General features: G+C 45.9%; 1 protein-coding gene across 2 annotated transcripts; it reads left to right on the plus strand.

The window, feature by feature from the left end:
• Positions 1-613: 613 nt before the first annotated feature.
• Positions 614-42,224, plus strand: LOC117002551 (RING1 and YY1 binding protein). 2 transcript variants are annotated; one of them, XM_033071806.1, is made up of 5 exons: positions 614-780; positions 1,617-1,742; positions 33,978-34,154; positions 34,269-34,367; positions 38,247-42,224. In XM_033071806.1, exons 1-5 carry the CDS (start codon positions 749-751, stop codon positions 38,497-38,499), a joined length of 687 nt encoding a protein of 228 aa, XP_032927697.1. In that variant the 5' UTR covers positions 614-748; the 3' UTR covers positions 38,500-42,224. The 2 variants fall into 2 exon arrangements, with proteins under 2 accessions (XP_032927697.1, XP_032927696.1); XM_033071805.1 differs by lacking the exon at positions 614-780 and having other exon boundaries at positions 1,450-1,742.
• Positions 42,225-70,729: the final 28,505 nt, after the last annotated feature.

Here is a 70,729-nt window from a genome sequence, read left to right on the forward strand (position 1 = left end):
GGCGGGCCGCTGCCCTGACCCCGAACCCGAAGCCAACTCACAGAGGTGGCAGCCGAGGCATCCGTGAGGGCACCGGGAGCCCGTCCCCGAGGTCAGGGCACGCAGCAGGAGCTGCCTCCCGCTGGCGGCCCCTCCGCTGCTCCCAGCGCAGCCACCGGCCGGGCGAGCCGGCTCCGGCCGCCCTTCCCCTCCCGGAGCGGGGCCTGCCGAGCCCCGTGCGCCGCCGTCCCGCCCGCGGCAGCCCCGCTCCCCGGGGGACAAGGCGAGCGACGAACCCTCCGAGGGGGCAGGGACGGGAAGGGAAGGGGCCACCCGCGGGCTGCGCGGAGCCCGAGCCGTGCCGGCGCGGAGGGGCCGCGGCACGGGAGGGGCGGCCCGCGGGGGCTCCGTGCGGGCGGGGGTGGGACCGGCGGGGCGGCGCAGGGGGCGCTCCCGGGGCGCTCCCGGCTCCCCCCCGCTCCCTCCCCGGCAGGGCCGGCGGCGGGGCCGCCCCCATTGGCCGCGGCGCGGCAGCAGCTCCGCCCGCCGGAGCGGCGCGGCGCGGGGAGGGAGAGAGGGAGGAGGAGGAGGAGGAGGGAGGGCGCCGGGCTGCGCTGCGCTGCTAGTCCGGAGCGGAGCCTGGCAGCGGCAGGAGCGGCGGCGCGGGGTGCGCAGCAGCCGGAGCCTGCTGGACGGAGGCAGCCCCGTCCCCCCGCCCTCCCTCCCCTCGCCTCTTTCTTTGTGCGCAGGGCAGGGGCGGCCCCGATCCATGGTCATGGGTGACAAGAAGAGCCCGACCAGGTGAGCGGGGGCGCGGGGGCGGGCGGGGAGAGGCGGTAAGATGGAGGGAACGCGGCGCGGCCGCCTCTGCCCCGGCCCCGGCCGAGGGGATGGCGGCGGGTAGGCCCTGGCTGGCAGCCGCCGGCGTGTGCTCGGCCCCGGCGGGGGGAGGCGGCGAGGGGCGCCTAAGATGGAGGGAGCGAACGGGGAGGGGGCGGCGAGCCCGCGCCGCCCCGCCAGGTACGCGGGGGGCCGGGGTGAAGGGGGGGGGCCGCGGGCGGAGAGAGAGTGAGGGAGGCTCCTAAGATGGAGGGAGCGTGGAAGGGCAGCAGGAGGAGGAGAAGGAGGAGTGCCGGTGTCTCCCAGGCTGCCGCCGGTGCCAGGGCTGGTGCGGTGCGAGCGCAGCCATGGCGGCTCCGCTCGCTCGCACTCCCCGCTCCGCGCACTCGCCGCTCCCAGACAAAGGGAGGTTTAACAAGGTGGAGGAGGGAACGCGCCTCCCAGCCCGCAAACTCGCCCACCCACCCTCCCACCCTCCCGCCGCGGGCGGGGGGACGCGGGCGGCCCGGCCCGGCCCGGCGGGTTCGGCCCGGCGGGGCCGGGGCGGAGCTCGGCGCCCCCCGCACCTCTCCGGGCCCGGCCCCGCTCGGGGTTTGTCGGCTGCTCCCGGCCCCGCGGGAGAGCGGCGGTGCGAGCAGGCGCTGGGTTTCGGGGCTCTGTAACATGGTTTCTCATGTGTGTGTTTTCTTTCTCTCCTCCTCCTCTCTCTCTCCTCCTCCCGCCGCCTCTCTCCTCCTCCCCAAACACACACGTACACACACACGCTTCCCCTCTCCCTCTCCCTCCCCCTCCTCAAGGCCGAAAAGGCAAGCCAAACCTGCAGCCGACGAAGGCTTTTGGGATTGTAGCGTGTGCACCTTCAGGAACAGCGCCGAAGCCTTCAAATGCAGCATCTGCGATGTCAGGAAAGGCACCTCCACAAGGTATGTCCGCACCTTCCAGCGCGGCTCGTGCTCCGCGCTGGGCTGCGCCGACTTGTTGATTTTTTTCGCTGTTGCCTGGATATCGGCTGGTTGCATCCCTTCTCTCCCCCGATGCGGGTCCCTCCTGTCCCCGTTCAAAAGCTTGTGGATTTTAAAAATTCTCTTTCAAGCGTTTAATTGGAGCTGGAAGACATGTTTTGTGGATGTGGCAGCAACCTGGATCTTTTTGTTGTTCTGTGCTTTTTTTATTTTTGTTGTTGTTGTTGCTGGTGTGCAGAGAAGCTTTCGGAGATGCACAGCCAGAAACGCTCTGACTGTGGTTTGGGGCAGATGGTTTTCTGTGGTTTCGGTGGAGGTTTACCTGTGTTCTCTGCAGGAGTAGAAATGATTTAGGATTAGGGAGCAAGAAAGGAAACGGCTGAAACTAAAGATGCCGTGAGAACAACTCCCTCCCTGAGATGTTGATCTCTGGTGACTGTTGTCATCAGAAAGGAATCGGCTTTGTGCTCAGTGTGGGAATGGTGCGGGTTTTTGAAAGCTTTAGCTGTCAGGTCTCTCTGATTGCCTTGCTCTGAGAAACTGGAGTTCTTTGTGATGCGTTGAGTCTGACATGCAGTAGTTAATTTAATCTCAAAAAACTTGCTATTTCTCAGTTAGAGGGTTCGGAAAGTTTGTCCTGGAGGTATCAGTTGACGCTAAAGCAGGCATGTGGTGCTCTGCTTTTCCTTTCTGTGATTTGTTCTACCATGTTGATTTATGATTTTGTTAATACTGTACCTTCCAAATTTGAGTTCCCATTGTGGTGCTCTGCCAAAGAAATAGTCTGTGAGGTTTCCATTGTGAAAGGCGTCGTTTTCCTTGAGTGCAGCTGTGTATTGAGGTGCTCTCATCAGCAGGCTGTTTGCATGACTTGGCTGTCTTGGCTTGATTGACAAAGGAGGTGAAAGCGTGTTGGATTGTTATTGTTCGCACTGTGCTCTAGACAATGTGAAGTGCCTACATTTTTAATGGGGAGCATGTTTTCGGGCCATTGGAACTCTGAGTTACAGTGTTTTGTGATGCACGTCAGCTACAAGTATCTGTGCTTTTTACAAAATGTTCGGAGGTGTCGAACTTAAACCAGGTTTAAATGGCATGGTTAGAGCATTGAGTAAGGTCAGGCTTTGGGACAGCAGTGTTCTGTGTGCACCTGGAGCTGATTCTTGACTCCTTCAGTCTTATTTAGTCGTGCAGCTGAGCCTTCCTAGCACGTTTGATTCCTGTGCGTTTCTGCTTCCTTGGCTTCCCTGTTGGCTCAGGTAGAGCTCGGTGTTGCTCCTGCCTGGTCCTGAGCCGCACCTCCGGAGCGTGGCTGTGCAGCCCCACACGCTCCCGGTGTCCCTGCAGTGCCTGGGTGTCAGTGGGAGCAGAGCCCTGATGAAATGTAGGAGCCCAGATGGGATCTATCCCATATCAGACACTCTTATTTTCATTGGCCACCATGCTGCTGTTCATTTGGAGAGCAGCAGCCTGCTCTCACATGCCCTTACATTGTTATTTTTTTTAAAGATAATTTTCAAACTGTTTGTTGCGGTAGTAGGATGGTTTGTCTTTTAAAGGGCCATTAAGAGCCATAGCAGTCGATGATTTCAGGTTAAGAGCTGTAGCCTTACTTGCAGATGTGATCATCGGGTCTAGAACATTGTAATTCTGTTTAGCTTTTAATGGACCCTTATGAATGGCTTCTAATTTTAATTCATTTAATTCATCAGCTTTCTATTCATTTTTTACTGCTTTTAAAATTGCTTTTGTTTGTAGAATTTGAGAAAGTATTTAAAATATTCAATGGCCCATCATGTCTTCTTGCAGATTTGTATAATTTATGAATAAATATAACAGAAAGCAGGAGTGATTGAGTGTTGTGAGAGAGCATTGTGTGTTGGGAAGTTCTGGGAGGTCAGAGCTGTTTGTGGTGTTACTTTGAATTTTATCGTATGTGACGTACGAGTCAGTGCTGGGAAATTATTCAGAATTTTTAAAATAAATGACTGATGTAAAGATATTAAATGAGTTATGATTGATAATTTATTACTTGAAGTATAAGGTGTCTGATGAGCTTGACTTTTAAGTTGCAATTTGACAAGTTGACGCTTTTCCACAGTTAAAACTGCCTTGCTTCATTGTGACTTACTTCAGTAACACTTACGGAAATTTATCAAACTCACTTTAAAAAAAAAACTCAACCAAGTAGTGAAAGACATAGTGAGGCAACTGTTTTTCATCAAATTATTGTGTGCAATCACAGCATGCCCAGGGATTTTTTAAAGATCTGGTATGACCTACTTCCCCCCTCCCTCTGCTGTGAAGCCAGTTATTTGTTGTGGAATTTACTTTGGCTGATAAATATTCTCTTATTTAAGAACTGGTGAGGCCCTTAGCTAATTCTCACCGTGTGTATATTTTTTCAGACTCAATATAATCTGTTGACGTGTGGGAGGGGTGGCTGGCAGCAGTTAGAAGTTTTATCTTCTCAGATCCAACTCTCCCCTTTCCCTAGGATCTTGTAAAAGGAGCTTCAAACAACACTGAGTTTTAGAGTTGACCTGCTGAGTCAAAATCATTGTAGAGGCTAAACAGTTAAATTGCACTCGGCTGTTTTTTCAGGGAGCTGTTTATAAATATTTCAGGTGCACTTTTAAATAAAAATTAGGTCAAATCCATCTCTGAAGAATTGTTGTGCAAAGATTATATTAAACCTGTAGCACTTGAATACTGGATTTGTTACAGTATGTCACTGACTTCCTTTCCTCACCTGGATTCTTGCTATTTTATGGTTAAACTTTTATTACTTTCTATTTAGGTAAGCATGAGGTTTTATACTGTTTTTCTTCTGTGAGAATGATGGCAAAGACACCAGCTCTGTTCAGCACAGAACAGCTGGGTGAGATGATGATTTAGTTGGCTGCAGAGTGAGCAGTGGGGAGCTGCTTGCTGGGGCTTTACAGTGCCTTATTCCTTTCCTGGAGATTTTTATTGATTCACAGCACAGGGAACTGGTGCTGGTCACCACTTTCACTTGTGTCCTGTGGTTCTTCTGGTGGTTTGCTCTGGTGTAGCAGCACCAGCTCCTGCACTCAGGAGAAGACTGCAATTGAAACTTCTGCCAGGAAGTTTGCTCCACAGACGCATGTTCCTTTCCAATATCCATTACTTCTTCAAACACGGAAGGAAAGTTTACTTTGGATTTCCTAAGAATGTGAGGGCAGGATTTGGCCTCATGTTTCCTGTGAGTTCCTATTTGGGGGTAGGTGATGGCTCTGTGTTTCTATTTGTTTTTCTTAATGGCATTCTTGCTCCTCTTCTCCTTTGGTTCTCTGGTAGTTTACATATATTGTGTTCCTGTACACCTCTTGTAATTTCCTCTCTCCTCCCAGGCAGGGCTGTGAAGTGTTTCTACATGGGTCTGTTTTCAGACTTCATTGTGAAGGAGAATATTTCCCCCACTCCTTATGATTTAAGTTTTTGAAACTTTCTTTTTGGAAGAATAGGCAAGCGGTGCGATGTGGTGGAGCTTCTCTGATGTTAATTTTACTCTAAATTTGGGATGAATGCTTTTCCAAATTCCATATCCTCTTATCATTAATGTGCCTTGAGTACAGAGAGATACACTTAAAGTCAGTGAAAAATGTGAAAGCAACAAATGGATGTCTGATATGCAAATTAACAACGTGATGGGAGCTTTTAGTACAAAATTGAGTTGAAATGTATGTGTCCTCTGCAAGGTATAACCTGAGCAAGCATTTCTGTTTTATTTGTTGCTAATACTCGCATGCCTGAAGTGTAGAGTTTGGAGTTTGCATCAAGTGATGTGAACGTACACTTCATTGTGGAGTGCCCAAGGAGTGGTGACAGTAGTGCTTCACCGTTTTGCCATCCTTATTTTTGAGGGGAGGCTGAGCTAAAACTCTTTGTTATAAACTGAATTCTCTTACGTGGAACGTATATCTCAGATATTGGCCTTTGTTTCCCTTTAGTTCTGCAGAAAATTCTCATGTTTGCAGGGTCTGAACTAACACCTTGAAGGATGCAAACTACTGTCCATGTCACCATGGAAAAGTATTCTCTTCTGCATCCAAGCTGGGCTGACCAGAATAGGCCCCAGATAGTCCTGCTATTCCTGGAATGAGGAATCAGGCTTATGATCTTGACCTTCATACAAATAATATGTGCCCTGCTTACTTGCCATGTGTTTGCAAGACTTCTGGAAACTCTTGCAGCAGTGTGTGGTGCAGGTTTGGAAGCCAAGTGGTTTAATTTGGTTCTCTCTAGTTAGCTTTCACTTGCATTAAGGTGGGGTTTATTTAGCATCATAGCTGGCCTTTATGTGGCTTAATTTCTGTAAAAATGGAATATGTAGCTTGTAAAAAAAAAAAACCTTGTGGAAGCAGTGTTGGTGCTTTTACTCTGGAATTCTTGTTTTGTTTAAATCTATTGTTAAATCACCCCTGTTTTTCCTGTTGATTGCTGATTTTAAATGGCTGTTGGATTAGGAGAGGAGTGAGGCATGGGCTGTCCTAGCCTGGAGCTGTGGCACTGTTCCACTGGATCATCCACATCCTGAGGATGTGTCTCCTCAGGCACTGCTGCTCTGGTAGTGGAGGGTGCAGAGTAACTCTGCCTGGGCACTGCTGAGTGCTGGAATGCACAATAGCTCTGCAAAATGCTTGCCCACGTGCCAGGAGCTCTGGAGTGTTGTCTCATACCTTATTCACCAGCACTGCCTAAAAGTAAGTGGCTGTTACTTTGTGGATTTGGGGAGTGCTTCTGCTAGGTCTGGCAAACCCACCAGGGCAGAGGAGCCAAGGGCAGGAGCAAACACCATCTGACAAGCAGACAATGCTGATGGTTCACAGCAAACCCTGAATTCTGGGGCTGTGGTTTGACAGCACACCAAGTTTGTATCTGTGACTTGTACTGCAGAACCACATGTGTCTCAGCCACATGGCTTTGAGTATTGATCCATTATGAACTGACTTCTGGTACAGATTCATGCTACACTTATTTTTTAAACTGGCATGGAGTTAGTGTGTGAGGCTTCAGCTGAGAAGATGAAGCTGTTCAGCTTCAGACCAGCTATATCTGTCAGCCTGGTGCAAGCATAACCCTGGCATAAGATCTGTGTCTTGTACTTGGGCTGTTTGAAAGGAGTGAGAGTTGTGTCCTGATTTGCTCTTTGCAGTGTTTGGCTCTGATTAATGATCTCATTACCATCACCCCAGGATTTCTCTTAGATCTCAGCACCTCTGGGAAATCATTCTCAGCAGGGAGAATCCTCACTGTTGATGTGCAGCACCAAGGCAATACCCCTTTGCTATGGTTGTCAAATTTGGGTACCTGAGAAGCTGTGGGTGGCAAATTCAGTAGGGAGTATGGTGGTTCCTGTGACTGACTTTACTTCTACCACTTCTTTTGTCTGAATGTCCTACTAAGGAATAAACCTGTTGTTTTCCTTTTATTAGGATAAAAAGATCTTTTTGGTTAAAATAAATAATAAAATCTTCAGCATGGATAAGGGGTGTTGATAGTATTTATGTTGATACCTTTGGGTTAATTGTGGGTGGTAGGGTTTCATGTCAATCTGATTTCTCATGCAGACTCTCTGAAGATCTAAAGGATAAACTGCAACACTGAGTGTGTTATGACATCACTGGTAATATGCAGTGTGGATATTATTCATTTTTCCCTTCCTCCATAGGCTGCTTTTCTGGGAGATGGGAATCCAAATCAAAGTATGTATGTGCATGTAGGAGGAGAGGGCATGCAAGTCTCTCTTACTGCTGTGAACAGACATTGCATCCACTGGGATGCTGACCCCTGCCTTCCAACAGGTCCTCGTGGGGAGCTGGTAGGCAGAGGAATGCAGAGCAACTTTCTCTGCATGCCTTTCTTAATTGCCCTGATTGTTTCATGTTCCCATCAGCTGCTGCTTCTGTGGAGGGGCTGCTGCCTTTGCAGGGCTGGTGGGTGTGTTTGCACCCTCGTGTGGGGTTTGTCTGGTAAGGGGTTGAACTGGAAATAAGGCAGTGTTGCCTGTAGTGATAGTTGAGAGGAGGGAAGCGGTGGGTGCAAACTGTGGTTCCCTGTGGCCATCCTCTGCTCCTGTGGCATCCCAGCTGAGTGTCCTGTGCTCACTGTTCCCCAGCAGAGTGCAGCAATCTGGGACTCTGTTTTGGCAGAATTTTAGGTCCCTGAGACCCAAAACCCTCAAGAAAGGTGTAAAGAGTCAAGAGATATGCTGTGGGCTGGATGGATTGTTTTGCCTGGCAACATCTGGCTTTTGTGCTGTAATTTGGGCACCCCTGCCATAACTCCAGGCGAGTTCAATGCTGATCTTGAATCGGGTGTCACTCATGCTCCTGCTGCTTTGCAGTATTGATGGGCTTACTGTTCCTTGCTGTGGCACTGCTCCTTTTCTTCCTGCTCCATTGTTCTTGAACAGACAGGTCCTTCCAGGGCCCCTCAGTGAGGAACACAGAAGTTCACAGCGCTCCTGGGGAGTCCTGCAGGAATATGGCAGCAGAGTGAGACACACAGCTCCTGTATCAGGCAAAGCACGTGCTCTGCTTGTCCTTTATTTCATGTGTATCTCTCCTTGTCTGGGGAATTCTTTGTAGGAGGAAACCCACTGACCTATTTAGTGGGATTTCAGGTGGTTCTGTAGGTTAGTGGGTTCCAGTCCTGCAATGTAGGTCACTCGCAAGGTGTGCTGGAGTTTTGTAACGCATAGCTCTGACCTGAAATAAGATTCACACAAACTCTCTCTGTGTCTGTATCTCACAGCTGTACTTTGTCTCTTTGTACTGAGCTATTTCTTCACAAGGTGAAAGGAGAAATTTAGCCATTTCCAAAGGGAAGGGGTCTTACAGGAGGGTTCATGAGTATTTATTTAAAGTTGTTTTAAACAGGTAAGAGCAAATTTCCCTTATTGCACTTTGTGTTAAGGGCACAGCAAAAAAAGCAGGAACACTGAATAGCCCATCCATGCTACCCTAAGCAGATGTCCAGGATTACAGGATACAACAGAAATAGTGTGGAAATGCCTCCATTACGTTTATGTAAGTTCCTTTTACAGCTGACATATGCTAAATACATCGATTGTCTCTTTGTGCAGACAGATTTTCTTTACATCAAGCAGAACTCCTTTTGCACTTTTTTGGTACATTTGGAGGTACAACCAGATCCTTAATGTTGCTCTTCCTATAACCCAGCTATTAATTAGGTGCATGTTCTTTGTAGCAGAGTGCTAATTGGTACACCAACAAAATCACTACCTGTTGAACATAGGAAAGATAGTAATTCTGTCTGGCTCAAATATAAGTGAAGAGAGAAAAGCATCACTTCTCTTTGCTGGCCCACTGGGTTTTGTTTGACTGTTCAGTAAATCATTGTATTTCAAATCATGTGAATCTCAAGTTCTCCATACAAAACCCAAAATTAATTGCTTAAAACTGAGTGTTGCTTTGATAATATTTTATTCCTGAAGTTCTCTGTGTTTTTCTGCAAGTTCAAAGTACACCCAAAGCCCACCTTCTGTTAAGTAATAGTGGCAATTCACAAGGAAAAGGGCTTGTAGGGATCTAAAATGTGGCTCATGAAACCAGGAGACCTGGAGAACTGTATTTGGCCTTCTCTGGGACACCGGCCTGGGAATGTGGAACACACCCTTATGCCACAAGGATCAAGCTACTAAAAATTTGGAGAGGAAATTTTATAAAAGCATGAAGGGACAGGATAAGGGGAATGGCTTCAAACTGGGCAGAGGCAGGGTTAGATTAGGAAGAAATTCTTCATAGTGAGGATGGTAAGGCCCTGGCACAGATTGCCCAGAGAAGCTGTGGCTGCCCCATCACTGGATCTGTTCCAGACCAGGTTGGACAGGGCTTGGAGCACCCTGGGATAGTGGAAATGTCCCTGCCCATGGCAGAGTGGCTGGAACAAGGTGATCTTTAGAATCCCTTCAAACCCAGCCCATTCTATGATTCTCTGTTCAGAAGTTCCAAAAACTTTAGTTTTAGTATCTTAACCAGATTGGTTGTCTTTAAATAAAATGGAAGTAAAACAAGTCAGTTTTGGATTTTGTTTAGGGCTAAACAAGGAATAAATGTTTAGACAAGTTTTCTCGAGCAGATTGTTTATGGGGATTTCAGAGTTATAATGAATTGTTTGTAACATGCAGAGGTGCTAAGTGAGACAAAATATCTTGCCTGGGATAAAGCTGCCTTCTTCAGATTTATATTTTTGAGTAGACAGAAGTGAGACTGATCATAATCTAAAATATTTTATCTGAACTAAATTATTTTTGTGCGTGTGGAACTGTGTCTAGGTAATTCATGTGCAGCTTCATGTGGTTGATGTGGGGAGGTGGACAGAAGATGAAGAATTGCTGGGATTTGGTGGCTTCAGTGATTTGAAGTTGATCAGAAAACTGATGAGTGGTGAGTGTGGGTTACTCCCTGCACCCCAGTCCCATATGTGCAGCATTTTATAAATCATAGGGGTATTTATTAAGGGAATAGGATTGCTCTTTTTGTTGTTAAGTAGTAAATACATGGAAGGATTTGTATTTTCTTTCACTTCTGTTTGCAGGTGACAGTGGGGCTTGTATGATGTTAATGTGATTTCAGCCTGTGTAAGAGATGCTGGAATTCACCCTTTAGCAAGTCAGCTAGCTAAATATCCTCAGGATGCCATTTGTAATCTGTATGATTATATTCACTGTCTGTGTTATAATTTGATCAAGAAATTTATGTCTATGGTACGTGTTTCATTCCTTTGTTTAATTAAAAAGAAAAAAGATCTAGTTTAGCAGAAAGACATAAATCTTACTTGTCCTGGATGGACAAAGCATGCTGATCTGTTCAGCTTGCTGGAAATGTGGGTCTCTGAAATATTTGGCTCTCATTATATGTCTTGGAGCTCTTATTCTGAAAGTGCTTTCACTGTTTTTTTCGGAAGTGGCACAGAGCACTTTCTCTTCCCGAGATGAGATTTCAATAAGAGAGGCAATACATTGATGGATGATGGCCCTGTGATGGAGTCAATCAGCCAGTGCAGTCATTTGTCTCCTGGGGATACAGGGTAGAGCACATCATTAGCAGCAGAAGGGGAGGCTTTCCTCTGTAATGCTAATAGGGCCAGGGAGCTGCTTGGTGCCTGTTTGCTGCCATTGCTCTGTTATTACAGGTGCCTTGTGAAGAAATAAAACAGTTTGCATTTAGTTATCTATAGGTGTGGATCAATTTAACAGAAATATTTAATAAGCTTTAGGAAATGTTTGATTCAGCATAGTATTAGCAATTCGTAAACCTGCATGATGTGAAAATGCTGCCCATAGAAATGGTGAATTATTCTGGGGGAATTGTGTGTGGCTTATTGGTTTTACACACAAGTAGCTTGACTGGTGGAGAGAAGACAGGCAGCTGGCTGATTTGAAGGGTGGTGGGCCTTAATTGGAGGAGAAGTGTTGAAAGGGAAGCCTGTGGCTTGCAGAAGTTACTGCTGCAGTCTGGTGGTCTGGGTTTCTGTGAGAGCAAAAGGCAAAGCACGAGGCAGGGAGGGAGGGAGGGTGGCTTGTCCGAGGGACAGCTGGGGCTGTGCTGCTGTGTGACAGCAGCACTGAGCTGCATTCAGGATAGCTGGGTGTGCTGGGCATTATCCAGCTTTGCTCAGGGAGGGGGAGTTAACCTGCAAACTGCTGTTCCTCCACGGCTGCTTTGCTCCTTTTGGAGCTCTTGGGAGCCACAGCAGTGATCTCATCAGAGCAAGCCTGGACTTCCCTCAAGGTGGGCAGGAGTGCTCCTGTTACAGGATACAGGACTGCAAACTGTGTAAGCAGAATCTGTGCTCAGAGATGGTCAGTTCCAACAGGACACACAGAAATTACAAGTTTGGTGGAAAGGGTTCTGAGTGGCTGGTGGATGTTCCCTCCAGCACTGTGAGCAGGGAGCTGGCAGCTCAGACACAACTTCTTGGGGGGAAAAAAAAAGCTTTAACTTCTGTGAATCTGGACATTTAGGTAAATCACCTGCATACATTTACCTGTCTGTAAAGTAAAGTGTGCACTATGAAGTCCACACACAGCTTGTAGGAGGTAAAGTTCATTTTTGGGGAGCACTTTAGGTTCTGAATGGTCTTCTAAAAGCTGCAGGTGAAGTCAGACTTAACAAACAATGTTTATCTTCCTTTCTCTGAACTGTAAAGATAATGGTTAATAAAAAGAACGAGGGCAGCCAGAAAGCAAGTGATGCTGAGCTGCTGGAATGGTAGGGTGGGTACGTTTTGTGCACTTTTCTCCTGTGTACAGCCCTGTCTTTGCTCCTGAAGTGTGGGAGGAGCTGTGTGGTGCTAAAGGCATGAGCTTGTCAGAGTTGTGCAATTTTACATAGGGGTTAGCAGAGTGAGGAACATGCTTTGTCATGGGTGTGGGAATACAGGGCTCTGGCAGCAATTAAGAGTCATTAATTAGGAGCACTTATTGCCGGATGTGAGTCAAGTTAGTTGCAAGTTGCTTAACTTCTGAGGTCAAAAAGATCTGATGCATCTGAGACATGCTTTGTTAGCATCCATGGGACTGTGGGACTGTCCACAGGGACAGGCTGGAATAGCAGAGCACAAACTGAAATTTTGAGCTTCATTAGATGACTTATTGACAGTGACAGTTTGGCAGCACCTCTGCCAGCTGGGACCACACATTTGCATTCAGAGCTGTAGACCTGTGAAGGGTTCCTTGAGGCTCCTGGGTTGCATCAGCTGGGAACATACAAGTGCACGCCAGGAATTCACACTGTTGGGCTGAGACACACTGAATCAGCATTTAAAAAAGCAACAGTGAAACTTTCTGGTAAGGAAAAACTGTCCTGTCTCTGTGAAGGGGATGACTTTTTTCCCCAATTACCTGTTAACAAATGAATAGAAAAATCAATGACAATGGGTAGGATATCATGCCCATGTGCTGCATACCTGCTCTGTGAATACATTGGAGATCAAACCTTCACGTTCAGCCTGTGCACTTACAAAGATGTAAAACACAGGACAGTCTCACTTCTTATGCCTGAAAGAGGCATTTGTGCTGCCAATAGCCCAGCATGTCAAACAAGTAATGGAAAAAGATCCGTAATAGTTTACCTGTTCCAGTTCTCAGGGTTTTCCCTAATGTGCAAAGACAGTGAAGGATAGCACTGAGCAGTAGTTTGGTTTTATTTCCATCTCTCTAGTTTTTCCTCTCTTGCCATTTTTTTTTTTTGAGTTCTAAGCCACACTAACTTTCCCAGTGGCACTCTGAATTCAAAACTCTGAAGTTGTACAGCTGTGTACTGCACTTAGTTGTTTATAAAAGCTGTCACAAGCGTGAGTGGTTTATTTATTTTTTTTCCACAAAGGTGTAGTTTGAGGTGCAGGTTTACTTAGTCACGGCTGTGTGGGAATGCAGACATTGTGCTTAGAAATGACTTTAATAACAGTTGGTTGCTTTATTTCCGAGTGTGCTGGCATCTGCAAGTCTGTCTTGGTTCAACAGGTAGCTGGTGCTTGGGGAGAATGTGACCTTTTGCTCCTTGCATTGATTTTTTGAGTCATGTCCAGAGGCTGCAGAAGTCAGAGCAGCACTTTGCTGTCAGCTGCAAGGGCTGGATCAGGCCTCTGGGATCGATGCACTGAGAAGAAAGGGAATAAGTTGACATGAAGCTTTAACATGGTTGTCTTTTGTGATCTTGCTTTTTTTCCAAGACTGTTTGTTCAGGTAGATGTTTTTAGCAGATAAAAAAGATTTGAGAAATGTGTTGAATAAAGCCCTAAACAAAGACTTCAGGGAATAATGTGATCTGTGTCCATGTAAGCAGAGGACTCCTCAGACTACTCTTTGCTCTTCCTGGAGCCTCTAAAGTCTGAACAGGGTCTGAGAGTGCTACAATTCTTGATGTGGTTCTTTTCTGTTTGTTTTTCTTAAAGAGAGTACCTTGGTGACCAAACATTCTCTTGTTTTCAAGCAGACTGAAACAAAAACCCAGAAAAACCCAAGAGATTCACCAAATTTTGCAGCGCTGCAGTTTTCAATGAGCCTCATCTATGTACTCACTTGTATCAAAAAGATTACATTCCTTCTCCCTGGAGTTGTATCCATGTCTTTGCTTGTATAGCCAGGATTATTAGTAGGTAAGACAGGTTGATTAGCATGGCTTTCCCTGCTTGTGCCAGTTCAGGGTATTACTGCTAACAGCTTTTAAAGGGAAGTTCCTCCTGGAAGAATTGCTGGCTCCAGGCAGAAAAAGTTTTCCAACCAGTTCTGAACTACTGGGACTGTTGAATTTTTTGAATTGCTGTGCATAGCTCCACAAAACTGCTGCGAGTACACCTTGAATCATGCATAGCCTGAAGAGCATCCTGGGGGTAGGGAGACATAAATAATTGTTTAATTGCTCTTCAGTGTAGCTTACATCATGTTGAGTATGTAGAAAAGACTGATTCTAAACTGTTTTACTGTACCAATTCTCAGAGCCTGAAGAAGAGCATTTATCCCAGTAAAGTTTAATGTGGTGGTAAGCAAGACATGCAAATGTGTCTTGACTTGAATTTAAGTTTGTTAATAACAGTGTTGCCAGTCTCTCAGCTTTCAGATGTTTGGTAATTATGCTAGCTGAAGTCTTGAAGAGTTTTAAAAGGAAAAAATCATTCCATTGGAAGGAAGGCTTTGTCATTAACATGTACAAAATGTTAATAACTTTTCATATTTCATTAGATTAATGAAAAACGTTCTTCTGTGGTTGTTAGCAGATACAGCAGAAATCAGATAATATACTTATATTGTTTTAATTACAATCCATTGATAACTCTAAAAATTCACTTTTGACATCCAACTCATAGGCTTGAAATTAATGTCAAACTTGGGCTTTTTTATACTCCAGGAAAATACGCTCTTTTCTCAAAACACGCAGCTAAAGCAAGCTCATGAAAATCAGTATAACAGAGTATAGCCATTGGAAAATATCATTACAGTAGTTAAGTAATTAGCCCACTGCCTGGCTTAGCAGGAGGGATAAATAATGCATGTAGAGTTGTGTTGGAGCTTGCAGGGAAGGTCCTGCCTGGCAGAGGGGCTGGGAAGGGCACAGGCAGAGCCTGTGTCAGAGAGGGTCCAGGAGCTTTCAGTGCCTGTGAGGAAATGCAAACCAGACCCAAGATCTTATTTTTCTATAAATTTGAAGGTGGCCATTGGGAAGAAGTCTTCCTTTGCTGTGTTAGCACAGCTTGGCTCCTGCTGCTGCCCAGAGGTGTCCCGTGGACAGCATGTCCCAGCCCCTGATGGAGCTGTGGGTCTGGTCAGCAGGAATATTGGCTCTTCTTGCAGCAGATAGATGAGGAGTTTGATATGTCTTCCTTTCAGCTAGAACTGAGTATTCTGAATCTGTCAGTTGCTGTCAAGAGGATTGTACTTTGGATTAGCGAGCTCCTGGAAGCAGTTTGAATCATTGCAGTTAAAAGCACGCCGAACAGCGCTGTAATTAATAGTTATATAATGTACCCAACAAGCTTAGGAAGCCAGGATGTAACTTGGAAAGAAACACAACCCCGTGCAATCCCTGCATTGCCTGAGGGCCACTGTGCATTTAAAGGGTGATGCTTTTTGTCTCAGGACCATCATGGTCAGGGCAGGTTTGTTGCTGCTGTGTTAGTTCTACCACAAAACTTATGGAGGCATCTTCCTGCACCTTTCCCCTTCCCTTCCTTTTCTCGGATGTCCTTCTCATCAGGCCCTGACCAAACCAAGAACATTGCTCATGTTAGGCTTGTTGGAACTATTCTTTGCTTCTGTATTTGCAGAAATCTTTGGCTGCCGTGTAATTACAGATGCCACATAACAACTCCCCAGCTCCTGAGAATAAAACACATTTCTGTTGTGGAGTTTTTCAACAGACATTTCAGGGCAATTATGCAATACCTTTCTGCTATGCAGTACCTGTCAGCCCTTAACCACTCGTGTTTTTAGGGGAGCTGAAATGGCTGTTGAGCCTTCCAGAGTAGCTTCTGTTTTGTGACAAGCTCAAACCTGTCAGGCAAAGCTGTGTGTTTCAGCAAGGCAGCAGGTGAGTCTGTGCACCTCAGACCTTCTGTCTTGGAGGGATTGGATTGAAAGTGTAATGCTTTCAAGTTTTTTATATTAGTGTCTGTAAATATCTTATGCACACAGAGATGGTGATCAAAATTCTGAGGTGTTGCTCTAATTCTAGGTGGGTATGATAAAAAATTAATGTAATTTTCTTCCTTTAGCTGACTACTGAACACTTCAGTTGTCTTAAACCTTTGCACTCCAGTGTCTGAAAATGTTTTTTTCTCTTAGCTGACATGTAGGTGTGGTGTTTGGAGACATGGTTTAGTGGTGGACCTGGCACTGCAGGTTTGGACTCTATGAAATGTCTGTTCCAACCTATATGATTCTGTAAAAAAGTGAGAATTTGCTGGTACAGAACTTAGTATTTCTGTTTCTAAAAAGGTACCTTATCAAATGTAATTGGTGATTGATTGGTGATTAATTAGAAAGTAATTCTCATCTGTAAAAAGAGCTACTTTATTTTAAAATGGGATACTACTGCTAAGCAAATATAAGGCTGCCTGCCCTCCTGGTTTCTATCTACATTGCTTCCCCAAGTCAGTTTGCTCAATATTCACTGCCACTGACCTTGGATAATTAAGAAAAGAGTCTGCTGTTCTGAGAAGATAAATGCAGCTTCTGTTTGGAATGAGGCTGATTAGCTCAGTTGTGAAAGTGTCATTTAATGTCTGTAGTTTCTGGTGGGATGGATGCTGCCTCTGCCAGGCTTGATGTCCCTCTTCTGCTCCCTGATACCAGCTGAAGCTGTTGCTGAAAATCCCCTGGGCCTCCAAGATCTGAAACTTGCAGTGGACCTCTTCAGTTTTCAATGAGAAGGAATTAAAGGCTTCTTTTCCTTTCTGAAGCACTGACACTTTGAGCATATTCCCAGAGCAGCTACAATGCTGCAGTTGTGCCCTGGGTGGGGGTTTGAGGTTCCTGCTGAGCAGCAGCTGGAGCAGGGCTGGGTGCACCAGGCTGTTCCTGTTCCACAGCAGGGTTGATGTCACTGTGCTCAGGGGGCTGAGTGGAGACCAGAGAAACACCAGTGGAGAGAAAAGGCCAAGTAACGAAAACAACAAAAAATAAAGGAGAAGAAAAATTTCTTTGGAGCTGTGAAAATATTTGTGAAAATTCGTCTGTTGGATAAATCCCTCGCTCTCTTATTTTTTCTCTGTGCTGCTGCTTGGGCTTCATTTTTTACTCCTGTGTTTGCTCTCTGAGTTATTTGCATTGTTTGTGACTTAAAATACCTGCTTGTTTACAGTGTGAAGGCTGTTTGTTGTTTAAACATCTTCATGATGATCATGCAGTTGCATGGTATTTTAGTGTGCTGTTTTCTTAGTCTAGGCATTCCACGAGACACTTACTACTGTATTTGCTCTGGCAAAGAACTCCAGGCTGAAGATGGTTCATAAAGTTAAAGTTATGTTTTAGTGACCTTTTTTGTTTTTCTTTAGCTGGTGTCAGTCTCTTCTTTAGAGAATATAATCTGGTGGTAAATTGTGTATTTTTTGTCAGGTTGTCTTTTGTTATTACACCATGGGAGACTTGTTCCTGGTGGGATCTTAGGGTCCTGATCTGGTGGCAATAATTGTCAATAAGATTTTTAATGGCATGTGGATTCTCAGCTTTTGAAGCCAGATCTGCAGCCCTGAGAATCTTCAAGTCATCATAATCTTTCCCCTCTACAAAGGTAGAAATTTATTTGGGAAATTGCATAAGACTTGTTATGCAAGCAGTCTCTTTTTAGCCTCTGTGTAAAGTGTATTATAGAAAAAAGTGTTAGGTTTTTTTTCAAATTCAGGCAGCAAGTGGCACAAAAATCTCACAATGAGATTTTTTAATGAAGAGAAGTTTTAATGAAGATTGTTTTGTGTTTGGAGCAGAGGTGAGGCAGAGCTGCACACAACTCCAGCAAATGCTCACACCTGTTCTCACAAAGAGATTCAATTCCCACTATGCATCCAGTTCCAAGGAGCTGTGATTGAGTGGACAGACTGTGGATAAAATCAACATGTTAATTGAAATGCATTTTTCCTGGAATGTTGCTAGTAAACAACTTCTTAAATGAAATCTATCCTTACCTTACTTTACATCTCATTTAAGGATTTGCTGCTTACCCTAAGTTCTAGGTCATTTTTCACATGTCTGTGCATGTCCTGAAGTAACTCATTTTGTAGGCATCTTTCCCTTTCCTCTGCAGGCTGGTGCATGGCTTAGTTTTTGAGTTTCCCTGGGAATCTGGTTTTAAATAGAATGAGTTGATGCAGTGAGGTGTTGCTGGGGTTGTAGGAGGACACTGACCCCATGTCCACTTTACACCTTTAACTCTACAGCATTAAAACATTCTCAACATCAAGGACCTTATGGGTTTTACACTCAGGTTGTAGCTGTGTACCTTGAATAAATCTTTTCAGTTGAGGAAGGGTTGTTTCATGTAATATGTCTGAGTGGAAGAGTTACTTGAACAAAAGAGACTTAAAATGAAGCTGTTAATTGTCACAGCCGGTGACTTTTTTCTATGCATTGCTGCCAGCTGAGAACACTTTAAACTCCCATCTGAGGTATGAGAAGGCCCATGCCTCTTATCTGCACCTCCCTGAGTAAGGAAAGCAGTTGTTCAATTATTCTCTATAATTAGTGTGCTTCGGTGGGTAGGCAGGTATTAGTTATTCACTGCCTCTTTCACTGTCTCCTGCTTTTCCAGGAGTGTGCCCATCAGTCTTCCTTCTCTGTCCTGAGGCAGCTGGATGAACCTTACCTGCCAAGACCTGGATGGGTGGGCTGTTCCTAGCAGTTGAGAAAAGGAGGAAGTTTGGATTAGTAGAAAAATCAGTCCAGCTGATACAAGAATGTCTTACCTAGGTTAAAAGAATTTAAGAGATGCTGTGGTTGCAATTATGAATGAAATATTTAGCATAACTTTTCCAGTTTTCTGTGGTTCCCATGAAAGGAGGCTTGCAAGTCTGAGGGCCTGTTTTTCAACTCAATGGGGTTAATTTAGACTAAGTTTACATCTTCCTGTAGATATTATTGAACTTAAACCTTGGTACTACTGTTGCTGCTTTCTATAAAATGCTTGTTATGAGGTATTGCAGGACCCAAAAGGTTTCTCATCACTTGTAAGCCAGGCAGGTTTGTTGTGCCCCTGTGTGTGGTGTGGAGGGTATGTGCATATAGGATTAGCATAGTTTATCTGCACAGAGAACTTTATGGTCTAAAATTCTGAGAGAAAACTTAGACCCTGTGTTATGAATTATATTCTCCTGTAACTGACCAAAGGGGAATATATGACCTGATATTCTTGCTGCTATGAAAAAAGAAATACAGAAGAAGATTTTGTTGCTAGAACCTGTGTTATAAAAGAAGGTGAGTGTGGTGAATTTTTGTTTTTTAAGCAGTGAAGAAATAGCTTGTCAGAGGCTTTGTGTCCTCTCATTAATAGATCAGATTCTTGAGACTTTATCATTCAATGTTCTTTTATAAGCTTATCAGGTATTTTGTGTCACTACATGTCAGTCATTGAGATGGTAACCTTTGAGACAACATCTGTTTAGCTTAAAAATCCTCTTTCCTGAGAAAAACCTTTTCTTGAAGACTCCTTTTACCAAGTACTTTGACAGGAGTCTGTCTGCTTTGGTGAGACTTGTGTTTCAGCTCCTGCTGTAAAGAAAAGGGGGCTGCTGGGGCAGAACAGTGATGGAACAGCACATTGCAATTTGCTGAGGTAAAGAGAATGAGGGTCCTGGATTTATTCCTTAATGCAAGCACACCATTCCCAAAGGAAGTAGAGCAAAGAAGAGCACTGCTGGGGGTGTCAAAAGGAGCAGAAGATGTTCAGTATCCAGGTTTTCTGCTAAAAAATGTATTTAAAAGGTTCTGTTACTCTTCCTTCAGCCCTGATCCCTCAGTCAATCTTTGCCTGTGTAAGGTAAAGTTTGCTTGAACCTGGTGAAATTAGTGTCACTGAGGTTAAACTTCATTGTAAGATGTATTGTCTGAAACACCACCAAAGTGCATTTGTCTGTGAGCAGAGAAGGCAGATGCTCCCAAGCATTTGGTGTCTGTACCAGCATCTCTGGGAGATGTCTGCAGCCTCCAGGGAGGGAGCAAAGGATTCTCTTCCAACTCATGCTGGTAGTTCTTTAACCACTGTGTAAGCAGCATTTAAGCTACATCAAGCTTTGACTGTGTGACTTGTTGGCTTTTCCCTCTTCACCTCCACCACCTTCTTTGAGCTTAATGTGCCACTTGGGGTTAAACATAGCAATTCTTTTCAAGGAAGCTCTGAGGTGATTTGCTACCTTTTCCTTTAGAGTAGACTTGATGTTTTTTCCAGGTTCACAAGGACACGGCTATCTGTGTTTCAAAGAGCAGCATGGAGTGGCTGGCAGGATCAAGGGCTGCTTGTTGGTTTTGGATGAAGCTTCCTGCCCGTGCTGCCCTGGCTGCCACCAGGAGAGGGAAGAAGCTGAATAAACAGGGAAACCGAGAAATAAACAGAAACAAAACCAAACCAAGCCCCTGCCTCGGGGCGTGGGCTCAAGTCAGTCAAGCAGACTTTCTTTTGTTAAAAGGAGGCACATAAAAGTTTTTCTGCTTTTGTTTTTGTGCCATAATGAGAATTTCCATATGGTTTTCTGTGGTATTTGATTTGCTTTCAATTTCTTCCAAGGAAACTTAGTGGAAAAGCAAAAATTTGTGTTACTGCAGGTGAAGGGGTTGCTTCAGCCTTTCCTGCTGCACACAGCCCAGTGTTTTTAGTAGAAGGGATCAACTTCAGGTAGTCAGCTTAAGCCTGCCTGCTTTTCCAAGTTGCTGCTCAGCTTTTAAAGATGTTATTGGATGGTTTGGATTCCAGGTCAGGCTGTAAATACTCACTCTGGAGCTTCAGCACTCAGAACCTTCCTCACTGTTCACCATGAATGACAAAGCTGTCCCTGCACTGATGCCGGCCCCTCTGGCTTTGTGGGTTCATCAAGGGGGGATAGGTGGGTTTGGGAAGCAGGAATGGCAGCAACAGGCAGGGCTGTCTCATGTAGGCAGTGCAGACAGATGGGGGAGGTTTGTTTGGTTTGGATCCTGGCACTTGCTGCTGCTCTGAGTGACTCCGGAGATTATGAAAAGAGATGGTGATGAAAAATATTTTCTTGTTTTTCCTCTAGATGGTTCATATGTGTGTAATTGCTCACAAGGTTATGCTAACCCCAAAGCTTGTGCTGTTTTACTCCTCAGTTTTGGTGCAGAGTGCGGGTAGGAGCTCCTTAGGAAGTGGTTGCTCAACTCAGTTTTCCGCAATGCGTTCAAGTGAAAACAAGGTTCTGTTTTTAGCTTGCTTTAACTTGGAAATTCTAGTGATAAGCATTTAGCTGCACAAATCCAGTAAGAAATTAGAGGAGGAAGCAGCATAACATAGTAGAATCCCACTGAGTCATTTTTGTAAATCTCCAGAAGCGAGTAATTTTTCTAATCTGGTAGATGTGTATCATCAGTGGGGTGTAGTCCCAGAGCTCAAAAAACTTCCCCTGTAGTTAAATGGAAATCAAACCAAGGGATATCTTAATAAATACACCTGAGATTGAGGTGCTTGGGTATTGTGATGCTGGGAGCTGGATGATTGATTTAAGCCAGAACCCAACCTAATGTGGTTTAGTAGTGTCTTTCTTGAAGTTGTTTTGTTACTGTGTTAGCTAATCTAAAATAATTGGTATCCGTTTGTTAACACAAAAAAATTTTGTAACATGTTGTCTAAAAATCCCTGGTTTTAGTTACATAGTTCGTAGTTCTATCTTTCCCTGCTCATGTAATTCACAAAAATCTGTCGTGTGACATCAGATATAAAGTAGAAGATCTTGGTGTGTCAGGGCAGTGTGTGTTGTCTGAGGAGCTTGGAGAGGAATTGCCATGTGCTGTTCTTGAGCTTTCTGTCCTCTTTTGGTGTACAGAGGAAATGAAACTTCGGCTGTATTCTGAGTATTCTTTTCTTCAATTTCCAAGTAACATCTCTGCCAGCTTCTGTGTTTCATTCATCTACAAACCAGTTTCACTTTCATGACACTTCTTAGTTTCACATGATGGTAAATTTGCATTTATTTGCTATTTGCACATTGTGTGGTATTTCCTGTTGTATATTCATCCTGTCAAAATTTACAGTGGGATTTACATGGTTGATGCATTGTCTCACACCTAAAAACACCTCAGTATATCTTTTATACAGAAAAATGCCCAAACCTCATTTCTTTCTGCCCTGACTAATTGCCAGGCATAGAGACAGTTTACCAACCCCTTAAATCCCTAAGTGACAACTGACATGGTCGCGAATAATTTTTGAGTCCACATCTTTAAATTTTCACTGTCATTATTTAGTTTAACAGAAGGTAGGTTATATAAAAAGAAATTACTTAGATCTATATTCTTGATGTGCAACTTTTGAGTTATTGCAAGACAACAGTCAATGTTTTGTACGAGAGCCTCGTGTTGACTGTCCAGCCTTTGCTCAGAGGATTGTGCTGGATGCTGCTGTTCTCACCTCACTCATTTACCTCTCGGAAATCAGACTGTGGCAAACACCCAGACACTCACCTCTGTACCTCCTTTTCCACCAGGGCTGGGAAGTGAAGTAGCTGGAAGCGTTGGGAGCCGTGGGGGCTCATTCTGCCCCGAGCCTGTGCAGATGCCAGAGTGCATTAGGCTGACAAACCCACACGTGTTGCGGGCCAGGCAGGCTGCCAAGAGCTCCGCGCGCGGCCGGCGGGGAGAGGAGCATTAGGAATCCCAATAATCCGCACATCAGTCTCTGTGTGCTGCCTGGTCAGTGGAGACCGAGCGAGTGAGCTGTGGAGAGATTGTGGGTATTAAGTGGGATGGGTAATGAAAGGCTGTGCTGGCGCTGATGTGAGAGTCTTTAAATGGAAAATGACTTTAAATGATGGTGCCAGGGCAGTTGGAGTGATTTGCCGCTGGCGCAGGATCGCAGTGTAACCGGTAGTTTTCAGTGAGACTAACCACCTCTCCAGGGTGGAACACCGGAGTTGTTTGAGGAATTAAGAAGTGTGGGGGAAAAGAACTTCACTGAATTTGCTTGAATTTGCTTGCTTTCCCTCCTTGGGATTTGTACCAGACTGATGGCAATTCAGGATTTTGGTTGGGTGTGTTCATGCGTGTACAAATAAACACACACCATGTGAGTAGGTGCAAAGCAGGAGTCATCAGGATGAAAACAGTAGTAGGACAATAAAATCAACATTTAGGCTTAAGATTATCTTATCTGAGAACTTTCTTGAAAAATTATAGTTTGTCTGGACAAGTAGATATCATTGTTATCCGTAGATCAGAAGTTGGCTCATGGAGAACTCGGAAATGTTTCTGTTGTTGTAATTAGTTATTCCTGGCTTTTTGTTGTGTAGGAGAGCACTCTCTGCTAGTTTTATTTACAAAGGCAGCTGTGTTGCCCTGTCCTGCATCGTGCCAGGCACATGCAGGTAACTCACGTTGCTACTCCAAGTGGGAACCAAAGTTTACTAAATAGTTTCTAGCTAGTGGGAGAAAGAGCTTTCAAACTGAGTATTGTAATATTGTTTCCTGGCAAATTTTGAAACCATCTGGGTCAGTTCCTCACGCCCAGGAGTAATAATTCTGAAAGCAAAAGTTTCAGTGCTCTGGAGCTGTGTTGTTCCCACGGTGCCTGCACAGCAGCTATCGACAGCAGCCTGACTTTCCCTGCGGCTTTCCCGGGCAGCGGCAGCGTGTGCAGGATTTCTGGAGCTGGACACCCCCAAATGTCACTGGTACATCTGTGTTCACTTATCACATTGTGTTCAGAGAACACAATGGAGAAAAAGAGCTCCTCTGAGCACATGGTGGCCTTTTGAAAACGCATGTCTACTTGCCCCGTCCTTCGGGGCGGCTTTTATTTCTTGGCGTGTTTAGAAAAGCAAGCTGGGTTATTGAGCAGTGGGGTTTTCTCTAAACCACTGGCAGTGACCTTTTCACTGCTCATGGTGCTGGGACAGAGGTGTGAAGGAGTAGGTGGGGTACCACTTACTGGTACCAGTGGGGTTCCCTGTGCTGCTTCTGGGCAGTGTCTGCTGCACCTTGGAGCAGCCCTGATGTCTCTCAGAGTGCAGGCTGCTGCAGGCTGGGGCTTTGTCATGAAGCTGCATTCCTGACTGTTCAAGGGCTCTTGAAATGCTGCTTTCATATGAAAGGAAATCCTATCATTGATGTTCTTTTAACAAAAAGGAGGTTTGGCTTGCTGGAAAAGCTCACTTTTTGCTCATTTAGGTAAAGCCTGCAGTGTCTGATGTAGCTGAATTAAAATTACTGCCTTGCTCAATTGGCGCTTTTTTCCTTCTTTTTTTATGGCATCCCTGGAGATTTAGGGCCTATTAAGTCTATTCAGAATTTGTTGTGGAAATGGTAGTTTGTCATTTTGCTTCTCTCTGGACTTATGCTGGTTGGTAAATGATAGAGAAGTCTGCATTCTTAAGTGTACAGTATTCCAGTGTCATGCAAGCGTAGCAGAATTTTGCTCTGATAAACCAGCCCACATATTTTGGGGGCACTTTGCAACAGTTGCTTAGTAGAAATTCTTTCATTGTTTTGAAGAAAAACCATTGTGCCTCTCTATCCACTGGTTTGCATTTCTCAAACAGTAAATATTATGTATATTTAAGCACTGTTTTCCAAATTCTGGGCTGGTTATAAGGGAGGGATCAGGTTGAGAATTTAACTGACATATTTTCTTTTTTTGTTTTTTTGGTAGGAAGCATATTTTCTCTGCATTCCTACTTTTTGTTCCTTGTTTTCCAAGTTTGGCCTCTCTCCTGCTGTGATTTTTGAAGTGTGAGACCTGAGTATCCCAAAACCTGGAGGCAGATGCTCACAGATGGGAGATGTCAAACTGGATTATATGTGACAATTTCCATTATTGGTCAGGATTTCAGTGTCTGAAACAGAAATACATGTACTGACCGCAGTGATAAGATACTTTTATAACACCAAGCCTGGTATTCCTGGTTTCTAGCTTTAGTGCTAAAAACTGTCATTCTCCTCATATTTTTGTTATTTGAATTTATAATACAATAACCGTGAGCAGTTGCTTTGGGGAATCTACAAGTTAAATTTTTATCAGACTCATTTATCCCCTCATGCTGCTCAACTGCACTGTGTTACTCACCAGGAAGTTTTGAGCCAGTGTGCTTTTTTCAGGATTACACATAACTTAATAAACAGTTTAAAAAGTACTTTAAGTAATTGTTTTTGTTGTAAATCCATGTATTTTATTATACACATCTTGGTTGCTGTCAGCTTTATGAACTGTTTTCAAATTTTTGCTAGTGAGAGCAGCTTATTTTTGTCAAGCAAGTAAAATGGCCTTAGTTTTATCATCATTCTGGTGCTTGTAGGCAAGTAAATTTTGTGCTGAGATCAGTGATTTTCCATAACAACTTTGTAAGTCTGTGTAAATCATGGAACATTTGGTATTTTGCAGTAAGGTATGGCCGTAGATGAAAACACCAGAAGCAGCTACATGATAAATTCTCCTCTTTGGGAGTACGAAGTAGTGATTGGAATTTTCAGTGATGGATTAAACTGAAGCTCCAAGTGGATCTGTGATGAGTCAATAGCATGAGCAGGGCAGTTCAGTGAGTTTCCAGAAATTAAGCTTGTGCAGCACTGGCAACATAAAACTAAAATTATTAGTGACCAAGGAAATTGGCATACCTAAGCAGAATGACTTTGGAAACTCAAGGCCATCTTTTCAAGTTTGGGCTCAGGATGATCTTTACATTTCCAGTTGAATCTCATTTCAGTGATGGTTTTTGTGTATACAAACACAATTTTTCTACTGCTGTAGAACTTCTTCCCTGTAAATGCAATAAATGAATAGGAAGCAATGCTCTTTCTGGAACACATAGGCATGGACCAAACCACTGCTGGTGGCAGAGGGCAAGAAGGGGAGTTGTAAAGTTGTTTTTGTTCAGCTGGAATTTAGGGTGATGTTGCAATTGGAAGTTGATGCCATTTTAATCTATTACATATTGTGAGTTTTGTTTTAAGCAGAAGAGATGTATTGTGCTGTATTTTCTTAATTTATGATTTTTTTAAACAGACCATTAAAAAAATCTTAATAGAATTTTTTTAAAAAGTGAAATAATGGAGCAAGAAATCGTCTGAAAAATTATATTTCTGGCTGTGTACTTTGTACTTACAGAGTCACAGAATCCTGGAATGGTTTGGGTGGGAAGGCACCTTAAATGTCATCTTGTTCCACCCTCCTGCCATGGGCAGGGACACCTTTCACTAGACCAGGTTGCTTAAAGCCTCATCCAACTTGGTCTTAAACACTCCCAGGGATTGAATGTTTTCTATATAGTCAGGAGTCAGAAGTAGTAATTTTATAGTATTTGTAGGCATAATGAAGTTATGATCACTTGGACAGTTCTGCTTCTCCAGCAAATGAGAAAAAAAGGTCTTAAAACATGGTAAATTTGGTGTTTTGCCAATTCTTTACTAATTTAATCCTTAATTGTGTCAAACCCCTTATTTAAGGAAATGTTACTTTTTAAATGAAAGCAGAAAAAGCAGTTTCACACATTTCCCCACTCTAGTCCTTAAAAGATGTTCTGTTGGAAGTTAACTGCAGCAGATAAACACAGAGCAATCCTTAGAGTACACAGCTCTTCAACACTGTCCTGCTGGGAGTGGTGTGTGAATATATTTATTTATACACACACAGAGCTCCTGCACTGCCCACTGAGAGGGAGCTGTGAGGGATGGAGCTGGGACTGGCTGGGAGCATCCAAGGAAGTGTTTTCCAGGGATTTGGGCTAGTCAGAGACAGCAGCTGTGGGATGAGCCTCTGCTGGGCAGCCTCAGGGCTTTCTCTGGCTCTCATTAGTACAGATTAGATATGAAATGATCTGCTTAGATGGGTGCTACAGGTGAGCAGGCAGGTGAGGCTGCCAGCACTGACTGTGCTTCCAGGCAGGCTTTTCCTCTGAAAGGAGGAGCAGCAGCCTGTCTTGCAGAACTTCAGCCTGACTTTTGTTTTGCCTCCCGCAGACACAGTAAGTTAAATTTCACGGTATTAGCGCTTAAGTAAACATCAGGCTCTGTTCCAATAAGTGATACTCAGCGTTGTTACTCATCATCACTGCTATTTCCAGTCCTCACTCTGGTAGCAAAGAAGCCTGAAGAGCAACTTCTGTTTAACTCTTGCTTTTGGCTTGCTGTTCTCCAGAGTGTACAGGAGCTGCTGCTTGCTGCTGTCTTGAGACTGCTTGGTATTAGGAACCCTCCTCAGAGGCACATCAGAATAAACCTTGGTCCAAAACAAGTGTAATACACTGTCAGAGACCTCTGTTTGAATGATTTTATAGTGTTGTGTGATAGGCATGCACAAGGAGCAGAGCCCCAAGGGACTTGGTAGAACAAACCCAGTTTGTGGTCACTCAGGTTCAACCCTTTTTAACCAGAAAACTGCTCTGTGATTTATCCATTTCCCTGGGGGGAAAAAAAACCCCAAAACAAACCAAAAGAGAGGCCAAATGCTTGCAGAAATGCAAACAGTGATGCTTCTCTGTTGAACATTTTCCAACAAAATCCCAAATAGCCCTGTTTTCTGGCTCAGGGCTCCTTTCTTGTTGGCAGCCCACCAGGTCCTAAGTCCAGCTGTGCAAGAAGCACCATATAAGATGTTCCTTAATGTGATAGGAGGTGAATGGTCCAGATCCACTTCCATGATTGCATTTGTGGTGGTGCCAGCAAATGGCATTTGCAGTTTCTAGTTCTGTACTGTATTAGAATGGGTGTTTTGAGCAATGCTGTGACTACTCCATTTTGGGTTGGCAAAATTCTGGTCAAACTGCTCTTCCAAAAACATCTTGCAACCCTGACTTTAGATTTTTGTAATGGGATTATATGGAACAATGTATATTAACAAGAAATTGTAAAAGTACTGAAAAACCTGTTACACTGTGCTGTTGAGCAGTCATAGTGGAATAGTTTATAGAGCAGTTCTGGTACTCTCTTAGAAATGTTTTTGCATGTTTTCACTAAAAAAATCAGAATTGTGAGCTGCAGAATCTGTGCAGTGACAACTCTGGGAATAAATCTCTCTTATTTATACACTTTGATTTGTAAACATGCCCAGATATTTTTAAAAAAGTAATGCTGATGCTCCTGTAACAAGCAAGAATGGAGTATTCTTTTTACAGGCATCATTCAGTCTCAACTCTTCTCTGGTGGCACTGACCAGACACTTCCCAGCAACCAGGAATACCTGTCCTGTTCTGTATATGCAGGTGACAGCTTGCATTTCATTTAATAATGTTCTCATTCGTGTTTGATTCAAATGAAAAGTGGGAAAAATAGAAGAAAATATGTTTTCATCCAAAAAGACAAAGAACTGGCAGCTTTGTGTTAGCCCAGTAAATATTAACTGCTGCCAATATTTTTGAACTTTCCAAAGTTTACAAACATAAGTATGAGATGGTGTGTGGGGGAGGATTGTTCAATCTGTGAGAAGTGACCTAAAGTCTGTAAACTTCTGCTGGACAATCCGAAAGTTTAAAACACTCTTCTGAAATGTGAACAGCTCAAGGTTTGTTTTTGTGACTGGGAATAGTTATCAGCAAAGCTGAGGCTTCTTTATCTCTGTTGGCTGTTCTTGACTCTTCCAAGGAGGTGGAAGACAGGGGCTGGATGGTCAAGGAGGATGAAACAGTTGAACAATTTTTGGAAGTGGCTGTACACTTTTAAATGTACTTAGTTTATTTTGTGACAAATAGTTGCTTTCTTTGTGTGAAGCTGTTGTTTTCTTTCATGTTTTTTCTAGAATATTCAGACTTGCACTCAGAGTTTTTCAAACTTGTTGCTGTGTCTAACACCTGGGCCCCACAAGTGAATGTTCCTTAGATGGACTTCTGTATTTTTAAACATCTGTATTCTAAATAAAAACACAGTGCTAACACATCAGTTTTAAAGGAAAAAAATCTGTTCTTCCATCAAAATATTGCTCAGTCACATATTTCTTGCAGTTTGTCCTTCTAGTCTTCTTTCACTGTTGTTATTGTTGCTTTGTTTCCTGGATCATGGAGGACTCGAGATAAATGTATACAGCTTCCATTCTGCTTTGCAGTTCTACTCCAGGACAATGTGTCCGTTCATCTTTGTTCTTGTTGCTAAAAAGGACCATGTGGTCATCACAAATGAGCTGGAAAATATTCATGTGAGAATGGGAGCTCACCCCATCATGTTTATAGCTTAATTTCTCTAAAGCTTTGGTTCTTCTGGATGTGAAATGCTTTTGAGGAGATGTTAATTTAGTTTGTGCTCGTGGGTTAGTTTCTAATCCTGCTTCATGCTCAGAAGGATGCTTGTTGTGTAAGTGTTTTGGCACTAACTGTTTTATAAACACTGTAAATACTTTCAGCCTTGTTTTCTTGTTTTTCTTTGAGCAAAGATATATTCATGTGCGACTGGGGTTATTAAAATAATCATGTACTTCACACTGCACAGTGCCTGACACACATTTTCTCAAAGCACCGCGGAGCCGCGCAGAGGTCGGCTGGTATCGCCGCATGCATCAAAGGCAGAACAGCATGAAATTATCCAAATCCTCCCTACTTCACGTTACATGAGGCTTTTGACTCTGAAATCCCACTCGATGCCACTTTCATTCTTCTGATAACATAGTTGTAGGGAAGTCAGAGCGGCTGTAATTGGATCCACGTTCCTGGGGATTGCTGGGTCCCTCCAGGTCTGAGTTGCTGTAGGGATAAAGCCCAGCCACTTCCCCGTTCTGTGTGTCTACAGAAGACAGGTGCCTTCCCTTTTCCCAAGGCACAGGGGCCAGAGAAATCCCAAACAGACACAGAAATTAGAGTCACATGAAAAATGAGGTGCAGTTTATCCTTCTATATCCCTCTTGAAATCCAGGTCTGAGTAACAACCATGTTGGATGTGTGGTGATTTGTGCTGCTGCATTCCTAGGTCTGCTAGCAGGGGCTATGAGTGGAGCAGCAGAATTCCTGGCTGTCCATGCTCTGCATTTGGTTCTGAGGCATGCTTTACAGGGAAGCTTTGAGACACAGAAGGAAATGCAGGTAGTGAAACAGTACTTGCCAGAACCTCAAAGTTACTTTGCTTTTTAATTTTTAATTTATTAAAAGACCACAACAGTGTAGGCAGTGAACCCTTCTGGAAAGTCCTGCCTTTATTCTACTTCCCATGAGTGACACATCCCAGTGTCACTTCACATGGCAATCTGAGGGTACAATATTTGCATGCGGTGTGTATATATATATTAGTATATTTGCATATAGTATATCTTTGCAGGCACAGTGTTTCTGTGAAGTCTGTTACTAAAAGGCAGTGAAGATTATTTGTGTGCATCATTTACTGGAGTTGGTGGTGAAGAGACCCAGGTGCCACTGCCATTCTTAGAGCAGACAAATATATTTCAGCTTTTTCCTGCAGCAGTGTGTCCTTGTTGCAGAGGTCATGAGTTGTGCAAATGTCTGCTCCTGGGATGTAAACTGCAGTTCGAGTAATGTGCAACAATTTATTTGTCTGTACATAACTTGGAAAGCACAGTTTAATTTCGTTTAATTGCTCTTAGTTTTAGAGGGGGAGAAGACAATCCTCTTCATGTTGTAAAAAGAAAAATGATGTGTATTTGTTCATCACATCAGTGTTGGATTTTTACTCAGGCTATCACCTAAATTAAGGGGAAATTGCCTAAACAAAGCATAGCTTTATTATGATAAAAAAATTCAGGTAGGAGAAAACAAACCTATTTCAGATACTTGCGTTGAAAATTTAAGATTTAAGTGTAACATTTAGTATTGCATCTCTTCAGATAATTTTTGGGAAGTTGAGACTTTTTAACTGTGAGTTGTGGGTAATGTTGATACTTCCAACCTTCTAGTAGGTTACAGCATAATATACTTGCTTAAGCACGAGTGCTGGTTAGGAAGCCTGAGGAGGTTTTGGTCTGTGTACCTGAACATTTTAATGTTGCAGAAAGTCAACCAATGAGATTTTGGGATAAAAAATGGTTAATAGTTGTTTCTGCAACTATTTATTCTTACAAATAAAGTTTAGAACTAGTTGCAACTTTCTGTTCAGATTGTTTTGTTTAAGTGATAACTGCTTTAACATAATAGTGGTGTATTTGGGTTGAAGCATTCACTTTGGAGGTGGCCAAATAAATCATTTTTGGTAGGCAGGGAAACTTGGAGTAAGTTTTGGATGTTGCAGCTGCTTTAGTCAATTGTGGTTCCTATAGTTATAGTTTGCTGTGGTTAAAAATGTGCTGCTCAACTTGCTTTGCTTGGCTTTTTAGTAAAGGGCTTTTAACCAGTGTGTCCTGGCTGTAGTGGCAGTGTGGGCCTTACTTGAAGGATTTTATTACTCCTATTATTATTATTCTTCCTGTGCCAGTTCCTTAAATTACCTGGGTTTTACCCTTTTCCTAAGCTTGCTGCAGGCATGGGTGAAACAGATTAGGAACTGGAAAGTTGTTGGGTTATTTGCATTATATAAAAAGAAAAAATCTGTTCTAGTAGTGCAGCAGATCTTGAAAGATGCTCAGAGTTGACCAAAGTCTCAGCAGCTTTGTACTCCCTCCTTTATGGCAGGAGGGATCCCATGGGCAGGGCTGGTTCTCCTTCCCACAGGTCCCTGACTACTTCCCACTCTCTTCCCTTCCAGTTTTGGCTTTGTCCTCACCAGCATACCATCCTGGTGGGTAAGAGGGACTGTGTAAATATGGATTTTGGAGAAGTTATGCTGTTTAAGTCAGTGACTGGCCAGAAAATGATAAAACTTAATAAATGCAATGTGCTGTCCCAGGCACAGATAAGGAGCAGAAGAGCACAGGGCAGCATCTCCACAGGAGTGCTTTAAGACTGGTCCTTCTGCCATTCCAGCCTTCTCTGGGAAAATAGGGTGGCACGTATTTATATGGGTTTGGATTTTATTTTAGTTTGCATTTCAAAATTTGTATCTTGGTTTAAGCAGTGCAGCACTCCTGCAGCAGAAAGGGCAGCTGGGCAGGTTGGGCACAAGGGTTGGAAATCACATCACAAGGAGCACACCAGAGTTGTGCAAAGTGGGAAAATCTCTCAGATTCATGAATTGGGATTTCCCGTGAATGGCTCGGGTTTCTGACTCAGCTGGTTGTGTAAACAGCAAATAACTAACTGTAAGTCTGGGCAGAAGTGGCAGCTTCAAGCAGGGAGGTTAATCATGTATAATCATGCAGGGTGATGCTATCTGCCCTCTCCTTGAAGATTTCTTGACATTTTCTTTCTTTCAGTAGGCGGTGAGCAGGTTGCTTGACACAAGTCACTGTTGTCAGCTTTTAGTGTGGTTACATCAATCTGAAAATCTTTTCCATGAAACCAAACTGCTTCTTTTTACGTATTTATTCTCAGTCATACAGACAGAAATTGCTGTGTACTGGTTTTCAAGGATGCTGAGTATCTTCAGTGTTCTGTGGAACAGGTAGCTGCTTGATCTGATCTACAAAACATTTCAGTAGCACAGTTATTTAGGGCTGAAGATGTTCCCTCAGATGTGTATGCAGATTGTAGCATCAGCTGAGTTACAGTTTCTATGTTTTTTTTTCTAGGAAAAGTCCAAATGGGTCAGGGGCCTGATTACAACCTGTTGCATAGACTTTGTAATAATCTGTGGTAGAGGAATGAAGTACTTGAATATATCTGGCTTTAGTAAGAACATTTTGGTACCATTATACAGGAAACCAGTACCAAGAGAGACTTAGCAGATACTTGGATTTTCCCATGACAGGGAGTAGAAATTCTCTGGGTGTTCCCTTGTGTGTATCATCTCTCAGTGCAAATGTTATGTGTGGGCAATTAATGTTTTATACTTTTTTCAACACATCACACCACTAAGTAGGTGCTTGAAACCTCTCTAGATGTTTGTAGTACAAGCTGGGTGCAGGTACAGAGCCCTGCAGCACAAACCCCTGGGGTTCTGTGTGCCAGCTGTAGAGCTGATGGTACTTGGGTGCAGCTTTCACTGGCAATCTGTTGTAGTCTGATCTATGTGCAAAATTTGAATTGTGTTTATGAACAATTTAACAGCTCTGGACAAGCCTGAGCAACTGTTGCAATTAGTATTTGGTTTATTATGGAGGCTAAGGGAGATGATTACCTGTTTTTGTTCCTCTCCCAGGAGCTGTGTGGTCACAGGGAGCATAGATCTTTCTGGACTGTTGAAGGGATTAAATCAATCACAAATAGAGTATTTGTGATATACCAGGGGGGAAGTTTTTGAGTTGTCAAGAGAGGACATTAGAGTTTGGGTGAGGAATGCAGGAGAGACAAAGGTACTGGTTCCTGTGGGATATGTGAGGATCAATAACCAAAGTACTGGTTACATGCAAAGCTGCTCTCCAAACCATAATTTGCAGTGCAACTGCCTTTGAGAGGCAGTTTGGGTCTGTTTTTTGTTTGAGCACTCTGGGGACAATGGTGTGAGGACGGTGTGTCAGAGGCTGGCACGGCTGTCCCAGTGCAAATGTGAATGCCCACTTGTCTCCTGTGCTCCTGCCAGCCCAGCCCTTGGGACAAAGTCATCTCAGTTACCTTCTCTTGTTCTTTGTTATTTGTGCAAGGTTTGCTGCTGCTGAACCAGAGGCTTACTTGAGAAATTAAACTGAAGGATATGAAGGAGGCTGATGTTTATCAGGAAACTTTTGTCACAGTCTGTTCCTTTTCTTAAAGTGTAGCCACAGTGTATGGTTGGCAGCTTCTTGAAAACTGTTTCTTTCACTATGTTCCCCCCCAAAATTGGCTGTGATTTCATGACATAGATGAAGAAAGGGAGCATTACACTTAATAGTTAGATGCTAAAACCTGATGAAACAGCAGTTCAGAGTATTTCTTTCTTTTAATGCTTCTGTCTTGTTTGGTTACAGCAGTAGTACTTCATATCAAATAAGGGCATCCATTTGGTTCTTTAAGTGGAGTGTTCTTCCCTGGTTGCTGAAATAAATGTTCATACTGCTCTCAGTGCAGTTATTTTTAATGTGTAAGACTGACTATAGATCTCTTTTTTCATTGTCATTATAGAAAACCTAGAATAAACTCTCAGCTGGTGGCACAACAAGTCGCCCAGCAATATGCAACCCCACCACCACCCAAGAAGGAGAAGAAGGAGAAAGTGGAAAAACAAGACAAAGAAAAACCTGACAAAGAGAAGGAAATTAGTCCAAGTGTTACAAAGAAGAACACTAACAAGAAGACTAAGTAAGTTTGAAGGATGCAGTATTAAATGTGATGTGATTTCAGTAGCACTGTGCTTTAGTTAATTGTGCACTTAAACCAACATCGTAATCTGCCTCTTCCCTCCAATTCTCACAGACCAAAGTCGGATATTGTGAAAGATCCTCCTAGTGAAGCAAACAGCATACAGTCTGGGAATACTACAACAAAGACCAGCGACTCAAATCACACTTCAAGGTAACTCTAGACTAAAGTTGAGCCTGTGGTATCAGAGAGCTGTGTTAAAAAGCAAACATTTCTTTTCTTGATGTACGAGCACTTGAACACTCTGACCGAGGATAGATTCAGGCGTTGGAAATACTAATTCTGTTGTCCATTCTATTTTCATTTCTCTGCTAAAATAATTGTATTGTCAGTTGGGCAGTAATGCTTTTCACTGTAGACACAGTGGGGGAAAAACATTAACCAGCAATCGTATCAAATTCTTATCATGGCTCGATAGCAGTAACAAAGGTTACTTTTTTACTTCCTTATCCGTAATTCAGTCACTGTAATTGTCAAGATAATTTTGCAGGTATACAGGAACTAAGTATACATGAACAGATTTGCTGGGATCTTGCTATCAACAAAAAGCACAAAAGACTGGTTTGATATTTGTTTAAGTTTGAAATGAGCGTATGGAGAGAGGTTTATTCCTAGTCTTGCCTATTCTGTTCTTCCATTTTTTTAATCAAAAATTCAGCATCACAGAACAGTTTTTGTGTTACTGAACTTGAGAGCTACAAGAGGCAGAAATGAACTGGGTGCTTAGCCTGTGTGGGCTTTATAAGAATTGCATCTCTCTTTAAAATGTGCTGTACTAGGTGTTTTATAGTGAAGCCACATGAACTGAGGCAGTATTAGCAGTATTAGCTGCAAACACTTGTAAAGCACATGGGAAATACGGTTGGCACCGCTGTTGGCAACAAGTTGGCAAGGTGTGACTGCAGAAAACTCTTTTTGTCTTGAAAGTTTTTAAATAACAGCATGAAAATCTTTAAAAAGAGGGAATATCCTTTGCACAGTAACCCACTGGAATGTAGTGATGGCAGAAATCTGCTGTGCTACAAGACTGAGCTGTCTGCAGGGACTGCTGTTCACGCTCCTCAGCCCCCAAAGAGTGAAGTGTCCATTCCTGGTTTGGTTACAGAGAGGCAGCTTTGTTGCAATGACTCTTTTCTTGTCCTGTTCTTCTTTAAATGGTGCTTACTTTGAGACTCAGGATGCAGGAGACTTGATGTACTTGACTAATGACATAATATTAAATTGAGAGATTACATCAAATAATTGTTTTTGCTCATTAAAGGAGTCACTCTGTCTAGTGCAAAGTCTTTTAGTCCGTGTTTTGTGGCAAGCTTTTGCCAGGCCTAATTAAGCCTTTATAGTACCAGGTCTAGCTGGGTATCTTTAAAGGATACCTCATCTCCTTTACTACTTAAACTGTCTTTGTAAGTGTTCTGTTTAGTGGAACTTTTCTGGCAATTCACTGTTCTCAGGAGTGCTGTCAAGAGTCTTTCTCTGATTTTTACAGAATGATAAGTTTTTTTCATGCCCAGATTGCTTAACAGTTGTTCTGGGCTTTTTGTAAATTATCTTTTAGGGCTCTCTGGATTTTTAAGAAATCCTGTTTAAATTTCTTGGATACCATGTCTGTTTCTGACAAAATATCTTGGTTTGTACCGTGCCTTTCTGTGTACTTTCAAATTGAATGTTTTGAAACACTTCACTTATTTGGCCATAAAACTTTTTTGCTATAAACATGAAGCATCAGGGTGTTTAATTTTGCAAAATAACATGAGTGGGCCAATCCCTTTCTTCTATAAGAAGCAAAAATTGTATGCATGTGCTGAAGAGATTGGTGGTTTCCATCTGTGCTTAATCAGCTCTTTGTACGGGGGAAACCCTGAAAACCTCCCAGAGAAATGGCTGGGAGGCTCAGTTCTAAAAGTGATAATGTGAATGTTTGTGAGTGGGACTGTGGGGAAATCCTGTACCTCAACCCTGCTTCTATGCAACTTTGTCATGGCATTTAAAGATGCATGGGCAGTTCCTTTTTTTCCCTCTTTTTTTTTTTAAAACTAATTACAACTCGGAGCTGCCTTTTAACGAGCCGTAGCTGGAGTTCATGTCCAACCCTGTGGGAAGGTGGAGGCAGCAGGCTCTGTTCCGGTATCTGGGCCAGCATTTTGGCTGTTTCTGAGTACAAGAGGAAACAAATGACTGTGGCAAATTACAGGAAGAGCTGGGTTTCCTAGAGGAACTCGGGGCTCGGGGAGGAAAATACGTCCCCGCACTGCGCTTCCGGGAACACCGGCGGCGCGCGGGGATCTGCCGGCACCGCACCGGCGGAAACCCCAAAACCTGCTGAGCCAGCTGGCCCTGCTTGTGAGCCACAAACGAGGTGGCATCGTTTCATCTCCCGTGGTTATAGGTATGGCAGCTCCTGTGAGTGTGGCTGTGCAGTGTGGGTGCATCTCCCTGCCCTGGGAGCACAGAGCGCGGCTCCGGGTTTGGAAATGCTGTCCCAGAGCAAAGGGGCTGCTGCAAGTGGGTGTTTCACTGAGTGTTAGCCCAGTGCAGCAGTAGTTTTTTTTTGTTTGTATTTTCTGTCTATTAAAAATGCTTTTCCAGTGGTACTTGTTAAAAATTGCAGCAGCCTCCTAGGTTAGATAAGAAAATACTATTTTTGGCGTGGTAACTTCATTTTTGGTGAGGAAGTTTGCAGAAATATAGTTATTCTATTTTGGAAGCTGTACATCTGTCCTCAATGCATCTTTCTGTTCTGTCTGATTCTGGAATACCACTTGGATAACTGCTGCTTGAGGACTTTTCTCCTTGTTAACTTGCCACTGCAAGCCATTGCGTATTCATGGCGGGTAGAAAATGAGCTTAATTCCCTCTTTTTCTGTTTCACTGCACCAGCCTTGTGTGCTGCAAGTGAGGAGGAGAAAAGGCAGAGTGGTTTAAAAGCTGGAGCTTGATCCCAAAGTAAACTAACCTTCCCTCCATCCCTCTCAATAAGGCAGCTCTCAGCAAGCTACTTTTCACTGATGTATAAAGACTCTCCTTTTTAATTTCCCTATTGGGAATATTCCGCTGCTTAAGCCTGACCCTTAATTAGGAGCAAAAGCTGTAAATTACAGCAGTGGCTGCAACTGACTTGGAATTTGCTGTAGCTGGAGGAGTGTCCAAGGCTTGTTGAAGCAGAGATTTGGACCAGCCCATGAAATGTGCTTGAATGTCAGCCTCCTAGAGCTTCGACCCTTATTAGCTACATTACTAATTGAATGATAGCACAGCATGCAAATTACCGAGATAATCCTGAGCAATAAATACCAGCGGGTTCTTTTCGGGTGGTTTGTATTTCTTTTTCTCCCCCTTTTCTTTTCCCCCTAACCAAAAGCTCTGGCTGCAAAAAATGCAGTTGTATATTCTGGATTTTATTTACAACAGTCTCGATTCCAGAGGGAACATTTTGAGCTATTTTATCCATAGGCTGATTGGGCATCTGATTTGTATAAGCTCAAAGCAGCTGAAAGAGAAGCCAAGTTGTCCCAGTGCCTGTGTTGTTTGCAGCTGCAGAGTTCCAACATGGGAATGAAAGAGCCGTGGCCGAATGCTTTCATGTGGTTTTGTATTGCAGAGTCACAGCCTTGTCTCATAACATCAGGGCACATGATGAGATGGTGAATTTAGATAAGAGAACTCTTTCATCTGCCCCTTGGGGAGGAGATCCTTCTCTCTGTCTGGCTCCTGTCCGCTTGGCTCTGCTGTGGTGTCCTCCTTTCTGGCAGGGTTGGTAGGGAGAAGCCTGCAAGAGACTCCCTGTGCAGAGCTCTGTGAAACAGGTTGTTCTGTGGGGCTGAGAGTGCTCCAAAGGCACAGGGAGCAGGTCACACCTTCACCCTGTGCTTTGCAGCACTCTGCCTGCTTGGGTTCTCCTCCCAGCCACTGCCATCTGCACAGGCGAGGGAGCACAAGTCACACTGAGTTTGTTTTCAAATGCTTTTCCTAATCAAACTTTCCCTTTCTCCTTTATTTTTATCCTCTTAATAAATATCTTCTCATTCATTTTAGACCCAGACTGAAAAATGTGGACAGAAGTACCGCACAGCAGCTGGCAGTCACAGTGGGAAATGTCACAGTAATTATCACAGACTTTAAAGAAAAGACTCGCTCTTCATCCACGTCGTCTTCTACAGTGACCTCCAGTGCAGGATCAGAACAGCAGAATCAGAGCAGCTCGGGCTCTGAGAGCACAGACAAGGGCTCGTCCCGTTCCTCCACGCCCAAGGGGGACATGTCGGCAGTCAACGACGAATCTTTCTGAAAAATTGCACATGGAGTTGTGGAAACTATGAATCAGGGTATGAAATTCAAACACTCCACCTGCCCACGCTGTTCAAATCCTGGAGAGCCTCTTCTGTGCTTGAACACACTTTCTCGGACATCGGCCTCTTACTGATGCAGCCAGGATCGTTTCTGCTTGCCGTGGGCATCTGGCCACCAAGGAATTTCTCACCCTAGCGATTACTCTTGACACTTTTATGTATTCCATTGTTTTATATGATTTTCCTAACAATCATTTATAATTGGATGTGCTCCTGAATCTACTTTTTTATAATATCTGCTGTGCACAATTTTCCATGAACATGACAACTTTTTGTTTGGGGGTAGGGAGTGGGTGGGGTGGGAAGGGGGCTTTATTTATTGCATTCACAAACTCCATCCTCTTTCAACATATCCTTTTTAAGTTCAGTTCTTCTTCCAGTTATACTGTGTACTATCAGTTTTGATATAAATTATATATAAATATATATATAAATAAATATATATAAAGGGTTATTTGAAACCAATACATGGAAACGCTGGTGCTTGAAACACTGTGAAGTGATAAAACAAAATAACTGAACAGTTCAAGATCTGGGACAGTCCCCTTCTGTGAAAGTACTGAAACTGAAATGGAACTGGTCTTACGTGAAAAGTGTTCCTGAAGGTTTGAACCTGGATGGGACCTGTTCTCTCTATCGTTCCTTCCCCGTTTCTTCCCTAAGCAATGGCTAAAGTGTACTGGACACGGTTTTCATTGTTACAGCTTGGGATCTGAGATGAGAGGGGATTGCTCCAGGGAGCTGGTGTTTCCCCTAGGGTCACTCAGGTTGGTGATGTGCAGGTCCATGCCCAGCTGGAGCAGAAGCATTCCCAACCAGACTGCTGCTGTTACACCACGGATCCGTGTGTTTGGTAACATGAGCGTGGCTGTGTCATGCACAGCCAGTCCCACACGTGTTGGTGTTGTTAATGAATTCCAGCCAGCAGCCTCAGTGCCTGAGGTAACCAGAACTGGAGTGGTTGCTGTGGGTTGAAGGCAGCAGGGAGCCTGGGAGCAATCCTGAGTTCAGGAACAGAGCTGGTGCTCGCTCCAGCCGTGTGTGGGTCGGTGCTTGTCAGCCCTGTTCCATCTGTCCCGTCCATGCTGTTGGGGTGGCTCTTTTCCTTGAAGTCCATCTGGATCCCAAGAGTGCTTTCTGAGCAGCATCTTGTCCAGTGATGGGCTTGTCAGCGTTTGGACACTTCTGAGTCTCCTGCTGTGGGAGCAAAAGTAGGGAAAAGTTTTCGTGCTGGCAAGTGAGCGACGTGTGGCTCATGCTCATGACCAGCATCTCCTTCATTCTTACTCTAAAGCTATCCAGACTATGATTTCTTTTCCTGGCCTGTTAGTGTTGCTTTACAGTTTACCTTCCATGCATTATCCTGCTAAAACACTTGGCTGAAGAGGTGAAACAAACTTTTTTTTTAAAAAGCAAAACAAACCCCAAACCTCTTTGGCTTTTCATCTTTATTTAGTGGCCCCAGGGTGCTTTGCAGTAATTTCAGGTGCAGAGGCTGTGGCTTCATCTGACATCAAATGCATAACTTTTGGGCATGATGAAAGAGGGCCACATTTTGACAACTTTGTGCCTGCTTGTTATATTGTGAATTATTTGCTTGGCAAGAGAAATTTCTCTTTGTGGAGGCAACCGATTTAAGATTTCTTTTAAAATCTGTGTGGTTTTGAGTAGCAGACGTAGGTTCCTTTCACACTGGTGACAGAAATGTGTGAGTAAGGGATCTGGTAGAGCCCCTGCTTGCAGGCATGTGCAGTGGCAGTGCCTTGGCAGCAGTGGTTTTATTCTGAACACGTTAACATGGGCACCCCAACTTAATTCTGCTTATATTCACAGTATAGGCTGTCTTTTGTAAGCATTTTTAAAAGTATTAAAGAACCAAAGGAAAACAGATGCTTCCTATGAGCATCAAGACAATTTATTATACATAGTTTTAAATACTATGAATATCTCAATCCACATTTTAACATTAGTGGGATATTGCAAAGACATTCCTTTTCCAGTTTTTACTATTCCTTTAAGGGTCTCAGGGAGGGTAAACTGGTCAGCCATATTTATTTATTTTACTGAAATGTATTGGAATAATTTTTTAAGAGAGATTTTTTGAAGATGCCCCTGAACTTGTATATTTTGCACTGCTTTATAAATGATCCATTATCAATTAGGCTTGCGTGCATCTCGGCCGTGATCCAGCCAAGGGCGTGAGCGAGTGGCAGGTCCTGCTGGCCTCAGCAGGGCTCATTCTGGTGCTTCAAGTCAAACCACATGCTCACCTTCTTCGTTGGATCTGGGAATTTGTGCAAAAAAAAAAAAGAAAAAAAAAAAACCATTGTGTGTACCAGGAAATTCAAGTGAAACTAGACCTGTAGATCAGTGACAAAGCTTTAACGCCGTACCCAGCTACTCGTGGTAAAGTCGGTAACATCTGTCCCTTTGGCTCCTCAATGGAGTAGCTTGCTGTAAACAGATGGGAAAATGTCTTTGGGACGAGTGACCTGTAATTCTGCAATCAGTTAGGAGGTGCTAGCTGAGCATTGAACCCCCAGCCTCACCCGTAGCTGCTGTGTTGTGGTTTGGAGGACGGCGTTTGCTTTCACAATTTCGGGAGTTGGCGTTCCTGCGGCGCTGCGGGTGGGGTTCCCTCCGCGCCGTGGCCGCGGTGGGGAAGGTGTTCCAGAAGCAAACCAAGCAAACACTAGTGTAGGGAAGGACCAGATTCACGGTGTTCAGTGGCACAGAACGCAGGTAAGTGAAGCACAGTGTTACGATGGCGAAGTTTCGACTCTTACACAGACACACACACACAGACACCGACACAGCTTGCCTGACTCGCTCAGTTGATGTAGTTCTGCAAAGGAAAGGTGACAGCGTTTTACACCACCAGGCTATTTATTTCAATTGGAACTTTGCTTCAAATTGGACAGATCCAAAATTTGGCAGCAGCTTCTGTGAGTTTATTTCCACTGAGATGTTTTCACCTGCCTTACCAAGATCATTCTCAGTCTACTTTTTTAAGCTCTACCATAAACTTAAATTATTGAAAATTTATTAATTGCTGACTATATAATAACCTTTGCTTGTATGTAACCGAATGGTTTTAAGAGCCAACATTTAGAGTATGACAATGGAGCTGAACAGTTTTTAATGCGCAAGCAGTTCTGTTCTTGTGTATGACTTGTAACCTTAATTTACTGTGTAAAGATGGTTACATTATTTCCTTAGCTTTGTTTGTTGGAGACAAATATAGAATGCTTGTTTAAGTATGTCAAAACATAATCTTATCTTGTGGATTTTTATGTTAATGTATTATACGAGCTCTATTTTTCATTTGCCCAGAAAGACAGCTTGTATAACGCTTCTGAAAGTTTTTCCGCTCTGTAAAGTCTTTAGAGCTGACAGTCCTGTTAGGTTTGTTTTAATCTTCATGCTAAAGTGTCAATGGTGGTTTTGTGAACTGGTCAGAAATTCACAGGTCTTAAATGTTTTTGGGAAATTTATATTGGACACTGCTCTTTGTCTAGCAAATAAAAGATGTTAATATATTCCTGTTACTGGCATGTGCACGACTGTTATTAGAAGCCACTTTATCATTTTCCTGCTTTAAATAGAAATGTCTATTTATTAATTCTGCTTGTAGTTTTTTCACAAATAAAATAGTAAAATTTAATTAAATCTGAAAGCTCTCTTTTTTGGGAGATGCCAGTATTCAGAGAAGGTGGAGAGTCCTGTTGTTGGAGCAGCTCCTCAGTGTGTCCCAAACCACTGCTTGAGCACCCGCTTCTGCAAACACAGGTTGTGCCCATGGAGAACCTCAGTCCAGGGAGTAAATCCAGTTTGTTCCCTGGGACTCACAACGTGGGGAGACTTTGTGGCAAATGTGTCTGCAGAATTTGGGTTTCTGGTCCCCAGAAATAGCAATTTTCCCCTTTTCTGTAGCTGCAGGAGTGGTGAAGCTTAGCACAGAGGATTTAGTGAGAGCCCTTGGGAGTTCCTTTGCCTGCCTTGCTCTAACAAAGTCCCAGGAGTAAATTTAATAAAATGTAATTGAGAGTCTAATTGTATTTTTGTAGCATAAAAATAGTGGTATTTTGCAAGCAGTGTTTTGGTCCTCTGCCTAGGAAACAAGGTGATGTGAATTACTGTGCTCTTTCTGGTTTGTGTTTCCCCTCCACCACCCAAGATGGGAGATGTGTGATGTAACTGCTCAAATATGAAGTTGAAATTTGAAAACAAAGCAATGGATAAAAGGCCAAGGGGACAAAATCTTTTTCCTGGGAATAGGAGGGCAGTTCCTAAATGAAAGGTATGCTGGGGGAAGTGTGTGTTACAAATAGAGGTCGCTTTAGAAAACCCCATGTGCAAAGAGAGGCTTGAATGCTTTTAACCTCAGTTGGAAGCAATTCAGGGCCCTTTGTGCCAAGAATGAGAAGAAACAGGAAAGGTAGTGGTTGTTGTACGGACCTGAAAAGCATTTTCTTGGCATGCTGAGGGCTGAGCAGAGGAACAGTCCCTGCCTTGAGGAGTGCACAGTCCCTGTCCTCAACCTGCGACCAGCCAAGTGCCAGAGCCACCCTGGGGGCAAAGCTGCAGGGAGAGGAGGAGGCAGCCTCATCTTCATCACCTGGATGCTTGAATGTGAAGATAAAGACTTGAATGGAGCCAGCAAAAGACTCCCATGGCAGTGTTGTCTCCCTCAGAGCCTGCACAGTCACCCTTTTGCTGGGATTTCGGGTGAATGGTCTGGAAATTCCTTGTCTTGGAGCCATGTGAGCCCCAGTGCTGGAGCTGAAGCTGTCACTGTTTGAGGATGATGCAGAGCCACACGCCCGGATTTGTGGATCCCTGCAGGATGCACGTGTTCAGATTCAGGCTGGTGGCTTGCCTGGATTGATTCCTACAGCCCCACTTGGCTGTTTAAAGGTAAACCTGAGTCTGTAATGCTTTAAACAGCAGAGCTGTGAAACTTCACTTGTGATGCACAAATGAATCAGATTGAAAGAAGACTGGAACAAACTGAACTGGAGAAGCAGCAGGATCTGGAACAAGGAGAGGGAAATGCTGGGTCCTTCTGCCTGCCTTTCTCTTGACTGTTCCTGGAATATTTACATGCCCAAGCCTTGCTTGCCTTTGCTCCTGCTGTCAGCAAACACAGCAAGGCTTGTTTGCTGTTTTCCCTTACGATGATGGATTGCTTGATATTTGTATGGAGCCTTTTCCAGACAGGGCTGGGGCTGATTCCAGCTGAACCCATCTAATAGGAAGACACTGGAAACTTCAGCCGTGTTTTCTCATCATTTATTCTCAGCAGAGGAAAAACCTGCATGCAGAGATCACCAATAACATCAAAAGCTGTTTCAGAATTTCCTAATCAAAGCGCTTCACACCACTGCAATTATCCCTCCAGCAAAACTTCCCCATGGCAGAGCACTGTGACAGTGAAGAGCACTCTGTGCTAACTCTGGGCTGCAGTTAGTATTGATAAAGGTAAAAATGCTGTCTCCTGCAGCCAGTGCTGCACATCTCAGCCCTTGCCTGCATCCCCTGTTACTTCTCAGACAGGGATCACTCCTCACACAGCAGGAGCTGATCTGGCAGCCCTGGCTGTGCAGGAAGCACGGGAGGCATGAGCCAGTTGTGCTTCCTAGATGAGGAATCAAGAAACAAATACTGCCTTGTTCTCCTCTGTCTCCATACAAAAAAAATAGAAAAAGAAAAGAGGGAGACATTGCTCTCCACCATGACTATTTATTATTCCCAGGATACTGGAATTTCATTACTTTGTAACACTCTTAATTTTTTCCAACTGCTTTTCCTTTCATCATTAGGAATTGTCAAAAGTGTTCTGATGTCCTTAAGAGGCTGTTCCACTTCCCCCTTTCTCCAAAACCATTCTGGGAAGGACTGAAAATGGCACAGTGGCAACTAGAGAGTCCCAGTGTGAGAATCCCTGCTGCTCCACATCCCTGCCTTGGCAATCCTCCCTTCCTCCTGCCAGCAGGTGAGGCAGAGGCATCCAAAGCTGAGATTCCCTTAAATACTGTGAAATTCCCAGTGTAATACACACTTGATAACAGCACTTCAAAAGGTTTTTAGGGAACTCTTTAATTGGCCACAGCTACTGGAGCTGGACAGAGTGTGAGGGGGGTGATCTGAAGCGTTTAAGCTGCTCTGAGTTTCTCTCAAGTGTTGGAAAAAACAAATTTAGGGGCTGAATTTGTGTACAGAATATCCCTGTGAGCAGGAGGAGGCTGGAATGCTGTAGGAACAGCACACTGTGGCCCAGGTAAGTAGAATGGGAATGAAAAAAGCTGATTTTTGTTCCTCCTCATGCTGGGCTGTCTGATCCATGTTGCCCAGGAGGTTTGGTGTGGAATTGGCAGGAGGAGTTTTCCATGTTTGTCTGTGTATTTTAGGAGGGATTAAAGCTCACAGTAGAGAAGCAGAACCACTGAAATTTTAATTCTGCCTTCACCCAGGAATTGATACCTATCTAAGACATACAAACTATAACCTTAAATATAGATGGAGTATTTTTACATAGATATATTCTATGGGACAGGTTAAAGGTGCAGTGAAGTTTAAAAGTTGTCTCTGGCAGGGATTTACTCTTTTTCTGACTCTCTTGAGGAATCACCAGCATAAGCCAAGAGTAAACAGGGCCAGCAATCCCTCCCACCCTTTTTGGGTGGTTATTACTGTCTTACTCTGCAAATTGGCTTCCACAGCAAGTAGGCTGTCTCTGTTCATATGCTTTACTTCCCTATGGGGTTTATAAAAATAAGATGAAATAAAGGCAGGAAAAAAATAGCTTTCTATGAAATTAATTTCTTTCTGATCTGAGAAAGACAAAATCATGGAGCAGCAGAAGGAACTGGTTAGGGCTCAAGGATGATGCTGCTCTCTGGGTGGGTTAATTTATTTATACATCCAGATTTTTTTAAAGGTTTGAAGAGACATCCATCAGCCTTGAGCCTTCCAATGGCTTTGGAAGAGGCTCCACAGAGCCTGGAGGGAGAAACTGCCCAGCAGCCAGGGAAAGGAACCCTGTGGGTGCCTCTGCCCAGCAGCAAACAACTCGTGCCTTTCAACCTCTCTCACATGCACATGTCCCTTTTCTTCATTCCCAGCAAGGAGAATCCTCTGAAATCTCAAAATCTCTTTGTTCAGCCTTTGTGAGAGGTTGAGGCTTTGGCTGAGGGTTAGTGCTGCATCCAGGCTTTAACAGATTTGGCAGCAGAGCCTGTGGAAGCCTGGCAGCATCCCTGCATGCCCAGGACTTGTGCTTGCTACCAGGAGACAGGGGATGCAAATGCATTTAGCTGCTCCTATTGTTCTCCTCATTAAACACAAGTTTTGTTGGTGTGAAGTTAAGGAAGGAAAATGTGGACTGGAGTTAGGGAAGTGTTTCCTGGAGAAGGAATACAGTGATTCCTGGGGGCAGGATTGTTGTGGCAGTGCAGGATGTGATGGCTGTGTGACAGCCTCTGACAGGGATCGACCTGGGAGCCACTGTGCCACAATGGCACGGGGGAAATGAGTGATGGGAACCTCCCCTGTCTGCTCAGCTCCCCAGTTGTGATGACACTCAGACAGGGAAAAGCCTGGCAGGGAGCAGAAGAGGCTGCAGGGGTGCCAGGTTCTGGGAGGGCAGGCTGGTGTCTGTGACTCAGCCCTGGCTGCTGTCTGTGCTGGCTGCCTGCACATTCCCACTCATCCCAGGAGGGTCTGCCATCCCCCTGCCATCCCCCTGACCTCTGCAGGGTCTGCTATCCCCCTGCCATCCCCCTGACCTCTGCAGGGTCTGCCATCCCCCTGCCACCTTCCCCTCTGGCCCTGGCAGGAGGAGCCAGGCTGCAGGGGCAGGAGAGCAGCCTGCATTCTGTTTCTCCAGCAATCCTGGAGCAGGCTTGGGGAGATAGCCCTGCTGGACACCCCTCACCAAGAGCTTTGTCAGCCCTTACACTTGTTCCCACATCAGTTTATCTCACCAAGCAGGACCAGCTCTGGTTTTGGGTCCTAATGAACCCAAGTCTCCTCTGCAAGTCCTATTAGAGATGCCAATTGTCATTCTCATTCTATACCAAGTTATAAATCTCATGGATTTATATATCCAAAGCCCTCATCAATCAGAATATTAGGTCAAAGGCAATGAGTTAAAACCAGTGGGAGGTGACTCCACTGGGTAGTGACGAGCCAGAGCTGGTGATTCCCCTGAGCTGGGTGTTGTGGGCTCACGCTGCCCTCTCTGCCAGCCAGAGAGCTAAATCAGTGGAGAAAAGGGTTTTACCTAAAGGATTTCATTGGAGGGGTCCCTTTCCTCCCCACATCCATACACTGTCTGAGCAGCAGGAGCTGGATGAGCAGGAGGGGAAGCTCTCAGACCCCTGGTCTCCTGGCTGAAGCCAGAAGAAGAAGAAGAAGGCAGAGCACCATCCTTGCTGGTCTTGGGGAGGAGCCTGCCCTGGCTCACTGGAGTTACTCCTGCTGATGTGTTGTGTTGTGTTTTACACGTGGCTGGGAGTTTGTGCCTTGTCCTGCTGGACACTGGGAGGTGTTTTTCCCAACACAGGATCAGCAGTTTTTTTGCAGTGGGTTAATGACTCTCCTGGTGCTCAACAGGTTCTCTTCATGTTGGGTTTGTCACAAGGGGTTGGCATTCCCAAAAGTGGATCTCAAACAGCACTGAAATCCAGCGATGCTTTTTCTTTTCTCACCTTTATCTAGCACTAACAATACTCTTTACATCTGGGCTAGGATAAATATAGATTTTTAAACTGCATCTCTGCATCTGGATTATTTCCATGTTGCTGGCAAAGCTGGAGGTGTTCTGTTCCTGCAGGGACAGGGGCCTGGGGTCTGGTCACAGAGCTGGTAACACACAGAACAGAGGGTGAGCAGGGAAAGCTGCCTCTGCTCCAGTCATCCCTGCCTTGTCATGTGTGTTTGGACCTTTAGGTGCTCCTGCTGAGGCTTTCACAAACTCTCTCCTGGGATTTTGGCCAGTGCAAGTAATTCCACTCAGGAGTCTTAAAACTGCTGTCCTGGGAGGCAGAGCTCAGCCTGCAGCTCTGTGTGCATATATCCTTGCTATTCCATAGATTAAAAAAAAATAATAAAATAAACAGTGGTGCTCTTACCTCAGGCTATCCATTAGGAGTGTGATTTAGTGCAGGGAGGGCTATAAAGGCAGTTGATAAATCTTCTGTGCAGCACAAATAAAATCTCTTGCAGGAGGAGGAAGGGCCCTGGATAACGAAGCGGGGAGGGAACAGCCCTTTCTCCCTTGTCTAATTAGGCTGTCCAGGAGGAGTTAATATAAAATAATAGATCTGGAAAGCCCAAATCTTCACAGCCTCAGGAAGGACTTCATCCCCTTAAATTACGAGGCTAAGACCTCATTCAGCAGTGCTTTGAAGGAGATCAACTGGCAGCGCTATTCACGGCGGCTCCGGGCGCGGGCGCGGGCGCTGCGTGATTGCAGCATCTTCTGAAGAGAACAGCTCACTCCTGTTCCCATTCAATGCTACTATTTTTATCCTCCTTAATTTCTAGAAGGTATTTCCAAGTGGGAAGCAGAGCAGAGAATAGCAGATCTTAACTCTGCTCCATGTAACAATTGCTGTAAAAAGGAGGGAGAAGTGTTTGAAATAGCTTGAATCTATTTTTGGTAGCACTGAGGTGGTAGCGAAGCACCTGGAGGTGTTTGCAGCCCCTGGCACCCTGAGGGTGATGGGTTATGGGGTGGAGGGGTCACTGCTGGTCCTGTCTCCTGTGGGGTTCACTCCTGAATCTGCTTGGGGCCAGAATACCTGGGGATTTTAGGAGAGGCCACGGGAAGGGTGATGCTGACAGGGAAAAAGGGGGTGTCTGTGGTTGACTGCATCCCCCTCCCAGCCCAGAGACCCCTCCTGTCTCACCCCTCCCCTCGCCTTTGCAGTGTGGTGGGGAGAGCTTTGATCCTTTCCCATATGGGAGGCAGAGGAGCAGAGGGACTTAATTAGGTGAAATTACCTCACCCACCACAGAGCAGCCAGCACTGCTGGCATGGGGTCAGAGAGGAAATCCAGGGCCCACCAGGGCCACAGTGGAGGAGTTTTGGGGGATGCCTTGGACTTTGTGCTCTCTCCCACTGAGCTGTAAAAGGTTCAAAGCCTTCCAGCATCATGGAAAGGCTGGAGAGCTCAGAACTGACCCCTGGATCACTGTTGGAGCAGTGGGGTGAGGGAAGTGCTTTGGGAAAAGGGTGAGAAAGGATGGATCCTGGCTGGAAAACACAGCCTGGGACTGAGCATTGTGCAAGGGGGCAAATAGGGACAGTGATTTGTGAGTCCCCATTTCAGTTTGTGACCCTGGCTATGCAGTTTTGGATGTGTAACAGGGCTTTTATCTCATGATTACTCCCTTCTGCAGCCACAGCTTTTGCTTCTCTCCATGCCCAGGTTCTCTGAAGCTGCAGAGCACAATGTTGGCACACACAGCTCTTGTGCTGGACAGAAGCGTCCTGCATCACTTGAACATGAAATATAAATCAGAGATCAAGTGAATTATTGTGCCATGCTGCTGCTCAGGCAATAGGGAGTCTTTAAATCAATCAGGCCTCAAATAAATAAATAAACGTGCAGCAGACATGCTGGAGTGCATGTCTGATTCCTATCAGAGGCAGTAATTCAAGGCAGATGCTTGCAGCTCTCTGCTTCCAGCTCTGTGTTACCTGGGCTGCTGGAGTCACAGGAGACAGAAAGCAGAGTTTTTTTCCTAAGCTTTCATTATTGTTGCCAAAGAAACCATTTCATTTGGTTGCCACGTGTGCAGCAAATCTGGTTCAATCCATCTGGATGCCGAGGGATGAAGGAGAAGGTTTTGGGGAGGGAGGTCTGCAGGGTGCAGCCACCTCAACGCCTGTGATGTGCTGGGATGGGAGCTGCAGGAGGGAGAGTCCTGCTGCTGCTTGGAGAGGCTGGGAGGGTCCCACTTCCAGGGTTTGACCTGCACGAGCATCCCCAGGGCAGCGTGGACAGCTGGGTGAGCTGAGGCTGGAGGGCTCATCCCTCAGAGACCCTCCAGACATCTCCCCAGGGACAGAACTGCTGTGAGCGCCTGGCTGGAAGATCCTTCCACCCTCCGGCATTCAGACTTGGCTGGTTTTCCTTTCAGCTCACACTGGCACTCGGGAGAGAAGCATTTGAAGTGTTTGATCTTTCTGGGCTGCTGTTTCCCTCCTGCAGGCGCTGGGCTGGGGAGCTGAGCTCCCTGAGGTTCTGAGTCTGCTGGCAGCATCCTGCTCCTTCCTGACTGGTACCATCCTGCTCCTTCCTGACTGGTACCATCCTGCTTCCCCTTTGGCTGGCACCATCCTGTTCTCCCCATGGCTGGTACCAACCTGCTCCTTCCTGACTGGCACCATCCTGTTCTCTCCTGGCTAGCACCATCTTGCTCCCTTCATGCTGGCACCATCCTGTTTCCCTCATGCCCAGCACCATCCTGCTCTCCCCATGGCTGGCACCAACCTGATCCTTCCTGGCTGGCACCATCCTGCTCTCCCCATGGCCAGCATCAATTTTTTCCTCCCATGGCCAGCACCATCGTGTTCCCTCCTGGTTGCCATCATCCTGCTCCCCCTATGACTGCCATCATCCTGTTCCCTTCATGCTGGCACCATCCTGTTCCCCCCATGGTCAGCATCATCCTGTTCCCCTTTTGGCTGGCACCATCCTGTTTCCTTCATGCTGGCACCATCCTGCTCCCCCCATGGCCAGCACCATCCTGCTCTCCCTGTGCTGGTCAGCCCGTGCAGAAGCATGCAGGGTGCTGTGGGTGACTCTCCCCATCACTGCCCAGCCCTGGGGATGGTTCCAGCACCAGCAGTGAGTGTGGGCAGCCAAACCTGGGCTGCAGGGGACTGGGACACGAGCAGTGCTAGCCAGGGAGAGCAGAGGTGTGAGGTGTGTGCTGCCCCAGCAAGGTGGCTCTGGGGGCTTAGTTCCCTTTTCCAAGCCAGTTTTTGTCACCTGCAAGTGCTCCTCTCACAGCCCCTGATGCTGGAGGTGTGTATTTGGATTTCACAGGAGCTTTGCCTGCAGCTGCAGTCCCTGCCCTTGTGCGTGCCCTGTGCTGGTGCTTTGTGAAGGTGAAGGAGCCCTGGAGCTGCGGGGAGGCTGCTGACACAGCAGGGCTTCCCTCACACCATCCCTTCTGTCCTGAGCAGACCTGGCAACATCAGTCCAAGCTGATGATATTTCACTAAGTCAGGGCCTCTTCTCCCTTGAGTTCCTGCAGGAGAGTGTTGAAAGTGAACCTTGGACCAGCGGAGCTGGCACTTTGTGATAAAAGATAAAGCGGTTGCAACACTGGGGATTCAGCCTGGATTTCTGAAGATTTATCCCCGGGGGAGGAGCTGAACTGATGCATGGGCAAGGCTTTTTCCTGCTAAAACTCCACTTGTAACACTGAAAGAATAAAGGTCAATCAGTTAAACCCACTCAGCACATAATCCTGTGCCCTTCCGAGCTGGCACAGTCTGTGTAGGAACAAGGCATGCTGATACACGCAGTGGTGCTGGACAGACACACTGTTCATCCCACAGCAGGCTCACCCCTCAGCTCTGAGTGCCATTTTTGGTGTGTGCCTCCTCCTGCAGCTCATCCCAGCCCTGGACAGCAGTGTAAATCCTTCTTTGCAAATCATTGACCCAATAGGTCATAAAAGTTCCTTTATGGCCTGTCAAGACAAGCGAGGTTCTTTACGTGCACCCTAAGTCAGCACAGTAAAACTTTTATGGTGTTTTCAATAACAAGAGCTACTGCACATGAACAGCAACTAATTTTTAAAGCCCTGGTATTTCAGCTGAGATGAGGTTTTTTCCTCTCTTCTGTTGGAAAAACACTTAGATTAGTGTGGTGAGCAGTCAGTGCCTGGAGCTGACCTCTATGCCTGAGTTGATGCTCCAACTTCCACAATTACTGAGCACCCCCGGAAAGGAACTTCTGCAAACCAGGCTGCTCTTCTGGTAACATCTGTGAAGTGGAGAAGCTGAGCTTCAGGCTCCCAGGTGCCCTTGGGAAGCAGGAATCCCTAATCCCAGGCACTGCTGCACTCAGGGGCTGAGTGTGGAGACACCCAAAGGGAGGAGGGGAGGGGGCACAGAGGGGCACAAGCCATCCAGGGACACCTTCATTAGGGAATTAACAGGGTTTATCCAGAGTGCTCAGCCTGCTGCATGTTACAGTCATGATTTCAGTCCTCTGAGGCTGCTGCTGTGGCCAGGAGTGTCTGCTCCACCCCAGGGTCCAGTCTGGGCAGAGATGATGGGATTTGCTGACCTGGATAAGGGAATTGCTTCTTTGTGGTGTTGTTGTGTTATGTTTGTTGGGGTTTTTAACAGAGAATGACATCCTTTTCTGAGCTCTGCCAGGCCTGAGCTGTCTTGGCTCTGCATCTGACCTGAGATGTCCTCAGACAAGGTGAGATGGATATTGTCCCTGTGCCCTGTAATTACCTGGTGGGAATGACTGTGCCCTAAATTCACACTGCAGCAGCCAGGGGTTGTATTGTCTCTTTTTCACTGGAGCCTCAGCCACTTCATTGCTTTTCCTTTGCCTCTTTGGGCTCAGGCTTGCTTTGAGCTGTGCTGCCCATGACCCCAGTGTGGGGATCCACACGTGTCCCTGACCCCAGTGGGTTACAGGACTGGGGTCTGTGAGGTCCCTGCTGGCTGCAGCCTCAGCCCTCAATGCTGTTAATTCATGGTGAGCAGATGAGCTCCAGGCCCCGGGGTGGGAATCGATGCTGGGACAGTCAGTTCTGATTTCCCAGCCCTGACAGAAGAAGGGAGCAGAAGGTGAGAGAGGCTCTGCTGTTGGGGTTTGGTTTGGATTGATTTTACCACAATTTCATAGATAATCTGTCTGGGCTTGCTTTCTCTTTTCATTCTAAAAAACCCTCCTTTTATAAAACATGCAAACACGGGGAAACCCTTCCTCTCTCAGGTCTGCTCCTGGACATAGGACATGGGACAACCCTTCCTCTCTCAGGTCTGTTCCTGGACATAGGACATGGGACAATTCAGGGGCTGTGGGTGCTGCACCACAGCCCAGACCAGGATCTGTGTCTGGGGTGGAGGGGATGCTCCTGCTCCTGGTCCCAGCTCTGGCTGGATGTGCCTCTGGTCTCTCAGCTGGGCTCAGCTGGGCTGCCAGGAGGGCTGGAGCCAGCAGAGCCCCTCCATCTGTGTGCAGAATTTGGTCTTTTTCCCCATGTCAGGAACGACAGTGATGCTGGAGCAGCAGCACAGCAAAGGCTGGGAATGCTCAGGGGAGCTTCAGGGAGGAACTGTTGCTGTCGATCTGTTAATTAAGATTAATGTGCTAGCTGATAAGGATGACTCTGCGCCAATTGCTGTTACGAGCCAAGATCCTGCGAGGCAGCGAGCGGCACATTCCTGCTTCCTCAGCAGTTGGAGCCTCTGCCTTGCAGCCTGAGGTTCAGGGCACAAATTGGGATCTGCACAGCTCCCCAAACCCCTGAGAGCCCCTGGGCTCACTTGCTCTGCTGCTGGGATTCTCCAGATCTTGGTTTTGTGCTCTCTTGGCATAGGAACAGTTTTAGCTTTCCAGAGGGTGTTCAGGCAGAGCTTTGCATCCTCTCCTCTTAGGATTAGTGTGGAAATTTCTCCACCCAAAAAGTGCATGAAATGAGGGACATCATTGAAAAATATATGTGTGCATATTAATTTTTTCCCCCTCTCAGGTGGGATGTCTGAGGAAGCTGGATGTGCCTGGTACTGTAGGATGTGATGAATTAGGACTTGGTTTGCCTTTGCCATAACTGTCAGTGCAGGATTTTGGAGCAGAGGCTGCCTGCTGAGCACCACAGCACCCCATCCCATCCTGGGAAAAGCCTGTTCAATCAACATCTCCATGGTCCCTGAGGGTACCCAAAAAGCTAGCAGAGCCACTGAAACTGGAATAGCTGCAGGTGTCCTTGTGCTCAAGGCTTCAGAGCATCACAGATTGTCGAGGAGCTCATTTTAATGTTCCTTACTCACTTCTTTGCTTTTACAGCCTCCTCATTCCCTTGGTTTCTGTGTCTGGTACCAGCTGCATTTAAAGGCAGAATTTGTGTAACCAGCCTTATTAGAGCAAACAGGTTGCAAAGCCTCAAAGTTCACTTTCTTGGATAGCATCATTTTATTAGTAGAAGGTAGAAGTGTAAGGATTGAATTCTCCCTGAATCCCAGACGAATTTTCCCCCCTTCTGCCTTCTCCCTTTCCAGCCCTGACCACTCCTGCAGCTGCTTTCATTTCCCTGCTGTCCCCACAAAGGCCTCTGGCACCAGCCCTAATGAGCAGGTGGAATTAACCTGTGGCAGCTCCCAGTGCCTGCCAGCAGTGTGGGGACAGGGACAGTGGCCATCCCTCCCTGCAGGATGAGATGCAGCACTGGTGCAGCCAGGCAAGGACCAGCCCTGGCTGTCTGGGGTATCACCTCAGGTCAGGGGCAGTGTCTGCTGTCATGCAGAACAGAGATTTTGCTGAAATAACACTGCCCTGGGGGAGGAAATGCCATTTTCCCTGCCATAAAAGCAATTCACCTTACATCAAAGGGGGAAGCTAATTTATTTTTTTTTTTAACTTTGAAGTGGGATATGATTTTGAAGCCTCTGCTCCCACAATTTGCTTTTCCTTACAAGCACTGCTCCATGGCCTCACCAGCACCCCCTTCCCACCCTGCTCCTGAGCTCCACAAGTTTCAAGGTTGACCCAAAGTCTCCTTGCCCTGAGAGTCTGCAGTCTGCCCAAGTCACACATGCAGGAGGAGAAAACCTTATCCCTGCACCCATCAGTAACTCCTGTGACTGCCAGCTCCTTGCAGACAGAGGAATCTCCTAGCAACCTTGCACTGGCTCTTTGGATGCAGCCTAATTCAGTTTCTGGTCATCCAGAACAAAACCTCATGAAGGCATCTGGCAACCAGAGCGACAGACAGGCTGTGGTGGAGTGCTGGAGCATCTGGCACGATGATAATTTCAGCAAAATCCCTGCTTGGGGCTGATTTTGAGGTTTTTATAGTGAATGCAACATTCAGGTGTGGGCTCTGCAGCATCCTGCTGAGTGCTGGGTATCACCTACCTGAGCTGAGAGCTCAAAGGAATGATCCTGGTGCTGCTGAGGGTGCTCCTGCTTCTATTTATTTCATCCTTGTTTCCCTGTAAAAAGGAATGAAAGAATGTGCTGATGGTTGTGATGCCAGCAAAAAAAAAAAAGAGGAAAGAGATGAGGAGTGAGGAAAAGAGTGGCATTTCTCTAGCCTGAGGGAACAACACATCCAGCTCAAAAAATTTGAAAAATTTGGCAGCCTTCCACTGCCAATAGATTTTTTCGCAAATTGCAGCAGTGGAAGGATTTTAGCCACATCTGCTCTCATGTCTGTAGGTGACTCACAGTGATGCCCAGTAACATGCTGGGCACTGGGAGCTGCTTTAGTGGAAAGCTTGAGCACTGCTGTCTTATAGTGCCAAGCTCTGACTTGGCAGGATGGGTTATGGAACCCAAATTCCAGCATTTACTGACTGGTGAGCATTTGGCTCTGGGATCTGAGCTGGTCTTTACCCGTGCTCCCCATGCAGAATCCATACAGGCAGAGCAGTAAGTCTTCCTGAAATAAATTAAATGCTGATGCTCATTTAGAAAGGATTTATAGGAGGCAGCATGCAGCTCCAGCTGGCAGTGCAGGAATGGAAAGTGGAGCAGGAGGCAGGGATGGGGGCAGGACTGGGGGCTCAGGGTCACACCGTGCCCCACGTGGCAGCTGCTGTGGCTGGGGGTGGCTCTGTCCCTGTGAGGACACAGCTGTGCCACCCCACAGGTCACTGTGCTCTGTTAACAGTGCCCAGGTCCCTGGGAACTGCTGGAGATGAGTGTGGCCAGTGGTTTCGAGTGCTCAGCCTGGGGATGTTAAAATTTAAGTACAAGCCATTTCATGTGGAGGGGTGAGAGCCCTTTATGCTCTCCCTGAGCTCAGTGACTCCCACCACTGACTGCACTCCTGATCTGGAATCTCTCCAGAGGTGTCCAAATCCCAGGCTGGGAGCCAGCCCTCTGACCCAGCACCAGCTGAAGATCTGAACTCAAATCCAGACACAAAATTCGAAGCTGCAGGGACTGAGGAATTTGCAGTGAGAGCTTTGTGCCACCCCCTCTGCCCCAGCCCTCCCACCCCTCCAACCCTGCACACACAAAACCCCTGGCACCAGCTGATTCCCTGCAGCTCTGCAGGGTTTTCCTCACACACTGGGGCAGTTTATCCTCTTGGCATCTGCTTTTACCCTGCCCTGGCTGCTCACAGAGAACAAGGGGCCGGTTTCAGACCTTGCTATTACAACCTCACATTCAAGAATTACTACTACTATTATTTCCAAGGAAACAGGGACTCACACTCGTATCTTTTATGTGATTTCTCACATCCGGAGGTTCTCACGTGACTTTGCTGCCTATTTTTAGCTCCTCAAACATCTCTGCCAGGATGAAAGCTTTAAAGAAAACCCACCCTTGAAAGGGATGGAGCAGGCATCTGCTTTAATGGTAAATTTGTGACTGTGACCCCCGAATCCCTGCATTTCAGCAGCCTGGGGAGAGCAGGCAGCAACATCAGGCTGCAGTTAACTGTTTCTGTGTTTGCTGTTACACCCTCCTTCTTCAAACAGCAAAGACTTGTTGTAAAACAGAGCTGTTTCTAGAACCAGATCCACCTACAAGTCATTTAAAAGCCTCCTACCTCAATTTTGCAGGTAAAATGTTAGTCTAGCAGGAATTGAGAGGAGGGGTTTTCCCCTCCATCTGCTGCTTGGCTGGTTTGGGGGGTGGAAAAAGCCACCCTGGCTGTTTTCCCTTGCAGCACCCACCTTGGGGTGGGATGGGTGAGGATGGGACCCCTCTGTCCTTGGGGATCTGGGGGGCTGTGAGCACCCACCTGGTCCTGCCCATTGCTGCCAAAACTTGGCATTTCCTTTGGATGCCTCACAGGAAGCATCCTATTTAAAAAACCCAGCCATAAATAACACATAGTTGTCTCCAGCTATTCGAGAGAGAGGAAAATTGTTCTCATTGTCACCAACTTTCATTTCCATTTTTGTCTCAATTTCAGCTTCATTAACACACGCTGACCTGCCTTATCAATTACAGCTATTTCTAGTGTGGGCATTTTGGTAATTGGCATCAAAATGTCAGGACAGCCAGTTGGAGCTCTCTGGGTACAGAAACCTCAGCAGTGCCTCTCGCTGATTACAAGCTTCAGTAATTAGTGATCAGCAGAGTCCCACCCTCGCTGCCACAGTTGCAAAATCCCCGTGGTGCCTCACTGGGAGCAAAGCCCCAGCCTTGGTGCTCCCTCCTGGCACATGAAGGGTCACAGAGCAGAGATCAGGGTGGCATCAGCCCCTCCCTGGTACCCCAGAGCCACACAGAGCTCTGCACCCCGACCAGCTCTGCTGAAGGTGGCAAATTTATCCGGGATGAGTCAGGGCTAAATTTGTTCTCCTTCCCTGAGCTTGCAGCTTGCAGCTTTGCTGTGGCTGTTGCTGTCCCTGCTCTCTCCTGGATTTAGGGTCAGAGCCCTGGAGCTGTGGGAGCTGTTGGGGTGATGGTGGAGCCTGTTCCTGAGGAGGAGGAGGAGGATGGAGGGGCTCAGCATTCCAAGGGACTGGCAGGCTGGGGGTGCTGGGCTGTAGGAGGGATGAGCTGGGAGCTGGAACGAGCTCCTGGCAGGCAAATAACTGGGGCTGCTCCAGCAGTGGGAGGTGGAGATTTTATAGGGCCTCTTGGTGTTTGGTTTCCTTTTAAACACTGGTCTCCAGGGCAGGGGCTGTGCTGCCTGCAGAAAGCACAGCAGAAGGAGAGGAGCAGGGTTTGGACCTGCCTGTCTGCAGCACCCCGGTGGCAGGGCTGTGGTTTAGGGCTGGCATCAGATGTGGTCAGGGCAGGTCACTGCTGAGCATTGCCTCCCCAAATTTCCCTTTCCTTTGGGAAGCTGGGATGAGGAGGGATCTCTACCTCCACCTGAGTGTTTCCCTGCTCTGTCCCTGCCCTAGGGCCAGTCTCCTGCAGTGGGGGGCAGCTCCAAGCACTGCAGATGTATTTACCTTTCCATGCTGAAACCACAAAGCTGTGGAGACCTGGTGACCCCGTGTCACACGCTGCCCTGCCGGAGGGACAGGGCTAATTGAGACGTGACAGCCTGTGAAAGCAAATTCTCCTCAGAGGTCAGGAAGGCAAAGCTCATGAACAGATGCACAACCTGACACTTTGAGAAGCTCCTGAGGAGCACCACAAGCGAGTGAAGGCACATCCCAGCTGTGGCTTCACTGGGCTGTGTGCTGCTCTGTGCAGGGAGGGAATTTGGGCAAATCCCTGCAGGGAATTTGGGCAAATCCCTGCAGAGCCTGGGAGGTTTTGTGGCTGGATGCTGTGGAGGTGTGGGATGGCTGGATGCTGGGAGAAGGGCTGCAGATAACACAGATCATCAGGTGATTTGGGAGGGAAAGACAAGTGGGTGATGGGAGAGCAATCCTGAACACCCAGAGAAACCCTGAACTCCTTGTGTCTAAGGTAAATTAAAATGGCACAAGAAGAATTGCCTGGCTGAGGTGAATTAAGTGTGTGTGCCTGCATTTCCCTTCAGGAGCAAAAAAAAAAAGCATAAACAAAATCAAGCCAACAAAAAGCTGCCAACATTTTGAAATGAGGCAAGGCTCTAATTCTGAAGAACCCACCGAACCCATGGTGCAGGGGACCCTGTTCCAGCTGCCCCCTCCATCAGCACGGGCAGTCAGGGAGCACAGGCGGTACCCAGCCTGTCCTGGGGTGACATCCCAAAGATAAATGATTCCCATTATTGCCTCCACTCCCGAGAAATCCCCTGAGGCCCCGGCAGCAGGGACCGAGGTGCTCAGGGCTCTTCACAGCCAATCCTCCCTGCTCTGCCTGTCCATGCAGGTGGGGCTTGCAAGGGCTCTGAAAATCTGAGCCACGCTCCGGGAGAGAGCTGAGGCTGCTGCAGTGTTTTACCAAGAACAAGCCTGCTGCCAATATCCCCTGGACTGGGAGGGAACGTCTGTCTGGCATTCTGCAGGTGTTTTTGGTGGCACCTCCCTGTGCTCAGGTTTTACAGAGGCAGTGAGATGCCGTGGGATGCTGTGATGCTGTGCACTGCAGCCACCAGAAACTCTCCTGCTGCTCTTTTTAACCTTCTCCCTATTCCTTGTCTCATTCCCCACCTTGTTGTGTTTGCTGTGCCCCACAAACACTTTTCTCACCCAGGTAAAACTGGCCCCTCTGCAAGGCACAGCCAAAGGCAGAGTTTGGGCTTGTTACCATCAGTGGAAAATGGCTTTGGGGTTAAATCATTCCCACAAACATCAGGTTTCACGAGTATCTCATTGTGCCTGGAACTAATGTGGGTTAATTTGTGCAAAGAACTCCTTTATGGGGGTTTGTGCTGCCTTGGTTTCTAGAGCTAGAGATGCTTCCTGCATAAAGGTGGGTGCAGAGATCCTGAGTTTCTGATCTCTCCTCAGCCTCAAGAGGTTGTACATGAGCAGGCCAGGCTCAGAACCAGCACCAGTCCTGCTGCCAGACAGGGGTACGGGCTTGGCTCCCCACCCCAGGGGCTGGCCCCACATCTGGGGGATGCTGAGAGTTCAGAGATGGGATCTGAGTGGATAATTCTATTACTCATGAGCTCTGAATAGCTGCTTTAGACACCCTTGACCTTCTGCTGCAGAAGAGATCAAAGCAAATCTCTCTGTAGTGATACACTTTATCTGATTCAAAGGGGAAGCATCCAATGAAGCGCTTGTTTTGAAAACATTATTTTACGTCGTGCCCCATTAAATTGTTGACATGTTGCCCTCTGGCTATTTGGCATTAGTTATACTCAAACGCTATCTACAGCCTTAATCTAATTTTGCCTTTCCTCATCTTTATTCCTTGATCTTCATATTACACTGCTTAACAAATCTGTTCAAGGACAAAATTGTTTCAAGACGGGGTTTGATAAGCTGGGAGAGGGCTGCAGAGCTGGGCAGGAATTGTGTCTCGGGTCCCAGGCACTGGAATTCAGAGCAGCCAGAAGGGGTCTGGTTTGTCTAAACTTTGCTCCTTCCCTGCAGGAGTTCAGATTTCTGCTGGTCAGGAGGGGTTTGTGGTGTGTGCCATTGATGGTATCTGACCCTGGGGTGGTTTTTGTGCCCCTCCCTTTGGGGAGCTCTGTGGGTGCCCTGGGTCAGGCTCTGCTCCAGGGAGGGATTGTTGGTTTGTTCTTCTTCACAGCTGGTGCTGCAGCTCTTCAGGCTGGATCACCTGTGGCTTTCTTTTTGGTCCCTGGTGGTATTTACCAGGACCAGAGAGTGCTGATATCAATCAGCCATCTCTCAGAAGCTCACGTTTAGGCAGCAGAGAAATACCGGAGGCCTTACTTGAAAATTTCCACAAGAATCTTTATTTCATGCAAAGGGAGTCAGGCAGGATTCTCTCAGAACAAAGGGCACACAGCCATATTTATAAGTTCAGGGGGGATTGAAACTACAGCCAATAAAAGTTTATACAAAGAACAGCATCCCATCTAAGTGAGAAGTTCTAAAGGCGAACTGACCAATTACACAAACTAATTTCTAACTAATTATCAACGTTGGTGTCTAGGACACCTTATCTATTATAGCAAGTTTCAGGGGCCAGGGGAAGATGGCTTTGGAGGAATTGTATAATCCACAATCACCTACACATCTCAGCAAATATCCTGCTGGTTCAGGGGTGTTGGGGATGCTCTGTACCCTTCCTGAGCCCTGCCAGCCCTGTGCTTTGGTGATTTTTTGCAGGTCTGCTGCTGAAGGAATCATTTCTTCAGCAGGGCTGGACCTCAATTTCCATCATTTTGGTGTAAACCCACTAAGAAATCTGCAGGGAGAAAGAGGCTCCAGTGCCTTCCAGCCACTGAATCACCAGTCTGGAGGGAGAGCCTTGTGCTACCACCCCTCTGAGCTGCTCCATGCCTTGGAGGGTTTATGCTGGGTATTGAGTCATATTTATTCTGTGCTCCTTTGTGATAAGCCACAGGATTTGGTGAGGAATTTGGGAAAAGTGAGTCCTGCTGTGCTGGCTGTGTGCTGGATGCTCTCACTATTTGCATTGCAAGTCTAGATTGGAACCAGGTGAAAAAACGTGCTCACAAAGCAGCCAGTGGAAAAAAAATAGTTTGATTTTTAAAGTGTTTCATTTTGAAAAAGGGAAGAGAAGCTAAACAATCAGTGCCATTAAAATTTTCCATCACTATTCTTTTCATGCAACAGCACTTTTCTTGTGGTCCAAAGCTCCAGCAGCAGCACTTGGCTCCTGGGAAAAAGCTGGCATTAGAGGAGCATGGAAAAGGTCCTCAGAAGTGGACCAGGGGTTTAAAAAATGAAAACAAGTGTTTGCATGAAATCCTTTTCCACCTTTATAGTTGTTTCTAGGGGGTTAGAGTGGATCCTCTTTGTGCTGGCCAAATCACTGTCCCCAAAGATCTTCAACAGCAAGGCATCTGCACATGGAATTCTCCACATGGCAACCTGGCAGTCCCTTCAAGAGCTTCAGACAGGGATCCTAGCAATTTTCCTAGGAGTAAAACATAAATTTATACTTTCTGCTCCTAGTAAACTGTCATGGGAATAAAAAAATAATAGCCCCTGACAAGATAAGAAGACCCAAGACATTGAAAAATCCTTTGGCAATACAAAACTGAATGAAACCCCAACAAACTGGACGTGTTTAGCACCAGCTCATCTCCTTCTGACATCCAAGCAGTTGGAAATATAGATGCAATTAAAAGGATTTGCAAAGCCAGCATAACACTAAGAAGGCTATTTTGCATTATTTTTATAATGAATTTTAGTATTTACACTATGGCAGCAGGAATCCAAAGAAATGTTCGTGGTTTATCTCTTTTCTGCCTCCAGTACATTGACTTTGGTTAAACAGCTATATTTATCAGTGCAATGCCAGCTATAAAAGTGAAAACAACAAACTATAAAATGTCCAGTGAAGCTGTGTATTTCTTTAGGTAGGTGGGGACATGGACAGTTCATAATTCTGGGGGTGGTAGCCACCTTTATTGCACATGAACAATGTCATCTACAGTGATGGTCCTGATTTACCAAGGTTTTTATGACTCAATCATGAGTCACAAAATGGTTGGGACTGGAAGAGACCTTAAAGATCTTCTGGTTCCAAGCCCCTGCCGTGGTCAGAGACATCACTCTGCACCACAGCTGCTTGGGAAACCCTGTCCTGCCTGCCTGAGCACCTCCTGGGTGACCCTGCCTTCCTAATGGGAATGAATAACACAAGGGGAGTATAACTCTGCTTTTTTAAGGAATGAATTTTTCACCTGGAAATGGTGCTGCAGAGACAAGAATGGAGATCAGCTCCAAAACTAACAAATGAGCAAAAAGGCCCCAGAATAAGGAGTAAGGAGCCGAATCCCAAAAGGACACAATGGTTTAGGTTTCTCTGTCAGAAAATGGAAGATAAGGATCATTCTTCACTCCTTACACTCTGTCTGATTCTGTAATGGTCCATGGTGAATGGTCCCTAGCTCTGCTGTTGAAGTGATGGTTCTGGTTGGGGTTGAACATCGTTTGCTCTCATCCAGGAATTTCTGTTTTGCTGTGTGCCTGGAGGGTCCCTGTTTCAGCCCTGGCAGGAGCCTGTCCCTGTACCAGGAGCAGAGCAGAGTCCAGGCTCTTACAGGGCTGTGCAAGCAGACAAATACATGGGTTTTTTTTTGGAAAGGGGAAAAAAAGAAGTATTAAAAAAAAAAGAAAAAATTGTGGTAGAGTGCCTGGTTGAGTTACAGTAAATCTTAGGAAGCAAGAGCAGAGGGCAGCTCCTTACATCTGGGTTTAAACTAATTGATCGCTTTCCCCCGGCACACAGACCTGTCTTTATACTGAGCCTGTAAAGAAAAGTTCCCTGAAAGTCACCGGAGACAAATAATCCTTCAGGAGTCAGTGCTGACACAGAATTACATTTTCAGTCATTTTTCAGTTGTATGCGTCTCCATCCTGTCACATTAGTTTGCTAACACTTCCAATGCAACAATGAGACAAACAGAGCATTGTGCTGGTCCAAGCCAAACATTCATCTCTGCTTGGCACCGGTTCAACAGGCCTGTCAAAACTGCTGGCGAGCTGGCCAAAGCTCATTAAGTGGTTGGATGCATATTTAGCATGGAAAAGAGCTTTACCCAGGGCTCTGAGTAATGTGTGGACTGAGCAGGCAGGGAAGAGGAGGGATGGTAGGAAGGGGAGCAGGGTGTATTCCTTGTGGATTGTGCCTAAGCTGGAATAAAAGAATAATGTAAATATCTACTAAGGGAACATATTTCAAGGCAGAACAGAAGTGAATTGCAAAATCCCTGGGCCCGAAGCCAACGGTAAATGTGTCTCAGAAGAGACATCGATGCTGCTGCTCCTCGGTGCGCACACCACGGGGATGGTTTCCTGAGAATGGCAGCTGCTCTGCTGGCCTCAGCTCTCCTCCTGAGCTGGGTGGGTTTGGAGAGGGCTGACCAGAGGCTTCCCTTGCACACTGACTCCACCAGAGCCCACGGAAGATTTGGTTTTTGGGAATCCAGCAGGAGCCAGGGTAAAGCATCCCGAGGTACCGGCAGGAGCCTGGCGCAGCCCCCGGCACTGACACAGCTGTTAACAGCTGGAGAAGCATTTCCTCAGGAGGAGACGAATTAAGAGGGAGATTTAATTGCAGAGCCTGAATGTTTGTGTTGCCTTCTGGTGTTGAGCTGATGTCAAGGAAAGGATGATCAGGGTACAAGTGGCACTTCCCAACTCGTCCACATTCCTGTGCCTTTGCTTTCTGGACTGCTCAGACTTTTCAACCTGCAGGAATGCTGCTGATTTTTGCAGGCAAATGGTCAAATATTAAAGAAATTTACCTCCAAACCTGTATACACATGACAGAAAAATTCCTTTCCTTCTTCGTGTACCCATGTTCATATACCAGTGTCTGCATAAATCTGAGTTTCCTAATTTCATGCCTAAAACTCCCAATACAGATCCATTAAGTACTCACTCTTGGACAAGGAACAATGAATGAAAAGAAAAAGAGGGGGGGATAAAAGAGAGAGAAAAACTTACTGCTGAAGAATGAAATTTTTCTGTGTGCACTGAGACGATCCAATATGAAGGCAAATAATTAGGATGCTGGAATTGAGAAATCCTTTATTGCAGATGAAGAAAGAAGCCATTCATGGACTAATTAACAGAATGCTTCGAGCAAATATTAACAATTAACTGATTGAGTATTTAAAGATGTGGTTTATTTTAAACCTAGCACCTCTGATTGCTTACTTGTTTGCTTACTTATACTCTAGCAAACAATTGCTCTGTTCTTTCAGCTTGTCTTCTTCCCCCACCTTTTTTTCCTCTAACTATAGGTTCTTGCAGGGCCTCAGAAAGAGTCCTTTAATTTGCAGTGCTGCCCATCCTGATCTGTGAAAGAAATTCAGGATCACCAGGGCTGTGATTTCTGTGCCAGGATCCATCCTTGCTGAGCATCTGCTGAGATCTCTTTGGAAGGTGCTGAGAGGTTATTGCTGCTGGATTTTGTTGTAGCTGTCAATCAACTATGAATTGTTCAGCTTCACTGTCTGTGATTTTAAAATTATGCTTAAAAGTGTACAGAACTTCCAGAACTGATTTAAAGCCTGTGAAAGGGGAAGGAGTTCAATCTTCCTGCTTTAAGTAAAGAGCTTAATGAGCATATCTAGGAGCAAGGTAATTTCCTGGATAACTGTGATGGCTTCTGGTGGATGGAGGGGAAGCTGGGACTGGCTGTAAGAGAAAATGAGGAGGTCATGTTACCCTGGTTGCTACCAATCCCTCCTGTGTCTGATTCACCAGGGGACAGGTGGGCACTCTGAGCTCATTGCTTCAAGTCTGGCTGGCAGTGGCTTTGTGAGCATGGTCGGGTGAAGATGGAATTTTTTTCTCCTTGTGGAATCACATCAGATGGAGAGTGGCAGAGATGTGCTGGAGTTTGATTAGTTCAACCACTCCTCGAGGCAGAGCTTCAACCTCACAGTAGATATTCCTGTAATCTGCCTCTTGCAAAGCCCCTTTTTGGCTGAGGGATAAGATCCCATCCCTCTCCAGGCTTTGGGGAGTTAACAGGCTGCAATGTTTCATTCCACAAACCAGAGACATGAGCGCTGAGAAGACATCCAGAGCAGGATTTGTTTTATCTCTCTGGCCTTTGGGTGACTTTTTCTCTCACTATGGAGAGCATTGTTCCCTCTGCATGCAGTTACCTGACACACTTACCTGACACTTAATCACTGCTGCCTGGGGTTGCTGTTCTGCTGGGTGTGCTCAGCAAAAGAGTGCCTTGGAGGCAGAAGTCTTTGGCAAGGGTAAAAACCCCCTCAGAGCTTGGATTTGGGAAATTCTTTTTGCCCCCACTTCTCAAGGACTTATTATTGGAGGACTCTAGGCTCAATTAGACCATAAAAGCTGCCTGACATTGTGATTTATGAGATCTTAGAAGTGAGTGCTGCTTATCAGCCAGGGCCCCGTGCCTCAGTGCTGTTCCTGCAGGATGGAGCACGGCTCTGCAGTGAGGGAATTCTGCTGGGGGAAGGTCCAAAGCCCACCTGAAGGGCTGGACCACACAGAACAGGAGGGAGGGAGCGAGGGTGCAGCCACTGATGGATGGCACAGGCACTGCTGTGCCTCTGCATCCACAAGGGAGGATTTCAGGGATGCCCAGCTCCAGCACGCTGGGATCCAAGGGTGTGCTTCCCAGGAGTGTTCTTCCTTTTTGCAGCATTTGGGAGTTTCTTCCTTTCTAAAGGCTCTGCATTGTCTGCAGTGACTGGGAAAGCACAGCCCCATTACAAAAATACTAATTCTGATGTATTTTAGCTTTTCTCCAGCTGACAGAATGGTTGAAACATGTCCCTTCTTACAGATGGCCAGAAACTTACTCCATTAAATTATTGTAGGTTTCTTAAATCAACATCTTTAAACCAATGGCTTTTTTGAAATCATGGGTATCTCTGGCCCTCCTCTCCAGCACTTGCAGGAGCTGCAGCCAGAGCTCAGTCACAGCTGGCACACTGGGATCCAGAGTAGCAGCTTGTGAGAGCTGTGCTTAAATTCCTGCCTGTCCCTGCCTGTCCCTGCCATCCATGCCTGTCCCTGCCATCCCTGCCATCCCTGCCTGTCCCTGCCTGTCCCTGCCTGTCCCTGCCATCCTTACCTGCCCCTGCATCCCAGCCTGTCCCTGCCTGTCCCTGCCATCCCTGCCTGTCCCTGCCATCCCTGCCTGTCCCTGACAGCCCTGCCTGTCCCTGCCATCCCTGCCTGTCCCTGCCTGTCCCTGCCTGTCCCTGCCTGTCCCTGCCATCCCTGCCTGTCCCTGCCATCCCTGCCTGTCCCTCCCTGTCCCTGCCTGTCCCTCCCTGTCCCTGCCTGTCCCTCCCTGTCCCTGCCTGTCCCTGCATCCTTCCCAGCTTGTCCCTGCATCCTTCCCTGTCTGTCTCTGCATCCTTCCCTGACTGTCCCTACCATCCCTTCCTGCCTCTCCCTGCATCCCTCCCTGCCTGTTCCTGCATTCCTGCCTGTCCCTACCTGTCCCTGCATCCCTCCCTGCCTGTCCCTCCCATCTTTTCCTGTTCCTACCACCCCTGCCTGTCCCTGCATCCTTTCCTATACCTGCCTGCCCTGCTCTGGCTCCTGCTCCTGACATCTCTCTGCTCTGCCTGTGGCCAAGGAGAGGTGATGTTATTGCTGTGACTCACAGCATTCCCATTCTGCCTTCCCCAGCCAGGACTGGGTTTCTCAGCCCACAGGGAGGCAGGAAGGTGTTTGACAGCCCTGTAGTTAGATGCCTTTGTGACAAGCCCAGTCTTAACAGCTCCAGGTCTAAGGTTGATTTTAAATATATTATAAATTTATTTTTTTCCCCGAGGTTCAAGCATCTTAACGTGCTATGAAAGAAATACTTAATGACTAAATACTGTTCTTCCACAATAGATGCCATAGCATGCAGCTGCTGGCTCCAGCACAACATCTGTTAAGAATCTACACATTGTAGCTAATGGGATTTTTCACCTTAAATGAGGTTTCTGTGATCTGCATAGTTTTGTTCGTGGTCCTCAGGTGATGAGGGAAAACGTAGCTGCACAACTTTGATCTCCAGTGAACCCTTATCCCAAACCACTGTTGAGAGGCTTAATTGTACAAGATGCAAAAGAAAACCTCTGTTAAAGCAACACTTAGATATTTCAAATAGACTTAGATTTGCAGTTACAATAACAAAGTACAAAGGGTTCCAAAAGGTGAGGTTCCAACAGTGTTGGCTTGACTGTGTTCTATACCCTGTGTATTTTTTTTGACACGAACCCCAATACACACATCTTCCCCAAAACCCCTGGATTTAACATTGGGTTGCTTGGAAAAATTCATTCCATGATATGAGCAGCAGAGAGCCTGGCTGGTGGGGGAGCACAGGGCTGAGCATCCCTGGTCTGCAGCCTGGTTTTGGAGCACCCTCTGAGCTGGGGTGCTGCCTCCTTCCACCTCCTTCTGTGGGTAAATCCTCTCTGGCTTTCACACTGCCTTTTCATCCCTCTCCCTGCCTCCAAAACTGCACTGGAGTTGGCTTGGTTTGGTATTCCAACCTCTTGTCTTCACCTTTTCACAGTTCTAAAGCACTAAACCATGTCATGTAACACCAAGTTATGGGACATAAAATCATTTCCCCAAAGGATTTTAAATGTCTCCAAACTAGAGCATTCAATCTGATAGTGCACAGCCAAAGTACAAAATTCTTTTTCTACATATGTATGTCTCAGGTTGGGGGAATTTTTTTTTTAATGGAAAATAGAGTAAAAGGGAGCCCAGGTGGTGACTGAAGCTGGAAAATCCTGGAAGAGCAGAAAGATGTGGCCCAGGCAGATGCAGGGGGAGGGGAATTCTGGCAGGTGACAAGGGGAGATAAAGTAGGTGATGCTGGGGCCGGAGTGCTACAGGATAAAACTGAGATATAAAACAGCAGGAGAGTAAAACTTTGTCTCTGGTAATAAGATTTGTATTGGGGAAAGGGAAGAGCAGTAAAGACTTTTAAGAGTTACTATGAAACTTCGAGGTTTTTAAAAATATATTACTTTGTCCTTCAAAGAGACTGACTTTATTTTTATTTTTTTAATAATGCAATAATCAATAATAGATTAAATCTCCATTCCATTACAAATCCTTTTGCACAGAGCCAAAATCTCTCGTGGTACATTAGAAAACGTAATTTGAACCCAAATCTGGCTGGAGTGTGCTTTATTCCAGGCCTAGCAAGACTGTCTGCCTAGACCTTTCCCTTTTACAGACTGTGCATTTGATGAAGGCCTGTCTGGAAAGCCAAAGCCTGTGAGTCTTCCCCAGCCCCCTCATTAGATTTAGCCCTGCAATAGATGCTCACAGACTTCAGTGCCTGTAAATTAATTTTCAAAGTCTCTCCAGCCTCTGGGATGGGCTTTGCTGCCAGCAGGAAGAGCTTGGTTTGTTCCTGGAGTGCCAAGGATGGCCTGTAACATGACCAGAAAAACAATGGACTGCTGCAGGGTCCAGCTTGAGGGGTCCTGGAAGTCCTGGGTGTCTTTCAAACCTAACAGATTTCTTCCCCATTGGCTTCTTGCCTTTCCCTGTCCTCCTCCCCATGCTCAAGAAAATTTCACTCACTCAAGCTGCTCTGGTGCTGCCCTGGGTGTCCTGCAAGACATGAACACGAGGTTTCTATCCATGCAGGATGGCTCAGAGAGCCAGAATGGTGAAGGAGAGTTGCCTCTTTCCTCATCACAGGCATGGGGGGACAGTGAGAGTAAGAAGTGCTCCCTGCTCTGCCCTTGTGTCTGGGAGGTTTTGTGGCAATTATCCCTGAGCAGGCTGCTGCTGGGAACGTGCTATCTCCTCTGGAAGCAGAAAATCCCACTTTCCCATGCTGTCTGACTGCATCTCTCCTGGGTATTAACATTAGCTCATAAAGAAGTGTTTGTGAAGGAGAATTGAAGCCCAGAACTGCTTACTTGGCAGAATGCACGGGAAGCACGGGGGAAGGAGGAAGCTTTGGTGAGCCTTGAGCTCCTGACACACGGTGAGGCTGAAGCACATGTGGGAGATGTTTCTTCCAGTGACATCTTAAAAATGCCTACTAAGCACAGGCCAGGATGCAGATAAGTGTGGGGCTGATGGATGCTTGCATGGGGGAGCAGGGCTGGACACCATCTGGTCCAAAAAAAATGCAGGCAAGAGAGCGGGTCGAGCAGGTATTTATTTCTGCAGCAAGGTCTCTGCTAATTTGGGATTTTGTTGGTTGGTCCTTGGAATGGGATGGCTCCCAGGGCTGGGTGTGTTTGGCTGCCTCTGGTCTCCACAGCAGCTCCTTCAGACCTCACCTGGTTCAGCTTCACTCCAGAATCTGGTGTCTCAGTGTCTCTTACAAATGATGTAAACACGAGGGTGGCTCCTTCAGCAGTGCTTGCACGCAGTCTGAGCAGCAGCTGTGCACCTGAGGATGCTGCTGCTCTTTTCTGGGAGATGTGTGCTCTCCTGGACAGAGAGGCTGATAAATCCCATCAAATACCAAATGTTTTATTAATCACCAGAGTAAACCAGCACAGAAAACCTATGGAGCTCATTGCCAGGAAGGCAGGTCAGTGCTGCCCAAGCCTGGGGTGATGTTTGCTGCTTTCCTTTCACAATCTGTGTTTTCCTGCAGCTCTGCAGGATCTCAAACCCTTTGGGACAGGGTGTGTGTGTTTGTGTGAGCACACGTGTGTGCAGACTCCAAGCCTGGATTCTTTGAAGTGCCTTCTCCAGTGGGTCCCTGTGGTGTGTGTGCTGAAGGAAAAGCTGAATTTAACATCTGTTACACAAGGTTTCCATGTGAAAGTGCATCCAATGAAGCAGAGAGCAGGGTGGAATTCCTGCCCTCATTGAAGTCAATGGGAATTTTGCCACTGACCTTGATGGATCCAGGCTTTCACCCCTGACTATACAGTAGCTGATCCAGCCCTTTTGTCCATCAATCGTGGCAGCAAGTGCCTCTATAAATCGCTCCTTGAAAGGGAAGAAAGGCCATGACTTCAAAGTCTCCCCTGGCAGTTGTCCTGCAGAGACTGCTCCTGGCTGGGGCTCTTTTGAGGCTTCCCACAGACCCCAAGCACTCAGCATCGAGCCACGGGGGTTTTCATCCACCAGCAAGAAGTGGGGAGAGTCCATGGGGCAGATTTACTGCCCATTTCACTGGCACTGCCCCAAAAAGTGCCACAATTAATTTTTAACACAGGTCAGAGCAGTATCTGTGTGCTCTCTATGCACAGAGGATGCAGCAGGTTACACACCGAGCTCTGGAGCATCCCCCTGGTTTGCACTCACCAAGCAGCAAATGGTGGGATTTTTCAAACAGCATTTGCCTGTTGGCCTAGTCAAAGCCTTTTTACTAATTTGGATGTGACATTCAGACAAGATAATGTCTCTGCCACAAGTTTTTATCCTCTGGTCCGAAGGGAAATCTGTGGAGGGGAATACGACCGCAGAAATTATTTCAGAGCAGAAGGGGATGGAGATGCTGTGGGACACCGGCTCCAGGGAGCTGCCCATCCCACCAGGCAAGGGCTGCCTTTACAAAACACCGTCCAGATAGTGATTTGCAGGGCTGAGAAAACAAAGAAAGGACCCCAGCGACAGGGCAGGCTGCAACCACTTTGCAAAGCACTTTCTTCACCTCACAATGTCCTCGGGGCTGCTGGAGTTTTTTCCCCCATCGTGAGCCCCCACTGACTTGTGGGCCTCTCGCTGGCAATTTGGGCAGAATCTGCTTTGTTAGATGGCCTCCTGCTGCTCTTTTCTTCCCTTCTCTCCCCACCCCTTTCTCTTTTCTTTAAAAGCTTTATTGCAAAGCAATAAGTCGTTTCCCACCTCCCTGCCTCTCCCTTCCCAGACCCCTTTCCTAAATCACTGGGGATTTTTTTTACCTATATGTGTAAGTTGACTCAAACAAAATTCACCCTACTGTCAGTTCTCAGGTAATAAAATAAACAGATTGTTATGAAAGTCAGAAGTTTTAAAAAGTT

This window comes from Catharus ustulatus, chromosome 13, assembly GCF_009819885.2.
Source record: "Catharus ustulatus isolate bCatUst1 chromosome 13, bCatUst1.pri.v2, whole genome shotgun sequence".
NCBI lineage: Eukaryota > Metazoa > Chordata > Aves > Passeriformes > Turdidae > Catharus > Catharus ustulatus.

What these genes read in the sequence shown, in the direction of transcription:
- LOC117002551 (XM_033071805.1), top strand. Translation starts at nt 1,483, where the DNA reads ATGGTTTCTCATGTGTGTGTTTTCTTTCTCTCCTCCTCCTCTCTCTCT. An exon ending in AGGAAAGGCACCTCCACAAG is followed by an intron (nt 1,743 to 33,977) that starts GTATGTCCGCAC and finishes TTGTCATTATAG; the next exon opens with AAAACCTAGAATAAACTCTC. An exon ending in AACACTAACAAGAAGACTAA is followed by an intron (nt 34,155 to 34,268) that starts GTAAGTTTGAAG and finishes CAATTCTCACAG; the next exon opens with ACCAAAGTCGGATATTGTGA.